Source organism: Natator depressus, chromosome 2 (genome assembly GCF_965152275.1).
Source record: "Natator depressus isolate rNatDep1 chromosome 2, rNatDep2.hap1, whole genome shotgun sequence".
Taxonomy (NCBI): domain Eukaryota; kingdom Metazoa; phylum Chordata; order Testudines; family Cheloniidae; genus Natator; species Natator depressus.
The window spans coordinates 132,993,137-133,064,969 of record NC_134235.1 but is presented as its reverse complement, the minus strand read 5'-3'; the positions used below and the strand labels follow the sequence as shown (position 1 = coordinate 133,064,969).

Sequence of the window (71,833 nt, the reverse complement as noted above, 5' to 3'; positions counted from 1 at the left end):
TAGAGGCAGCGATCGTCTTTGCCTCTTCAACGGCAGTGTCCTAGCCTTTATTTGAACAGGGTCACATTTCTTGGCTAGGAGCAAATAGGGCCCACACAGCAGTTGTGTGGCACCTGTCTGCCACTCCTCTAGCCACAGGTTTAGACTTTTCTCCTTTTTAAAAATCCTCAGAAATTAACCATAAAAATGATATCAATGCAATGTTAATGTTCAGCAATAAAAAGCCGGGAAATGCACAAGTCAAAGTTGAATGCAGAATCCTCTTGCACATATGCGTTATGGGAATCTTCAATTCCATGAGGTTAGCGGAGATACACGTGTATGAAGTTTGTAGCAAAAGGTATATTTTCAAAAGTGTGATCACATGACTAAACATTTGCAATGTATATGTGCAGAGAAGCCGAATGAAGGTTAGGCATGCAATCTTAATTTTTGCATTTCCTGCCTTTTGTTAGCCAGCATTGTACGGTCAAGCAATCTTTCACTATTATCATTTGCATTTGACATACTGTGACTTAACTAAATTAACGTTTCATTTTTTGTTATGTTTACACATTTGATTTTGTGCCAAATGGCTGTGTTTGCTCAAGGGGACTAAATTATTTTATTGTTGGGAGTGGTTCTGCTCTCTGTCACATGCACACATTAAGGTCTGAAGTCCACCTTGTGGAAATGTTATCTGTACAGGAAAATATTGTATTTCCTTCCCTACCAATCAGTCACCACATTTAAAAAGTTATACTCGTGTTTTGTGTTAGACTGGCACATGAGGTGCAGTGGAGCCAAGACTGATTCGAACAACCCAATAACAGCTCCTATGTCTTATCTAGACAAGCATATGTACACCAGCACAAGAAACAAAATTCTGCTACTGAGGCTACAGCTGCACTACAGCCAGGATCCACGCTCTGAGATCAATCCACCGGTGGTCGATTTAGCGGGTCTAGTGAAGACCCACCAAATCGACAGCAGATCGCTCTCCAGTCGACCCCTGTACTCTACCCCCAACAAGAAGAGCAAGGTAAGTCAACGGGAGAGTTTCTCCCGTCAACCCCCCGGGGTAACTTGACCTCAGCTACGTTATTCATGCAGCTGGAGTTGCGTAGCATATGTCGACTTACCATGGTAGTGTAGACATAGCCTCAGTGTTTCAGCTGTCACGGGCAGTTCATGGCACAGTGACCCCAGTAGCAACAACATCAGCAGTGCACAGAGCAGCAGCCACATGTGCAGCAACAAATCCAGCAGTGCTGCGCTGTATGGCTTCCAGAAGGAAGTTCCAACATATCTGGGAATAACTGGTATTATCTGTGGCTGTAGTCGATGATCATTTATACTAAAGGGAGTGGTTGGCAGGAACTCCTTGCAGCCCCAACTTTTTGAATGTTTAAGAATGTGAAGTGAATTTAGCATTTCAGCAACAGGAGAGACCCTACCATGAATCTTCCTCACTGTTTTAAAGCTGAGCATCTAAATTTCACAGATGTGAGAGTTGTCACTCAGTTCCTCATTCGTTTCCTGCTGTGTCTCCAACGTGTGTCGAAGACTTCCTTCCCCCACAAAAAAGTAGGCTGCAATGGACAGTCTCTTGTCGGTTTCTCCCACATCTTTTCTCCGCCGATTCCTACCATGCAGTTGCGTCGTCAATACTAAAAGCTGAAGAACATTGAAATCTGCAAATGTGGGGATTGTGTCATTTTTAAAAATATCAAAAACAAACAGCACAAGGCGTAGCTGACTGATTGCATCATTCATTTTCATAATTATTTTAATAAATGCCTCCATAATGGGATTTATTTGAAGCAGTTGTTGAATCTCCAGGTGCTGCACTGGAGTGCCACAGAGACCAGGTATCTTGCAGAATCAGTCCCACTTGCTTGGAGTGCACAGGGCCTTGATTATGACTCTTAAGGGTCTTGAGTAGGATACCCCTTGTGAAGTCTCAGAAGTGTAGTACAGTGATAGTGAAAGCAGAGATGGCCCCAGACTGGATTCCCCCCTTCTCCTGAACTTTGGGGAAAGCTTTGATCTGCCCTAAAAATTCACAGCTTGGGTCTCAGACTAAAAGGGGCTGAAGAACACCAAAGGGTGCTGAGGGTACTCTTCAGTACACCATAGGAGATGATTGGCGTTTTGGCCCTATTTATTATTACCCCCCTTTGTTTGCCTGTGGTAAAGTGACTTGCCAAGGTCACACAGGAAATATGTTGCAGAGCCCGGAACATAGAACCTAGCTCTGCTGAGTCCCATTACAGTGCCTTAATCACAGAATCATTCTTCCTATCTCTGTTCCTACATACACAGACAGTTCATAGCTTAGCTCATCTTGCTGAGCTAGTAAAGGATTTTAATTTCAACCTGCAGAGTAGACAGCAAAGTCTGCTAAGAGATGGGAAAAAATGATTAAAAAGGCCTAAAACACTTACCTCTGCAACTCAGAATAAGAGACCACTAATTGTACATGAGGAGACTTACAGGGAGAAAAATATTCCTACAGCCTTGCTAATTAACTCCTCTGTTCAGTCATTCAGCTGGACTTCCAGTGAATTCTTAAGTGGGGCATATGCATTCTGGGGCATATGGCTATTTGCTGACTCATTCTCTCAACGCTGCTTCTTTCAGTGCTGTCCGATACTAATATTTTCTTCTGGCCAAGTGTTCATCGTTTATGTCTTCCCCGTGGCCCCCAGTTCTTAGCATAAAGACATCCATTCTCATTCGTATATTTCTTTTGTGGTGGTTGTTCATGTGAGTCCCTCATCTGAGAAGCTTGAAACCGTTTCTTGCTGAATGAGATTTGCTCTTCTAATGGAAAAGCAGCTGCTTTTTATTTCTCTATATACCATCATTATTGCTGACAGCAGAAGTGTGCATCGTTCTGGGGAGTGTTTCTTGAAGAGGTGAGAGAAAGGGATTTTCTATTTTTGCCTGACTAGGAAACAGAGATCCAGAAACTCCTGCATTCTAAACTTTGATTTGACACTGTGGCTCACAGCAAATCAGCTGGAGCTACTCTCTCTGCTTCATTGGGTGTTTTTGAGGATTCATGTTTAAACAGTGCTAAATATTTAACTGTAGCTGCCAACAGTCAAGCGTTCACATTGTTTCTCTAGTGTCTCTCACTATGTTGGCTAATGGGATTCTTTTAAAAAATCCCTTAGTGATAGCATAAGTTGCTGATGGGGCGTTTTGGTCTCCTGAGTAAATTTCTCACTAGTTTCTAAGACTATTAAAATGTGCTAGATATTGGCACTGCATGGGTTAACTCTTGCCCATTTAAAGGGTCAAAAATTGCAAGAACTTGCCAAAGCAAAGAGAGAGATGAGAGAGAGAGATGGGCTCATTCCTGCTTTCACTGAAATCCGTGGCAACCCTTGTATCGGGGCAGGAGCAGACACTTATATACATAAAACTGCTATTTAATGCACTACTGCTACCCTTGCCCCTCTTTGTTAGCTTAATACCGTACAAGCTGGCACATGTACTAGGAAGTGCCCAAATCACAGGAAATACTGCTTCATATTGTTGCCCCTTCTTCCGACACCAGTGTCCCGCTGCTGACACTGGGACCAGCCCTTTGTGAGCAATAGCAAGGCTTTGCTGATCACTTCGCAGTGGTGGAGAAATCAATGACTTGAAGTTTGGGTCTATTCTAAATGTAAATTGCTTCATTTACACCCCACCACCACCCCTCCCCCCCACACACACACATACACACCGAACCCTACCACACAGCCAGTCACAAACAGCCTGGGTACAATTGCCTCTTTCAATAATCTCAGGGCTTGTCTACACTTAATATGCTACAGCTGCACGACTGTAGCACTTCCTGGTAGACACTACCTCTGCTGATGGGAGGGATTTTCCCATTGCTGTCATTAATCCACTTCCCTGAGAGGCAGTAACTAGGTTTACGGAAGTATTCTTCTGTCAACATATTCCCTATATGGGAACTTAGGCTGGCTTAACTACTCCACTTGGTTGTGGATTTCTCACACCCTTGAGCAACATAGTTATGCCAACCTAATTTTCCATTGTAGACCAGGCCACACACCAATGCTAAATTCCCAGGAAACTACCCTTCACTAAGAACTTTCTTACTGTGTGCAACAGTTTCCTCTCCACAGAACTTTCTCGCAATAATACAACCTTTCTTCAGAGACTAAAAACTTGCTGGCCCATGCAGAAAGAGTTTGTAAGACTATGTATAACTGCACCATCTGGTGACTCCTACCATAACAGTATCATTGCAAAAAACAAACACAAAAAAATACTGCAAGCCCCATCAAATGCTCCAAACAATTATCCTGTTTTACATTGTACCTGTGCCTGAGTGTTGGAAGTTTTGTAAACTGAATAAATTATGCTCATCCTACAATTCTGTTCACCCATATCAAGCAGTTCACAACATTGTGCAAAGCTCAAGTCAGCTTTGGAATTAAAAAAAATAGGAAACTTGTCAAAGCAAAGATTTATAAATACTTTGTAACAAGTACAGTTAAGGAGTACTTTCACGGTTTATTAACTGGTTTGGAATGTAGTATCCAAAACAGAGATAAGAATAGTACAGAATAAAACAAGTCAAAGAATTGTTACAAACTGGTAGGTTGGATTTTAGTGATATGTAAAGAGTTTTGTAACTTGTGTGACAAAGCTCCGTCCTTGCCTCCGTGGGTCCCGCGTTTCCTGGCGGATTTCGCTAGTCTCAGAGGCTCACTGTGACCCTCCACGTAACCCTTCTTTTTCTAGAGACAAGGGTCACAGTCTACTGAGGCATTTTCATCATAAGCCAGCGAGGGAGGTGAGGAGACGTTATCCTTCCTTGCACAGTCTCTGTTGTCTCCCAGTCTCAGTGATTAATCAGGGGGCAAAGGTGGGGCGGGGGGGAGCCCGGGCCCACCCTCTACTCCAGGCTCCAGCCCAGGGACCCTAATAGTATCAGCTATGGTAGCTGACCTTTTAGAAACATGACATGTACAATTCCCTGGGCTACTTCCCCATAGCAGCCCTCACTTCCTCAAGCTCCACTTCACCCTTACCTCATGGCCTCCTTCCTTGTGCCTGATATGGTGTGTACTACTCAGCCTCTCCAACAGCGCAACTTCCTCCCACAGCTCCTGACATGCACGCCCACCTGACTAACTGGGAGGCTTTTAACTAGTTTCAGCCAGCCCCTGATTGGCTTCAGGTGTCCCAATCAACCTAGCATTCTCCCTGCCTTCTGGCAAATTAATTGGCCCCAGGTGTCTTAACTGACCTGGAGCAGCTTCCATTTCACTTAGAATCATAGAATCATAGAATATCAGGGTTGGAAGGGACCCCAGAAGGTCATCTAGTCCAACCCCCTGCTCGAAGCAGGACCAATTCCCAGTTAAATCATCCCAGCCAGGGCTTTGTCAAGCCTGACCTTAAAAACCTCTAAGGAAGGAGATTCTACCACCTCCCCAGGTAACGCATTCCAGTGTTTCACCACCCTCTTAGTGAAAAAGTTTTTCCTAATATCCAATCTAAACCTCCCCCATTGCAACTTGAGACCATTACTCCTCGTTCTGTCATCTGCTACCATTGAGAACAGTCTAGAGCCATCCTCTTTGGAACCCCCTTTCAGGTAGTTGAAAGCAGCTATCGAATCCCCCCTCATTCTTCTCTTCTGCAGACTAAACAATCCCAGCTCCCTCAGCCTCTCTTCATAAGTCATGTGCTCTAGACCCCTAATCATTTTTGTTGCCCTTCGCTGGACTCTCTCCAATTTATCCACATCCTTCTTGTAGTGTGGGGCCCAAAACTGGACACAGTACTCCAGATGAGGTCTCACCAGTGTCGAATAGAGGGGAACGATCACGTCCCTCGATCTGCTCGCTATGCCCCTACTTATACATCCCAAAATGCCATTGGCCTTCTTGGCAACAAGGGCACACTGTTGACTCATATCCAGCTTCTCGTCCACTGTCACCCCTAGGTCCTTTTCCGCAGAACTGCTGCCTAGCCATTCGGTCCCTAGTCTGTAGCGGTGCATTGGATTTTTCCAACCTGGTACCAGGGATTTGTTTAGCCTGGAGCTAATATATCTATCTCCCACTACTTTTCCATAGCCATCTGGCCTTGCCCCGTCACACTTGTAAAATCATACTATAAATGCTACTAGCTTTGAAACAAATATCTTTGAAACAAATGTTCTGTTTAAGGTGAGCACACTGTAAATTTCTTTCCCAGAAGTAGGGTATGTATGTCTCCTTTTCATATTGTACTTTTTTTGCCTTTAGACAATAAATTTAGCTCTTTGGTCTCTTGAACATTTTTAAGAACAAGGCACATGTGTACTCAAACAATTGGCTACACGTTTTAGCATATGTTTAAATGCCAAAAGAAGGGAGTGGGGAAAAACACCACTGTAGTGAATCTCAGCTGGCATTTTCTGCCCTTTTTTTTTCCAGTTCAACCAGTCTTCAGTTCTGCATAGTCAACTGCCAAGAGCTAATTTCTAAATATAGTTTTGTCAGCTATTCCAAGTTTGTGAAATTCATGGACAAATTCCCGCAGGAGTACAGAGCATAATTCCAGACTGACTGAGAAAGATAAACTGATAGCGAGATTATCCGTACAAGCCTCAGCTGATGCAGCGGACACAGCCTCTCATTTGACGTTGACAGCTGTTGTCATGAGCTGAGCATCGTGGCTTCATTCCTTAGAATTCCTTAGGGAAATTCATTCCACAATGGAGAATGTGCCCTTTGAAGTGAATAATCTTTTCGGTGAGAAAACAAATGAATCATTACACCAATTGAAAGATTCTAAGGCATCCCTCCACTCACTGGAGAGCTACGCTCCAGTATTGAGAAAGAAGTTTGATAGACCTCAGAGGTACAAATCACCAAAGAGGCTACGAACCAATGTGGAAGCAACAGAAGCTGCAGTGGAGCAAGCATATAATGCTCCTCTTCCTTCCAATCTCAACCTCCCGCTAACAATTCTTTTTGACAGGACTTTGGAGAGCTATGAACCACAGTAGATGCCACATCCATCAACCCTGAGCCCCAAAAGCCAATCTGGAGGCTATCTAGCCTGCTTTGCCCCAAGCCTGGCAGATAACAACAGAAAGATGAGGTCTTAGCATAATTCATTCTGGCTACACTATAGAATTAATCTCCCCACAACCTCTGGAACCCTCTTCCCATCCCTCTTCAGGGACCACTCTCTTGAGAGTAAGCTCATTCAAGAGGTGAATTCCCTCCTTCTTGAGAGAGCCATAGAGCTGGTACTTCCTCAACTGTGGTGGGGGAGGGATTTTACTCAAATTATTTCATCACACCCAAGAGAAGAGAAGGTGGAGACCCTCTTGGACCTCAGACAACTCAATGCCTTTATCAACAAATTGTGTTTCAGAATGGTCACCCTGGCATCAATAATTCCATCGCTGAACAGAAACCAATAGTTCACAGCTCACAATATGAAGGCTGCCTACTTCCATCTAGATGTCCAGCCCCCTCACACACAGAAGGTTCTTCAGGTTCACTGTGGGCCTGAAACACTATCAATACAAGGTGCTCCCCTTCGGCCTTGCAGTAATACCAAGGGTATTACAAAGATACTCTCAGAAGTGGCAGCTCACTTCTGGTGCCACCAGTCATCGGTTTTCCACTACCTCGATAACTGGCTGCTGACAATGGAGTCTTATCATGAGGTATTGGTTGGGGACATAATTGATGCTGATCCTCTACAATTGTTGGGGATCTGCATAAACACAGAAAAATCTGTTTAGATTCCAACACAATACATAGAGCTTATCAGGGTGACTCTGGACTTCATCAGGGCCAAAGCATATCTTCACCAGGACAAATTCCAGTCCATGAAGGAATTTGTCACTCAACTCAGACTGAGCCCACAAACGTTGACCCATTCATGTCTCATCCTTCTAGGTCAGAGGTGGGCAAACTACGGCCCGGGCGCCACATCTGGTCCTTCAGAGGTTTTAATCCGGCCCTTGGGCTCCAGCTGGGAAGCGGGGTCCAGGGCTTGTCCCACTCCATGTGTGCCATGGCTCTGCATGGCTCCCGGCAGAAGAGGCATGTCCCCAGTCCGGCTCCTACATGTAGGGGCAGCCAGGGGGCTCTACATATTGCCTCTGCCCCAAGTGCTGCCCCCACAGCTCCCATTGGCCAGGAACAGCAGCCAATGGGAGATGCAGGGGCAGCGCCTGTGGACAGGGCAGCATGCAGAGCTGCCTGGCTGCGCCTCCACATAGGAGCCAGAAGGGGGGACATGCCGCTGCTTCTGGGAGCGCTTGAGGTAAGCGCTGCCCAGAGCCTGCACCCCTGACCTCCTCATGCACCCCAACCCGCAGCTCTGATTCTCCTCTGAACCCTCGGTCCCAGCACAGAGCCCCCTCCAGCACCCCCAGCCCCTCATCCCCAAAGTCCACACCGCCAGCTGGAGCCCCCACATGCCCCAACCTGCTGCCCCAGCCCAAAACCCGCCCTGCACCCTGAACTCCTCATTTCTGGCCCCACCCCAGAGCCTGCAACCCCAGCTGGAACCCTCACCCCCTTCTGCACCCCAACCCCCAATTTCATAAGCATTCGTGGCCCACCATACAATTTCCATATCCAGATGTGACCCTCGGGCCAAAAAGCTTGCCTACCCCTGTTCTAGGTCATATGGATTCCTGCATGTATGTGACCTCCTTCATGAGGTTTCAGCTTTGCTTCCTGCAGGCTTGACTTCAGACAGTAGGAGCAAGCTAGTCTCTGGGGGGTGGGGGTAGGGGTGGAGTCAAGGCTCCAGAGGAGATGTTCTTCTAGTTCATTGGTCGGGACATCTGATGTATGCCTTCACACCAATTCCTCTCTTACCTCAGGTTCTGAGGAATATCAGACAGGATGGAGCAGCAATAATTCTGATTGCTCCCAGATGGTCCAGGTAATTCTGGTTCCCCTACTACAGGAGTGGGCAAACTTTTTGCTGCAAGGGCCACATCTGGGTATGGAAATTGTATGGTGGGCCGTGAATGCTCATAAAATTGGGGGTTGGGGTGTGGAAGGGGGTGCGGGCTGTGGGGTAGGCTTAGAAATGAGGAGTTCAAGGCTCAGGAGGGGGCTCGGGGCTGGGGGTGTGTGGGGACTCCAGCTGGGGGTGTGGGCTTGGGGCTGCAGGAGGGTGCTCTGTGCTGGGACCAAGGGGTTCAGGGGGGGATCAGGGCTGGGGATTGGGGTCCAGGACGGAGTCAGGGGTGCAGGCTCTGGTTGGCACTTATCTCAAGCAGCTCCTAGAAGCAGCGGAATGTCCCCCCTCTGGCTCCAATGCGGAGGTGCAGCCAGGCAGCTCTGCATGATGTCCCATCCACAGGCACAGCCCCTGCATCTCCCATTGGCTGCAGTTCCCGGCCCTTGGGAACTGCAGGGGTGGCAACATGTGGGGCAGAGGCAACATGTGGAGCCCCCTGGCTACCCCTACACATAAGAGCTGGAGCGGGGACATGCCTCTGCTTTCGGGAGCCATGCCACATGTGGAGTGGGGCAAGCCCCGGACCCAGCTCCCCAGCGGGAGCTCGAGGGCCAGATTAAAACATCTGAAGGGCCAGATGTGGCCCCCAGGCCATAGTTTGCCCACCCCTGCCCTACCACCTTCATTTGTCACCATGACCAGTTGTCATCAGTTTACAGATCTTCCCAGACCTATTGATAAAGGTAGAGTCAAGCATTCCAATCCAGTTTCCTTCTACCTGTCAGCCTGGGTTTTAGAGGAGAATCGAACTTAGAAAATTCATGTTGAAAAGCAGTTTAGGCCATCCTTAACAATAGTAAGAAGGAGACCACTAGGAAATGCTATGTAGGTAAGTAGAAAGAGTGTCAGCCTGGTTGCATGGTCCTCAGCTAGAGGACTCCAATATCCCTACTATTTTGGAATATCTTCTTCCTTTAAGTACATCAGGTCTTTCCCTCAGCTTCCTATGAGTTCACTTCATGGCTGTGAGTGCCTACCACCCTCTGACGATATCCACTTAGTTTTCACCCATCCTGTGACAGTATGTTTTCTAAAGAGACTAGTTAGAACTTTTCCTCCTGTGGATAAGCCTCCCTGACATGGAACCTCATTCTTGTCTTCTCAGAATTAACATGGACTCTGTCTGAGCTCAGGGATTCATGTTCATTAGCCTGCTTATCCACGAAAGTCACCTTTCTAATTGCCATCACCTCAGCAAGAAAGGTAGGTGAACTGGGATTGTATCCCTAAGGATACAATTTCTGAGGCTACACCCTAAATTTACCCCCAAAGTGAGCTTGGATTTCCTTCTGAATCAGACAATCCATCGGCACACCTTCTTCCTGAAATCCCCCACCACCCGTGAAAACAAAAGGCTTCATGCCCTGGACATCTCTTGAGCCATGGTGTTCTACTTCCAAAGAACAAAGCTACTTAGGAAACCACTTAGATTATTTAGATCATTTGTAGAATGGATGAGAGGGAAAGCAATCTTCTCCTAAAGGCTTTCAAAGTGGATTTCAGGATGCATTATGCTGTGATACAAGCTGATGAATATTGCTCACCCCAGGGTGTTATAGATCAGTGTGCATGTGCTTTGTCTCTGTAACGTCTCAGATGTTCTTGTCAAAATCTGACAAGCAGCAATATGGGATGTGATACATATCTTTTTAAGACATAATGCCTTGGTACAGGCTTCTGCACCTAATACATCTCTCGATACCACTGACAGGAGCACTGCTGTATCTCAGAGGTCTTCACACATCCCTCCTTAATGAGTGCCTCTTGTCAATCAGCCACAGGGAAATACATATAGGGACTATGTGATATTCCCCTCTGGAGCTATCTGGACCGGTGATCTGCTAGGTCACTCCAATCCTTGACTCTGGGAGCCAGCCTTACCATGCTCTGCTGTGAAAACCCCCACTCTTGGGCTGTTTACACACAGCCTCTGGCATTAAGCTGCTCCTTGGACTGTGCAACTGAATGACACTAAACCAATATCTCCAGTCCCAGACACAACCCTAGGAACCTCCATCTTGCGCTGTCCAGTTATGTCTGCTGGATGCTGCAAGCTTATAGGAGTTCTTCAGTTTAACAAAGAAATTGAAATGCACCAGGCTTGTTATCCCAAGGGGTGCCTCTGACGTGCTTCAAACCAAATGCACTGCTTCAGGTAGAACAAACAAATTTATTAACTATAAAGATATGTTTTGACTTTTAATCACTCAAATAGTCAGACAGATTTGGTCAAATGAAATAAAAACAAAACGCAATCTAATCTGATCTTAACACTTTCAGTGCCCTTACAAACTTAGATGCTTCTCACCACAGGTTGGCTGGTTGCTCTTCAGCCAGGCTCTCCCCTTTGATCAGTGCTTCAGTTGCTTGGTGTGGTGTCTGTAAATGGAGGTGGAAGAGAGAGGAAGAGTATGGCAAATGTCTGTCCCTTTTATCATGTTGTTTCTTCCCGCTTGGCTTTGCCCTCCCCCCCCCCCTTCAAAGTCAGGTGAGCGTTACCTCATCACAGTCCCAAACTGACCAAAGGAAGAGGGGGGGACTCAAGAGTCCAACAGATCCTTTTGTTGCTGCCTAGGCCACCACCCTTTGTTCCTGTGAGGCTAGGCTGGGCTGTCCTATACATGCCCTGGTGAGGTGTGAAGTGCCTCTCTGCTCTTAGAGTTCTTGCCTATTTTGAGCCATGAAGACACATTTTCAGCCTAATAACTATATACATGAAATTATAACATTACTGTTAACAACCATGCTCAGTGCATCATGAGCCTTCTGAAGACACCCGACATGACAAACTTTGATACCACACAATCATTTTACAAGGATGAACATGGGGGTGCTGGGTGTTCCCCCGAGCTATAGAGCATTACAGACTATCATTCAAAGAAGAAAGAAAAAGTTAATTACCTACTACAGTAATTGGAGTTCAAGATGTGTGGTCTCTAGCTATATTCCACTGCATGGCCTCCTTGCCCTCTGCTTTGGATCTTGGATATATGATTTGCAATAGAGAAGGAACTGGAGAAGTGGTTGATCTACACTGCCCGTTATTGTCCTCTGTTTAGAGCATGAGGAGGAGAAGAGCACAGGCACAGGCCAACAGTTACTGCTAGAAAAAAATATTCCTGTCAGTTGCATGGAGCACATGTGGAATACAGATAGACTATGCATCTTGAATAACTCCAGTTCCTGTACTAAGTAAGTAACTTCTCTTTCCACTGATTACAGTAATAACTTGGCCTACAGAATGTACTTTCTCCCAGATTGCAGGTTCAAGGATGTGATAATAATGATGAGAAATGGACATGTTCTGATTAGTTTGCATCTGGATCCAAAGCTTGCATGTTCAGTTCCAGAGTTTTGGTCAATCCATGACAGACGGGGGGGCTCAACAGTAAAATTCAGAAATGGATTTTAACTCCCCTAAAGCTCAGGACTGTTAGACTTGGGTCAGTCCCAGTCTAAGGCTTGTGTGTGAAAGTATCAAGTTAAGCCTTCTTGATCCTGCTCTTTTGCATCCCAATAGGGATTCAAAGTTGTTGCTCTGTAGGATCAAAGGCAACTTTTTCCAATATCCTCTTTCAAAAGGACAACAAGAAAAGAAAGTTTCACTATCACATGGTCAAACTCAGACCCCAACTTATGTAGCTTGTGGAACTGCAAGGGAATTGTCATGGGTGGCAGAAGCATGCAGATAACAGCAGCCACAGGAGTGTGTGGGTGGACAGAGGATATTTCCTTTTTGGCTTGTGAATGAGATAAGAAGCTGGAGAACAAAATGAGCAAATATACAAATTCTGGCTGATCAGCAAGACAGACTTTTTTTTATTTTGTGCACCATAATAGCCCATCTCACCTGACAAGACAGGACTGAGGTGCCAGGTCTAGACAGCACAAACCTGTAAATTGTTCTGAAGGCCCCAGCCTTCTCTTTCACCAGCTCCCCAGGCCATCACCCAGGGGTCCTAACAGTGCTACTTCCCTTCTCCACCCTCTGGGACATGAGGAAGAGAGGTGAGTGAATCCAAGGACCAGTGGCTGAGAGGGAGTCCAACGAATTCATGAGAGTGTAGCTGAGAGAATGGGGAGGTATGAAGGGGTCGCAGCTAGAGAGGAAGGAAGAAAGGAGGTGGAAATTGAAGGAGAAAAGAGAAGAGGAATGTGGGGAGTGCAAAGTGAGAAACAGGAGAATGAGGGAATGAAGCAGCAAAAACAAGTGCTCAGGAAGGATGTAGAAATGAGGTAGGAGTCAAAAACGGAGGGAGACAGATATAATGAAATGTTTCTCAAAGAAGCCAAGAATGGGGTAAGAAATCCAATACAAGAGCTGTCGAAGACAGTATCGGGGAACATAGCACAGTAAAGATGGCTTACTCCCACCTTGCCCTTTCATGTAATATCCAGATTTTTCTTTCAGAAAAGGGAGGTGGAAGAAAGGAAAGAAGATGATTGATCGAAAAAAAGAGTGCACCCTTTTCTCCCCTTTTCCCAGATATCAAATCCTTCCTACACAAACTTCCTGGACTTTCACCAGTGCCTCCCCCCCAATATAGGTATCCCAATTTCCCCCTTTGAGAAGCTGGTCATCTGACCCATTGGAATCAGAATACAGACAACAGATCTGAAAACAAAAAACACTGCAGCAGATAAGTGTTCAAAGCCAGCAGGTGAGCTTTTAAGGATACACAACTCTTTAGTGAAGGGGCACTGCTACCTTGCTAGATGAGACAGGAAGAAGCCTCAGTGGGCTTGCAGTCATAAGGCACAGCCAGTAGATCAGGGCTGAGTGAGCAGATCTTTACCTTGGGTTCCTGAGCTGCAGAATCATAGGAAGAACAAAGTGTCATAAGTAAAAATTCTTTTTTATTAATTTCCATGCATGAAGCATTTATTTAAGGTAACAAACAAGCACAACTGATCCAAGCACATTGAAAGAAAAAGGAAGGTGCTCCTTTAAAAACAACTGCTTAACTTTATTAACATCGTTAGTAGTTATAGAAGTATAATCAAATCTCACAGGAAAGGAGGGTGTAAGATGGTAACTGCAAGAACCAGCATGATCCTGCTTATAGCACTGCTCAATTGGCCCCTGTATATCAATTACCTTGGGGTGAGAGGGGTTCCCCATTCCTCTGAAACATTAGGTGTTTGTTACTTCCAGGAGCAGGAGACTGGACTTGATGACCAATGGGCTGAGTCCATATCGTAAATGATTCTTCCTACTGGCCATTAAAAAAATAAATAGGTTTAGTTTTTTTGTGAAACCACTGGCTGATTTAACTTAGAAAACCTGGGGAGGAAATGAACATGAACCTCACAAGAGGTTAATTTTCTCATCCTTTTTTAAAATTCACCTTTTGTTAAGTGGGTTAATTGGCTTTATATGTACCTGTAGTGACACAATGACTTACCGGTGCAGTGCCTCCTGATGGTTGTCTGGGAATTAGCTCTTTCCAGCCTTCAGAGCGCCCTTTGCAGGCCGGTGTCTTGCCTGCCGCTGGCCCTGTGTCCCTCCCAGACCCGGTGCCCTTTACCTGGGGTTCTGCCCCAGCAGTACCCCCACACCCTGGGTCTCCCCTCCCAGGGGAACCCCCAACTCTAAACTCACCTTGCTTCAGTGGCTACTGCAGTCATCATCTAGACCCCACTCACTGGGGCAGACTGAAGTCTGTAATAGCCACTCATCACAGGCAAGGGGTAGGACCAGCTGCCTCTGCCTAACCCTGGGCTGCACCTCTGCAACCCCAGTACCTGTGTAGGCCTTCACCAAGGCCTGCAGCTTGGGGGTTTACCAGGCGGGAGCTCCCCTTGCCCTATCCGCAGCCCTGCTCCACTCAGGCACCTTCAGCTCCCTCCCTCATAGGTAGGCCTTCTCCCTCCAGGGTTTGAGGGAGACCCCTGCTTCAGGCCCACAGCCCTCTTATAGGGCCAGCTGTGGCCTGATTGAGGTGTGGCCCCAGCTGTGGCCACTTCCCCCAATCAGCCTAGGTTTGCTGCTTTCACTCCTTTTCCCTAGCCCTCTCCAGGGCTGCTTTTACTATTGGCTCCCCAGGGCTCTCCAAGGGCTATTTTAACCCCTTGAGGGCTGGAGCGGGGTGACCACCCTGCTACAATACCCCATTTGCACCATATCTTAAAAGAGTGGTAGTTCTGTAAGCCACCTCCCTTCCCATTGACAAGCACATCAGGTTCCTGCAGAAACTAAAGCAATTTTTTGCATGGATAGATAATATTAAGGAAGTTTTTATATTTTTTTTAGCTTTTTGATGTGATTTAGTAGTTGGAAAGGAGGAGCAGCCAGTGCCATATGATTCTGTGAACTTCTGACACAACCCCTTTGGGCCACCAATGGACCACAGTTTGAAAATCGCTGTCCTATAATCTCCAAGGAATATGGAAGATACACAGGGAGGTAACCAACGTGGCCTTTATAAATAGCTGAATTACGCTTCATTGTTTTTTTTCTTGTGGCTTATGCATGGAGAAGCATACGCTGCCTGTGAAACTTTGAAAAGCTTAACGGAAGTGAAACAGGAAGTCTGATCCTTTCACAGTTTGTTGATCTGTAAAGACGAGCTGAGTCTGTAAAGACTGGTTTTCTACAACTGACAAAACAACTTGGGCGAAAAAAATCTAGTTGGAAGGAGCCCCAAGAGAGGAGATGCTGAGACGCCTGGACAGAGGAGAGAGCAAGAATAGAGAGCAACTCACTGAACCCGTAAAAAGCAACAGAGTTAACCAATCATCAAAAAAAAGCATTGGTGAGTTTGTGGAACTGAGTTCTAAGTGCTGGAGTCTCATCTAGACTCACTGTGAACAATTAGAGAAAGCTCTTGGTGTTGAGGATGATGTCCTCATAGGCACTGTTTATATGTATGGGTTTGATTACATGTTGCATTTCAAATGTAACCAACAATGACCAATAGGGAAAGCATTCCTTGGCTGTTAATGATGGACTGGAGAAACTGAAAGACTGAAGCAAAGTCCAAGATCCTTAAACCCAGCAGGTCATTAGTTGTTAGGAAAGAGTTCCCATTCTTTCCACAGAGCTGGTCACAGAGATGCCCATGTCTTTTTCTTGAGTTAATGCAGTTACAATGCTGGCTTTCCCACAGATGGGAGTGGGAAATATAATGAAGAACAAAAATAGACAGCGAGATTAATTATTTTAAAAAGGACGCAGTATATCTATGGCAGTAACGACAGTTAAAATACCTTGATACTTGTGTAATATAACTTCCCCTTTAAGCAGCTGCTGTAGTTGCCACGGGGATGTTGTGTGATCATGAATAAGAGAAGGCAATCCATGTGAAGGCTCTGCCAGGATTTAATTGATTTCTTCATTAGGAGAGGAGGTGTCCTTGAGACACTTTCTCTAACGATGTGGTTTACCCTATCCAAAAGTTTATGTAAGTTTCCTCACAAGATAGAGCATGCAATGTTTTCATGTAGTAGCATCCCACAATCTGTTTGTAGAGTTGTCTAAGTGTCCTAAACATGCTGATCTTGGTATAACTCAGTACATGTCTGGTCAAGGACTAGAGGCTCTGGATAGACACTAAGCTGAAATTTCAACTTGCTTACAAATGCCCACAATATCCTCTGGAAACCCCAGCAGCATGATGTTAGATCCTGTTTATTGGCAGCAAAGTCACTAAAATCCCAGAGAGTCTGTCAGTGTGGTACAGTGGCATGAAAAAAATATCTGCAATAGAAAATGTGGGAAACAGTGTCAAACTTTAGCCATTCTCAGAGGATAGCCTTTGCAGAATTTTCTTTGTGTCTTCATGGAAGTCACATGTATCTTTTAGGTCAGTGGTTCCCAGACTTGTTCCGCCACTTGTGCAGGGAAAGCCCCTGGCGGGCCGGGCCAGTTTGTTTACCTGCCGTGTCTTCAGGTTCGGCCGATCGCGGCTCCCAGTGGCCGCGGTTCGCTGCTCCAGGCCAATGGGAGCTGCTGGAAGCAGCGGCCAGCATGTCCCTCGGCCCGCGCCACTTCCAGCAGCTCCCATTGCCCTGGAGCAGCGAACCCCAGCTGCTGGGAGCCGCGATCGGCCGAACCTGCGGACGCAGCAGGTAAACATACCGGCCTGGCCCACCAGGGGCTTTCCCTGCACAAGTGGCAGAACAAGTTTGGGAACCACTGTTTTAGGTAAACATTAGTTAAAGTGAAAATATTTTATAACTAGGGGCTGTGATGGAGCTTGGCTCTGGCAGGGTTTAATTGATTTCTTCATTGGTTCCCTCTGTAGTTTCCCAAGCTTGTTTTGAGATGAAATTACCTTTCAGACAAGTTTCCTTGCTAACAGCACAGTTCAGCGGGATGTTTCCACTCCCAACCATCAGTAGCAGAAATTATTCTCTGGTTGGGAAGAATCTGCTCTGTTTTTGTCTCAGGTGATCCTAGTTTTGATCTAGACTGCCTTCCTTTGATTAGCCATACAATGGATAACTGAGGGTTTGGAGTAAAAGTTAATAATGAATTCTGTAACATCCTGAGCTTAGTATATCAACAGGTCACAGGGTGGACTGGTCCTTTAAGGGAGCTGGGCTCAGCATCAGCCATGCTTAGTTAACTAGGTGAGCAGTGGTGGGGCTTCCTGTAAGAGCATGCTTAGCTTGGTACATGGAGAGAATGGTAAAGAGCAGGCAGGTGATAGTGTCAGAGACCAACAGGGAGAAAGAAGATGCTCTACAGTAGAGCCAGAGGAGTGTCAGGTGGTGTTAGAGGCTCTCCAAAAGGGGCCCAGTGAAAAAGCCTAGCGAGAGAGAGAACCTAGGGAGGGGCTGTGGAAAAGGCCTAGGCACAGACATAGGTAGGAAATGATCCCATGAGGTGAAGCAAGAGGTCTGAATTGGTGGACTTGGGCTGCCTGCTACAGGGTCCCTGGATGGGAAACCAGAGTAAGGAAGGGTCTGGGTTCTTCTATAGGGCCACTGGCAAGGAAGTGGTGTGAAAATCCCCTGCCACAAGAGGGAGGACAACAGCCTGGAGTCAGGATGAAGACCAGCGTAAGGTTGCTGGATGCCCATTTGTTTTGTTGGACTTTGTTTACCTCCCAAAAAGGGAAGCAGAATTTGGCAGGAGGACTAAAGTATTAAAAAGCACTTGAATTGTCGTATCCAAGAGTAGGAGATTGAAATGCCTGGAACTAGATGAGGGGAAATTGAAGCTCAGATCATCAGGTACCACGGTGACCTTGTCTGCTGACCACTGTAGGATAGGACACTACTTTGTAGATCCAGAACAAATCTCAGTGACATGAGCCTTAAAAAATGGATATCTAGTAAACGACTCCAGGAGCATCACATCTCACCTTCCCACATGTATTCATTAACAATGTCCATCACAAATGGGATCTCCAAATTCAGAGCCATAGGCAATATGTGGGATTAGATGCTGTCCTCCACTAGTCACAGCACTGAAATATTTTAATTCAGATTTGATTTTTTTACTGGGTTTAAGGGACATTTGATGGCCTTTTTTAAACAAGAGATGTATTATCCTTGTTGTTTCCTTTGAAATTACTGAGAAACAAGATGCAAATTTACTGCCTATTGTATCAATTGGGACTACTCTGGATTCAAGGCTACATTTGACGCTCATGTATTAGGGTTAGAACCCAGAATTCCCATGTTTTAATCTGTCGCATCAATTTCTTCCTTTGTTTCTTAACATTTTGAAAAGAAGAGGGAGGGTAACAGTGTGCCGTTGTTGCCAAGAAGGCCAATGACATTTTGGGATGTATAAGTAGGGGCATTGCCAGCAGATCGAGGGACGTGATCGTTCCCCTCTATTCGACATTGGTGAGGCCTCATCTGGAGTACTGTGTCCAGTTTTGGGCCCCACACTACAAGAAGGATGTGGAAAAATTTGAAAGCGTCCAGCGGAGGGCAACAAAAATGATTAGGGGACTGGAACACATGACTTGTGAGGAGAGGCTGAGGGAAATGGGATTGCTTAGTCTGCGGAAGAGAAGAATGAGGGGGGATTTGATAGCTGCTTTCAACTACCTGAAAGGGGGTTCCAAAGAGGATGGATCTAGACTGTTCTCAGTGGTAGCCGATGACAGAACAAGGAGTAATGGTCTCTAGTTGCAGTGGGGGAAGTTTAGGTTGGATATTAGGAAACACTTTTTCACTAGGAGGGTGGTGAAACACTGGAATGTGTTACCTAGGGAGACGGTGGAATCTCCTCCCTTAGAAGTTTTTAAGGTCAGGCTTGACAAAGCCCTGGCTGGGATGATTTAGTTGGGGATTGGTCCTGCTTTGAGCAGGGGGTTCGACTAGATGACCTCCTGAGGTCCCTTCCAACCCTGATATTCTATGATTCTATAAGGAGGGTGCATAGTGCTGAAGTATATCAGCAGGCGTTTGCTGATGGTAAGCTGAAGAAGTCACATGCTGATGTTTTAGACTAACATCCTATTGGCATTTTATAACATTTTAAAAATAAAAACTGATAAATTGGCCCCATCCAGAGGATGAAGCAAACTAATTGTTCCCAACTGTATCACTTTCATAGTGTAGACAGGTCCTTAAAATTAACTTCTCTCTAGTTGCTAACCCTTTGGGGGTGGGAGAAAAAACACCTATGCCACTGAATAGAAGCAGGTGAAATATCACTTACTTGCTCCTGAAAGGGTAACCAACTTTAAATTTGCACTTCTAACTGCAAATGTTTTACCCACTACTGTGACAAATAACACCTACGTTTGCAGTGACTGAAAGTGATAGGCAGGGTGGGATTCTCTTTCTCAGTTTGACTGTTCAGTATGCGATCAGTTTATCTCTTTTGTTTTTTGTAGTGAGTTAAAGAGAATTAAAACCACTTTTAAACAATAGGATAAGTGTGACCATAAAATAACAAATTAGCAGGAGGATTCAGGGGAATGTGTAGGATACCTTTAACTCAATTTTTCAAAACTGACAAGTTGGCAGGACAATATCTCTTTAAAAACCCCAGCATGTTTGCTACTAGGTGGTTGGTTTTTGTTTTTGTTTTGGTCTTCCTTATGTTTCAGACAGTTACCTGCAGGGGTTAGGAAAAATCTCCCTCCCCCATGTTTCTGAGTTGTTTTTTTTTTTTGGGGGGGGGGGGGGGAGATTTTTCCTGAGATGGCCACACCTGAAGATAAGGACACTGGACAGGGTGGGCCAGAGTGACATTGAGCACTCTCTTTCTCATGTGCTTAGCTGGCTGGTTCTTGCTCACATGCTCAGGGTCTGATCATCATATGCGGGGGGTTGGGAAGGAATTTCCTCCCTGGTCAGATTGGCAGTGACCTTTGGGGTTGGTTTTCTTCATCTTTCTCTGAAGTATGGAGTGTGGGTCACTTGCTGGGATTAACTGGCTGTATGTCACTTGATCAGTTCCCTGCCATTGCGGGTGGTTCTTCCTATTCTCTGCCTGTGGCACATAATAGTTTAGTCTCCTGTGGACTGTAATAGTTTGGACTAATTTCAATTTTTTGGGTGTGTGTGTGTGTGTAGTGTTTGTGGGCTGGGGTATGCAGGGCAGACTAGATGATCTGCTCGTCCTTTCTGGTCCTAAATCATAGGAGTCTTCAGATTTTAAGGGAAATGCTGGTTTAAAACAATAAAGAAAAGGTCTCAGAGTGCCCTCCTGCATGGAATATGTTTAAAATAGTTTATTTTTCTATTTGGTTAATAGGGGAGGCTGATGGATTGGTGGGGAAAATAGAGGGAGCACTTTTTCTGAATTTGGGTCAAACCTTCATATCATCATGTTGTGATGCATCAAAAGCTATGAGACATTTGCTAGTCTCCCCATCAAGCCATTTTAGGGCCCTGTTACTTTCCCACCATGTTAATTGGATCTGCATATTAAGAGTGGGGCACGCCTAGGAAATCTTAGGGCGTCTCTGCGCACACCAGCTGCACCGTTAGGGGACTGGCCAGCGCAGTGCACCTGCCGAAACTCCTTATGGGGAGTGCATCCACACTGGCGCCTCTGGCAGGGGCGCATGTCCCAACAGCTGTGTCCACAGGGCAGCACGGGCATGGCTAAAAGCGGCGGGTGCTGTGCTGGTACCCCAAAGTCCCCCACCCTGCCTGCAGTGCCTGCCCACCCCTCTGGGGGCGCCCTGCCCACCCCCGCAGAGAGCGGGCGGCGCCCCTCAGAGGCGCAGGCGGCGGAGCCTGAGGGAGCGCGGCCTCGGAGGCGGGGGTGGGAGTGGCAGCGCCGGCAGCTCCTCCCCAGCGGCGCGGCGCCGCCTGTCCCCAGGGCCCCGGGCGCGGCACTCCCGGCAGCGGCGGCGGCCCCGCAGGTGAGAGGCTCTCCCGGGACCGCTCGCGCGTGGCGGCTCCGGCGTCTGGGGCTCCTGGCAGGTGCCGCCGCGGGGATCGCTGCCCCTTCCCCTCCGCGCTCGCCCGCGCCCCGCCCAGCTGCTGCTGCTGCCCGCGCTGCACCGGCCGCCCCCTGTCTCTGCCCGGCGCTAGCGTGTGGCGGGCGCCAGAGGATGCCCCCGTCCCCCGCCCCCCTTTGGCTGCGTCCTGGGGTGGGCGGCTGGGGCGTGAGGGGGTGTCAAGGCGAGCCCGGGCTCATGGCGAGGGACGACAGCGGGGCTGGGCTGTGGCCGGGCGGGGAGTTTCCCCTCCCTCTCTCACAGGATCGGTGGCTGCCCCCTGTGCACGGGACGAGCCTGGGGGCGGCTGGTTTTCTAGCATGGTTTGGACGGGGCAGGAAACAGGGGAACGGCAACGAGATGTGGAGAGCGCCTGCGGGTGCGGAGAGTGGACCCTGCAGGGCTCGGGGAGAGGGCTCGGGTCCTTCCCCTTTCAGTCATTCTTGGCACAAGCCGGGGGTGGCATTTGGCTTCCAGGCCAAGGGGCGTTTTCTGTAAGCCTCACCTACCTACTGTTATGGCAGGTGCCAGAGGGTGATGCCCCAGGAAAAAGATAAGGGCAAAGAGCTTTCTTTACATTAGTCCTCCCACTGTGGTTTTTAAAAAAGAAAACAGCTTGGCCCAAGCATTTGTTGTAATGTCGTGATTCCCCCTCTACTACCAACAGCTTGGGGAACTGTTGATAAGGGATTATATTCATAGATCTTTTTATGCTCAGTTATTTGAAGGCTCCTTGGCAAGGAGTATAAATACTTGAAGTGTCTACAGAGATTTAAGAGAGACTTAATAATGCTCAGCTTTCCTCCAATTGTGCTCTCTGTTTAAGAAACAAAAAACACACAATACTGCTGGAACCTTTTAATAGAGACAGCACATGGATTTGACTGAGGCCAGAGATTTGGGGGAAAACAGTGCCTTGTAAATATTGCAAGGTTCCAAGGGGATGTTTGTACATGTTGTTTCAGGCGGGGAGGAATTCCAGGAAGGGATTATATTTTTTGAAAATGGAAATTCTTCATTTTAAACCTTGAATGTTACATTTTGAACACTCTGAGGTTGTTGGCTTGTAGATGCCCAGATAAGCGTCCAAACCTGCATGGTGTTGAGTGCCCTCAACTCCCATCACAGCGGGAAAGGAGGAGAAGGGAGTGCTCGACTTCCAAAGTCATGCTGAGGGGGACATCACCAGAGCAGTCAAAAGATGGGCATGTTCCCCTTAGTCTCCTCCCAGGTGATTGCAGCTACATCTCATAGTCATAGTGAAGTCAGTGCTTACTCCCTTACAGCCTTGTGCCTGTGTTTGCCTGATCTCTTATGTTCCAGAAACCATAAATTTTCACTTTGTCTTTCTGCTGTAGCAGTCCAGCTTTAGAGTAAATTTCTGGTTTAATAATTACTACCGGTCCATCTGTCTTATTACATACACTGACTGAGTCTGGACTCTTTCTCTCTTGCTGACCAACTAATCATTTGCTCACTGATTGAAATGTGAAAATTGCTCCTACCTCACTTTCAGTTTTAACTTCTGAAAGTTAAAGGGAAGTAATTTGCAAGCTATTCAATCAGACAGTATCATTGTGGTTATTGTGATTCTCTCAATTGCTGATACTTGAAGATATAATTACTATTTTACCTTAGCCCTAGGAACTGCTGTTTTCACATTTCTCAGTATATTGAAGCTGGAATAATGTGTGTGAACTATTAAAACTGGTCATTTCTATACTTGGGCTCTAAAAACTGTTTTTAAATCTCTGGAGCTTATCTCTCAGGACCTAAGTTGAGATCTGTAATTAACAAAAGCTAATGTTTAGACAGAGAATTTAAACGTGAATTAAAATAGAGATGTACAGTGGGACAACAGATGCTTGTATTTTAGAGGCACCACAAAGAAGCCAATTTGCATAACCAACCTGCAAAATATTGCTAGACCCACTCTCCCCACTTCTCTTCCCCCTCCCCGGGAATCCACTGTACATAAGAAGGTATGTGAATTTATTTTTTGTTTTGGTTTTCTTGTTGGGGGAGGAGAGGGAAAACGCTAGAAATTATGCTCAACATTTTCAAAGTTACATGCCTAAAACTAGGCAACTAATTCCTTAATTAAGCAAATAAATAATTGGTCTGATTTTTCAGAGATTTTGAACACCCAAATATTCCATACACTTCAATGACAAATCTGCATGATCAGCACCTCTAAAAGTTAGGCCTCTGTATAATTGCCTTAAAATGGATTTGGGTGCCTAACTTTAGGCCATTGGTCACCAACTGGTCGATTACGATTGACTGGTCGATCCTAGAGGATCTCCCAGTCGATCACGATCTCCAGCATTGTAGTGTGGCTGCCGCTGAGGCATCCTCCCCGCTCTGCTTCTGCCTGCAAGCACTGCCCCCACAGCTCCCATTGGCTGGGAGAGCTGCGGGGGCGGTGCTTGCAGAGAGGGGCAGTGCACGGAGCCACATGCTCCCCAGCCCCTCCCCACAGGGGCCACAGGGGCGCATTGGCCCCTTCTGGGAGTGGTATAGGGCCAGGGTAGGCCGGGAGTCTGTCTTAGCCTTGCTGCGCCTGCTGCCGACCAGGAACCACTGGAGGTAAGTGCTGCCTGCTGGGAGGCTGCTCCCCATCTCTGAGCTGCCTCCCGGAGCCAGCACCCCATATCCCCTCTTGCATCCCAACACTCTGCCCCAGCCCGGAGCCCCCTCCTGCTCCCAAACTCACTCCTAGAGCTTGCACCCCTCACCCCTTCCTGCACCCCAACCCTCTGCCCCAGGCTCAGCCCAGAGCCCCCTCCCACACTGCAAACCCCTCGGCCCAAGTCCAGAGCCTGCACCCCCCTCCTGAGCCCCAACCCCCTAACCCAGCCTGGTGAAAGTGGGTGAGGGTGGGGAAGTGTGGGCAACGGAGAGAGGGGTGATGGAGTGAGCGGGGCTTTGGGGAAGGGGTGGGGTAGATCCTGGGTTGCCCTTAGATTCAAAAAGTGACCACTGCTTTAGGCACTGTAAATTTAAACAACTGTAACAAGCTTTTTTACCACAAACAGGCCCTAGGCTAAGTCTTCAGTAGCAGGGCCCTCCTCTTGGGGAGAAGAAGAATTGCAGGGTCCTTTGAAATTCATTGTGTATCGGCACCTGCCTCCTGCCCGCAAATGCATCTTTAGTGACATTATTTTTAACATTCCAAATCTGAGTGTTTCAAACCACTCTTTTTTATTTTATTGTATTTTATTTTTATTTTACCCACTATGTAACCCTTGAAATATGATTTTCTTTCAACTTGGTGGATGAGCATCCCTGGCCATGCAAAATGTGTAACCCATGCTAATAGAATGGCTCCTTGTCCCCCTCTAGTGGCTAGATCAGAGATCTTGGTCTGCTGCTGCCCTGAGCTAATGGACCGGGTCCATTTTAGAGGGTGCCCAAAATAATGCGGGGGTGGCCAGTCCAAATTTGAGTGAGAGCCATTGCGAAGTGGTGCACAGGGTCACACAGCACACCTTGGGTTTGGTGCCTGCAATCAGTAGTACGGAGAGCAACTTGCTCCCTCTGGCTGAGTCCAAATTCCATTATGGCTGCCCTTGGCATCATTGCACCAGGACCCAGGAGTCTCGCTGAGCTGTGAACACAGAGGCAGATGTGGGGACTAGGGGCTGGGGATATCACTCCCACCATCAGCGGGGCTGAAGTACAAGGAGAGGTGGACTGGGGGCACACTCCCTGCCCCTCCTGGACACAAGCAGGGCAGAGTCCCCTCGTCTCTGTGGGGAGGGCAGCAACTGCACAGGCCTGGATCATCTCTGACACCCCCCCCCCCATTCCTTCCCCTCTTCTTAAACTCTTCCATCTCCATGGTACTTTTTTTTTGGGGGGGGGGGGAGGATGTATGTGTGTGGGGGTCTCTATTTCAGATTTTTGCCCCACACCCTCCCCCCCAAACCTCTGTTCGGTCCTGAGCAAAGGTTCATGATTTTTAGAGTGAGGCCTCAGGTTCAGTTCCCAAAGATTATCGGCCAGAGATGCCACTATAAACAGAAAAGGGAAACTTGCAGCTTTCTGATGGAACCATCACTTGCTTGTAGGCCTGTAGGTTCCAAAATATTTGGTCTTAAATTGTCTGAAATATAGTTTAGATGTCCCCTTGCTGTCAAGGTTCCTCCCCCACTCTGAACACTAGGGTACAGATGTGGGGACCTGCATGAAAAACCTCCTAAGCTTATCTTTACCAGCTTAGGTCAAAACTTCCCCAAGGTACAAAATATTCCACCCTTTGTCCTTGGATTGGCCACTACCGCCACCAAACAAATAGTGGTTACTGGGGAAGAGCTGTTTGGAAACGTCTTTCCCCCCAAAATACTTCCCAAAACCTTGCACCCCACTTCCTGGACAAGGTTTGGTAAAAAGCCTCACCAATTTGCCTAGGTGACTACAGACCCAGACCCTTGGATCTTAAGAACAATGAACAATCCTCCCAACACTTGCACCCCCCTTTCCTGGGAAATGTTGGATAAAAAGCCTCACCAATTTGCATAGGTGACCACAGACCCAAACCCTTGGATCTGAGAACAATGAAAAAGCATTCAGTTTTCTTACAAGAAGACTTTTAATAGAAATAGAAGTAATTAGAAGTAAAGAAATCACCTCTGTAAAATCAGGATGGTAGATACCTTACAGGGTAATTAGATTCAAAACATAGAGAACCCCTCTAGGCAAAACCTTAAGTTACAAAAAAGATACACAGACAGAAATAGTTATTCTATTCAGCACAATTCTTTTCTCAGCCATTTAAAGAAATCATAATCTAACACATACCTAGCTAGATTACTTACTAAAAGTTCTAAGACTCCATTCCTGGTCTATCCCCGGCAGAAACAACATATAGACAGACTGAGACCCTTTGTTTCTCTCCCTCCTCCCAGCTTTTGAAAGTATCTTGTCTCCTCATTGGTCATTTTGGTCAGGTGCCAGTGAGGTTACCTTTAGCTTCTTAACCCTTTACAGGTGAGAGGAGTTTTTCCTCTGGCCAGGAGGGATTTCAAAGGGGTTTACCCTTCCCTATATATTTATGACACTTGCTCTTAGCCCTGAGCGACTGGACCCACAGTACTAATGGAGCCAAGCTTTCAGGAGGAGAGAATACAAAAGATGATGCCAATACATTTTTGTTGAAAACAAAAAAACCTCTCAAAGAATTGAAAAGAAGTTCATTTGGTAAAATAGGTAGCACGATCATGTGATTTGGCAATTGTGAGTAATGTGGCCATTCAAACTTCTTATTGCACCACACCGTCATGTATACAATATACACATTCTGTTGTGTGTTGTCAGTGACTAATGTAATTTTATTGATAGGTGAATTGTGGGAGTGGGCTGTGCAAATGATATTATGCAATGACACAAATGTTCTACATTAACAATCATGGTAAAATATCAAGTATGTTGGGACTTGAGAGATCTGCTAGCCTTGCGCAAAGGTTACAATTATATATAGTCATTTTATTTTTTAAATACATTATTTTTCAGAAGTCTGTATTTCTTGGGTTTACAGCTTTAAACCATGTCTGGTTATAATTCCTTAGCTCTGAAAGCACTGTGAGAAGGTGCAGTAGCAAAGTGATTTTGTAGTTTGGCTACACACAACAGTTGTACAGATTTAAATGTATAGTTAAATGGTACAAGCCCCGTAGTGTGGATGCAGTTGTACTGGTATAAAGATATTTTCATAAAGTGCTTTAACTAGACACATTGATTGTGGAGCTTCTTTAAAACCTTTATAACTGTTCCTGAAGACCATAATCTGAATTCTAACTGAGCTATAATAAGCCAATAAAACAAAACATTAATCTGAGATACTGACACCTTTTCCAGCACTGTCTTGGCAATCTGCATCTCTCTTTTGGCTTTGTCGTTTACTTGATATACAGTGGAGTAATTGTACTCCAATGCTGATGAAGCTGCTTTCATCCATGTATGGAATAATAAGGACCTTTGCTCACAAATATTGTTGCTGGGATTCCATGCTTGGCAAATACAGATTTTATGTGCATTATTCCAACACTTGATGTCAGACTTGACAACATGGCACTTTACAGAAAGATACCATAATAAGGCATTATTAACTAATTCTTTAATTTCATTACAATGAATCCCAGTTTATATTTTCCCATGGTTAAGAAACAAAGAGTTTAAATCTGGTGCAAGATGGCTATAAATTGTCTTTTGCTCTCCTTCCCCCACCATCCTTCATGGGTTTCTGAGAGTAAGTTCACGCTACTGTGTTTATTTTTATGTATACATATTTACACATTTACTTACAATTGGGCAGAATACCTTTTGTTAAAGTAGTGTTAAGATAAAATCAGTTAAAATCACACAAAATCATGCAGTGCAGAAATAATAACCAATGGGAAACAAATTAGATGTAGACAAGGGAGAAAAGAGATGGCTTTTGCTGAGATTTGAAAACAAGTGGCAAATCTAAGGGGTGAAGGGGCTGTGGGGCAGTAGGAGGAGAGAGAGGCTGTTCCGAATAGCAGGGGAGTCCAGTCCATGGAGGGTACTAAAGACGGGAGATTTTTAAAACTAAATGATTAAATGAATGAGGAGCTGTGGCGATTTATGTAATATTTCTTAACCAAAGGGGCGTATGATATTTTATAATCTGTTTCATATGACTCTGCCTGAATGCTGGGAGTTAAATCAAAGGAGGCTGTAAAGGGGGAAACCCACAGGAAACGAAACAATGGCAAAGTTATCAGATGGGGAGTACCCCCTGTCTGTCACTCTCTGGGCTAGAACGGTTTACTGTTCCCAAGGCAGACTATAGGATCAAAGGGATTAGAAACCTCAGAGATCCTATAAAAGGTAAGTAGGGGTGGAGTGAGTGGTCACTGACTGCCCCAAGGTATCAGCAAAAGCTAACAGGCTGGCAAGAAACACAGATGCTGTGAGCAGGTTAATGTGCTTCTCCCAGCCAGAGATGGTGATAGCTGGACTGAGGGAAAGTTACAACAGCTGGCATGGAAATTTTAAGGTTTAAGCAAGCTCATGCATGTAGGGACCTTTTATTGTTATTCCTGTTTGCTGTGTGCTTTGTTTAATGTCCTTTAGTTCTGTTTTCATTTCTTGTCACTTCCTGTTTTTCTTTTAATTCCTTTTAACTGTGGCATGTTCCTCAAAGCTTGGGTTTTCAAAAATAGTTAACTCCAGATACAGCTTTAAAGTGCAGTTCATTTCTGAAAAATGATTCTGTAAATACTGCATTGCAGTACTCCAATATTATTCACTCTCAGTAATTTCCATATTAAATATCCTTAGTTTACAAGTAAAAAGACATCCCCCGTTCCCCAAACTGCCAGTCCTGCAAAATCAGCTTGGTATCCAGAGTCAAACTTAAGTGGAACTAAACTTAACTTGCTAGATGGAACTGCAAGATTCATTTCTTTTTCCAGGCCTTCCCAGCTGATTAAGTCTTGGTTTCTAAGCTGATTGGTAAAGCTGCAGAGGCAGCAGAGGACCATGGTCTTTTGGCTTCTTTTTATGGAGATCTTGAATGTCTCTATTTAATCCTTGTAAGGTGTCCAGATACCAACGGTGATGCCAACGGTGATGCCAGATATATACTAGAAATAATAATAAATTCCATTGTACAAAGTATTTCAATCAGGAGTTAAAGGAACACCATCAACTTAAATCACAAAGGTGAAATATTTATACTTTCAATAGTTTTTGGCATTACAAGAGTGACTAAGAGAATGGAAAGAAAACATTTATTTGTTTATTTTGTGCATCAGACAATGCTTTGTTTATAGTCAAGTTCAGTTTCTCTGATATTGTCAAGTCAGCTCACCTTTTTATTTGTGTGGATCTTTCACATGACTGGGAGAGAAAAACAGAAAAATGTAATTGGAGCACACCAAAAACTGGGAGAAGAACTCGTGGAGGTGCTGTATCTGCCACTACTTTTAACTATTTTTTAAATTGTCTAGATTTCAAGTTAATGATGTCCCTTTAGGGTTGAAGAGACCACACTAATCAAATCTGGCTGCCTCACTGATATTTTTTCCCCTCTGGGATGCTAACCAGAGTAAAAAATTTAAGCTTGCTTTTCTCAGTCATCAAAATAGATAGGGCCAGATCCTGCCAACCTCATTCACAACGAGTAATGTCTTAGGGCTTGTCTACAAGGGAAAAATTTCTGAGTTGCTGGTGTTGTTATACTGCAAAAGTTATGCTGGTATGTTTTTCTGTGTAGACCAGCCCATTCTGGGAGCAGCCCTCTTGAAATCTTGGGGCCAGACTGGAAAAAAGCAAGTGGAAATTCAAACTCTGCCCACAGCCTTGCTCCTCATGATTTCTTTCTTGCTGCCTCTGATGTCTTCCTTCCCAGGCATGTCATTGTCTGCCCTCCATCCTGTATCTGTCTTTTTCCTATCATTTCCCTGTAAAAGGAGGTGGAGAGAGACATTAAAAACGGCCATACTGGGTCAGACCTATAGTCCATCTAGCCCAGTATTCTGTCTCTGACAGTGGCCAGTGCCAGATGCTTCAGAGGGGATGAACAGAAATGGGCACTTTCAAGTGATCTATCCCCTGTCCTCCAGTCCCAGCTTCTGGCAGTTTAGGGACACCAGGAGCATGGGATTCCATCCCTGACCATCCTGGCTAATAGCCTTGATGGACCTATCCTCCATGAACTTATCTAATTTTTTTTCTGAACCCAATTATACTTTTGGCCTTTACAGTGTCCCATGACAATGAGTTCCACAGGTTGACTGTGCATTGTCTGAACAAGTACTTCTTTACCTTGTTTTAAACTTACTGCCTATTAATTTCATTGGGTGACCGTAACTCTTTGTGTTATATGAACGGGTAAATAACACTTCCTTATTCATTTTCTCCACACCATTCATGATTTTATAGACCTCTATCCATAGGTGCTGACTTTCTAATGTGCTGGGGGTGCTCCCCGCCCAGCTCTGCCCGAGGGTCTGCCCGCTCTCCATCCCTTTTCCCAAAGTCCCACCCCGCTTCTTCCTTCCCCTCCCCTGTCTGCCTCTTCCTGCCCTGTTCTGACCCTCCCCCAAGCGCGCCCTGCCCTCACTCCTCCCCACCAGCACCTTCTGCCTGCTGCGGAACAGCTGATCTGTGGCAGGCAGGAGGCACTGGGGGGGTGCGGGGGGGGGGAAGTTGCTGATCGATGGGAGGTGCTGCAGGGAAGGGAAGACACTGATAGGGGAACTGCCGGTAGATGCTCAGCGTCCACCATTTTTTTTCCATGGGTGCTCCAGCCCTGAAGCACCCACAGGGTCTGCGCCTATGCCTCTATCATATTCTCCCTTAGTTGTCTCTTTTCTAAGCTGAACAGTCTGTCTTTTTAACTTCTCCTTATATAGTAGTTGTTCCATCCCCCTCATCATTTTTGTGGCCCTTCTCTGCACTTTTTCCAATTCTAATATATATTTTTTGGAGATGGGGCAACCAGAATTGCACATAATATTCAAGGTGTGAGGATACCATTGATTTATATTGTGGCATTATGATATTTACTGTCTTATCTATCATTTTCCTAATGGTTCCTAACATTGTTCGCTTTTTTGACTGCCGCTGCACATTGAGCCAGTGTTTTCAGGGATCTATCTATGATGACACCAAGATCTCTTTCATGGCTGGTAATAGCTAATTTAGACACTTTCATTTTGTATGTATAGTTGGGATTATTTTTTCCAGTATGCATTACTTTGCACTTACCGACGTTGAATTTCATCTGCCATTTTGTCACTCAGTTTAATGAGATCCCTTTGTAACTCTTCTCACTCAGCTTTGTACTTAACCAGCTTGAATAATTTTTCTGTCATCTACAAATTTTTGCCACCTCGCTCTTCACCCCTTTTTCCATATCATTTATGAATATGTTGAACAGCACAGGCCCAAGTATAGATCTGGGGGTTGGAGGGAAGAGTGTTAATTTCCTTTTTCCATTGTGAAAACTGGCAGTTTATTTTGATCCTTTGTTTCCTATTTTTTTAACCAGTTACTGGTCCATAAGAAGACCTTCCCTCTTATCCCATGACTGCTGAGTTTGTTTAAGAGCCTTTGGTGAGGGACCTTGTCAAAGGCTTTTTGAAAATCTATGTACATTATATTGACTGGATCACCCTTGCCATGCTTGTTGACCGCCTCAGAGAATTCTAATAGATTGGTGAGACATGATACCCCTTTACAACAGCCATGTGGACTCTTCCCCAACATATTATGTTCTTCATCTACCTATCTGATAATTTTGTTCTTTACTACAGTTTTAACTAGTTTTCCCAGTACTGAAGTTAGGCTTACCGTCCTGTGGTTGCCAGGATTGCCTGGAGCCTTTATTAAAAATCAGCGATACATTGGCTACACTCCAGTCATCTGGTTCAGAGCCTGATTTAAGTGATAGGTTACATATCACAGTTCTGAAATTTCATATTTGAGTTCCTTCAGAACTATTAGTTGAATACCATCTGGTCCTGGTGACTTATTACTGTTAAATTTATTGATTTGTTCCCAAACTTCCGCTATCGATACCTCAATATGGGACAGTTCTTCAGATTTGTTATCTAAAAAAGAATGGCTCTGGTGTGGGGATCTCTCCCATATCCTCTGCAGTGAAGACCACTTCAAAGAATTCCTTTACTTTCTCTGCAATGGCCTTGTCTTCCTTGAGTGCTCCTTTAGCACCTTGCTTGTCCAGTGGCCCCTGGCAGGCTTCTAACTTCTGAGGTAGTTAAAAAAAAATTACCATTAGTTTTTGTGTCTTTAGCTAGTTGCTGTTCACATTCTGTTTTGGAATGCCTTGTTGTACTTTTACACTTGACTTGCCAGAGTTTATTCTCCTTTCTGTTTGCCTCTAACCGCCGCTTTTACTGTACTATTTGGCCCTGGTGGAAATTTTCTGGTCCTCTTACTGTTTTGTTTTGTTTTTTAAATTTGAGGTATACATTTAGTTTGAGCCTCTATTATAGTGTTTTAAATAGCGTCCATGCAGTTTACAGGCATTTCACTCATTTCATTGTTCCTTTAAATTTGTGTTTAACTAACATCCTCATTTTTGTGTCGTTCCCCTTTTTGAAGATAAATGCTACTGTGGTGGTGACTTTGGCATTTTCCCTCTAGAAGGATGTTAAATTTAATTACATTATGGTTGCTCTTTTAGGAGAGGTACAGCTGTGTTCCCTCTTGGACCAGATCCTGTGTTTCACTTAGGACTAAATCACACAATGTAAAATTTCCAAACTGATGAAATTCCACCTGTGGAATTGCACTCTTTCACATACCAAACAATAAGAAGGCAGGACTTTGACATGTCACGAGACCAGGTATTATTTCTGATTACTAGTTACATTTTCTAAAACTCTACATGGTGCTTTCCAAAATGCAAAATATGCTAAATAGTGAACAAAATCACTATCCTAAAGAGCTGCAGTCTCTGATACTGTTTCCATGTGTGCCTTTAAATTGACAGCTGTAAAGCTAGACTATCAAATGAATTGATTTCCTACACTGGCACAGGCAAAGGTGAGTACTTCCTTGTACTAGCAGCTGAAGACACAAACAACCAGAATTGTATTGATATCACTAATTATGTAAAAAGTGATGGGCTTTCAGAACAAATTGCTGTCAGTAGGTGCCAGGTAGTCAGCATGCTGTTTCTCAGAAGCTTGTAGTTATGGATAGGAAGCAGGCTTGGTTCAGTATAATGCTGTTTCTGTCATTGGTTAGGTTAGGGTTGAGGTTCCTGACTGTCTGAGTAATCTTTTATTTATTGGATGTGTGGGGTGTGCTGAGCTTGTGAATATATGAATATTGCCCTGAAGCTAATAGTGTGCTTGCTAGACAGCAGTTTTTGTTGTGTTGTGTCTTTTCAGCTGCCACACTTCAACTGCAAGGCTCTGGAGTCCTAAAGCCTACAAATGGTTGTTTACAAATGGATAAACTGATGAGTAACACTGAGATTAGGTGACTTGCCCAAAACCATACAAGGCCTGCTCTGAGTTCTTTCTCCTGAGAGAGCTGATGGGGTACTATGACAGATGGTTTATTTTCTCGTACAGGTCACAATCAGTTCTATTGTATGTGTCTTTATTTTCTGTTCTGATTGCTCAGTGACTGAGTCCTTTGAATACATCCCTTATTTGGTTTACAAGTACTCACATTTTATTGTACATCTTGACCTTCTGACGCTCATGTCCATGATTATAATTTTTATGATGATAATGCCTGTGGACCCCAGTCATGTAGCAGGAGCAGAGCCGTCCCTAGGGTATGGCGAATCAGGGTGACTGCTCCTGGTCCCACGGGCTGGCACGGTTGGCCGGCGCGCATGGGCACTGTGTGATCCGCTGGCTGGGGGAGGCTAGCCCCCAACCTTGCCCCTTCCACCCGAGGGACAGCGCTTGGTGGCGCTGCTGCAGCCTCCCCAGTCCCGGGAAGGCAGGCGGTGTGGCCCCAGCCCCCTGGAGCCCAGCGGCAGCGCCCGGGGGGTGGGGGCGGGGGGCGGAGTGTGGGTGGGGCCACACCTGGCTGTTCGGGGAGGCACCGCCTCTCCTGCCCTGCCTGGTCAGTCCTGGAAGTGACGAATTCGTCACTTCTGCCCCGGGCCCCACACACCCTGAGGGATGGCCCTGAGCAGGAGGACTCCTTTGTGTTAGGAATTGTACAAATAAACGTGAGAAAAGGTGTTTCCTGTCCTAGTTATGTTGTATGTATATTGCTCTTGTTATAACACTCTGCCCACCTGAGACGAGATCAGGACACAGGCAACTACCTGTGATTCTCTAGACACTCAAATTTATTTACTAAGCAGCATCACCCACAGCCCTTCGCCCCTGGCTGGAGACAGAGGCCATAATATGTCTGCCAGCCTGTTCCTGCAGTGTCTCAGAGGACTGGGACAGCGTCAGCTCTACCAGGACTCCCCAGTGGCGACAGCATTTGCTGCAGAATGCAATACAGTTCACACTCTAGACCAGTGCTATTCAAAGTGGTGGGCTGCGGACCAGTGCCGGTCCGCAAGCCATTGGCTGCTGGTCTGCGCGCACATTGGAAAAAAAAATTGCCAATCCCCCACATCAGATGTCTAGAGCAGTGCTTCTCAAGCTTACGTGTACGTCTACACTGCAATAAAAGACCCCTGGCACAGTCACAGGTATCCTGCGTAAGCTGACTCAGGCTCACAGGGCTAAAAATTGCTGTGTAGATGTTCGGGCTTGGGCTGGAGCCCAGGCTCAGAAACCCAGCAAGTGGGGGAGTGTCTCAGAGCCTGGGTTCCAGCCCGAGCCCGAACGTCAACACTTCAGTTTTATAATCCTGCAGCCTGAGCCTGAGTCAGCTGGCATGGGCCAGCCACAGATATTGTACTGCAGTGCAGGCATATCCTTAGTGTCAGAATGGCTGACAGCTTGGGAGATACTGGTGAGGATTAACCTCATCAGTCCCTAATGGCTGTGCATCTTTGAAGGAGAGAGAACAAAGCTATTTTAGGATTCCTGCTTTGTGATACTGGCAAACAGGATGGAATGGTAAGCAGGTCAGAGGGCAAAACAATTAATTATTTTTAGGGGAGTAACATTTTGATTTTCCCTGATAAGTCCCAGTTATCCAGGCAAATCGAGAGGCACTTTATTGAAGAAGGAAAGGAATTCATATTACTCAACCTTTTGTCTAAGATTAAGTGTGGGAAGGCATTCAGGGTTAAAATATAGGTTCAATAGTCCTTTACTCTGCCAATTTTGATTTAGTACAGCACTCTCAAAAGTTGTATGTTTTGGAAAGCAGAGACTGGACAAAACAAACCTGAGCAGCATCAGGCTGACTCACAATAAACCTCAGCAACTGATAGATCCTCTATAAATAATAACCTTCCTTGATATAATAGCTTTATAGGAGTTTACATAAATTCAATTTCTTTGCATATGATTGGAGTGTAACATCTCTGAATGGGGAAGGAGACTTATCCTAATGAATTACAGTAGAACCTCAGAGTTTCGCACACCTCAGGAATGGAGGTTGTCCGTAACTCTGAACAAGACGGACATTACCGATGTCAGCCATGGGGATGAGGGGCGGGGAAGAGGACTGCAGCTGCAGGGAGGGGCAGGGCTGCAGGTGGGGGCGCGGGAATCAGGGCTTCTGACCCTACGGGCATAGGGCTCTGGGTGGGGGGCTCAGGGCTTCTGCCCCGCAGGAGCACCAGGGCTCAGGACTTTAGACCTGGGGGGAGTGTTGGGGCTCGGGTCTGCAGCCCCGTGGCTCTATTCCCAGCTTCAGCCCTGCAGGGTTGCTGGGCCTTGGGTCTCCATCGTGGCTCCATTCCCAGTTTCAGCCGGAGGAGAGGCACTGCGGCTCAGGGCTTTAGCTACGAGGCGAGTGCTGGGGCTGAAATTGGCTGATTGGTCACTTCTGGTTCCACAAGGTGTCCAGTTGACCAGTAAGTCCATAATTCTGGTGATTATATCTTTGAGCTTCTACTGTAATATAAAATAATAATGGCAATGACCAAAATTTCAGGAAGATTTTCTGTTTGTTTTAAAAAGGAATGTATTTATAATAGTTGCTAAGGGTAAGTGCTTAGAGAAGGTTTACATTTTCTGTGGTACATATTGATGTTCACTTACTAGTGTCTGAAGCTTTCTCTTGTGTTTTTTCCTTGCTTGATTGGAAGTGGCTATGAGCCTGTTACTGGTCTTTGCTGGAATACCATTCTGCAAGGAGACTAGATTAGGAATGGATTCATGAACTGAAATTTACCTTCATTTGTACGAATCCCTAGAAGAAAAATATAATTATGTACATTTTCCTTTTTGCAATCAAGCGGGGAAAATCTCAGAAATATACTTTAAATTCTCAGCAAACAGGGTCCTGGGTATAGATATGGTGGTAGTTTGTCAAACAGCAGCTGAAGTGTACTAAACACTACAATTTTGGACAGCTTGGGAGACTGGGGTATTTTTATAACGAAAAGGCTACTCTGCTACCTCACAAGTTTATTTTTTCTGAAAGGCCTCTGGACACCAGAGGGAAAGACATTTTTGACTCCTATAAGGCAGCTGAGTAGCAAAGGATTTCCTGAAAGTATTGGGCCAAAATACTGCAGAAACTGTTGTATATTGTGTGACCTTTTGACTCTAGTCTCAGTCTCAGTATGTATGCCCATTTCCATATAAAAGCCAAGACCTGAACAATTTAAACTGAACACTACTTTTACCATATGGTGAATGCAGTTATTGATACCATCCTCTCCCATACCCATCACCATTACCTTCGGATACTGAGGAAGCAATTAGCACTTATGGTGTTTCTGATAGAAGAAGGGGAGAAAGCTTTGTTAGTTTGGCTATTTCCTATTAGTTCTAAGGGAACTGAAGCTACACACTGCATTCAGGTACTATGGCCCCCATTTCACTGGAGTCTTTGCTATCATAGCTCTCTCAACCTTCAAACCTGCCAATGTGTGACACAATTCATCCAAGTGACTGAAAAATGACTAAAAGATGGAATACTTGTGTTTCATTGCATGTCAGATTGACATGTCATTGACAGAGAAATAGTTTTATACTATAAAACCTCTGTTCAAGGAAATTTTGTGGGGTTCTTTTTAAAAGGTTTATTCAATTCACCTGGAAAAAGAGGAGGTATGCACTGTACCCAAACCCACTGTTCCCAAACAAACATTGGTGGTCAGCAAAGTTTGAACTCTGGATCCTCAGATCCTGAGCCCAGAATTCTATGATGTGATGTAAAGGAATAACTGTGCTCTCCATAGCAGCCACGAGAAGGGATCTGACGTACATTGTGTAGGATCTAAATATATAGACCTCGTCACTTTCTGATCAAAATACAAACTTGGTTTTCTGACTTTGTTTGCCTGTGTGTGCCATAAAGCCTTTTTTTTTTTAAATGCCAAAAAAGTACACACACCCACACCTGTGTGGGGGAACGGAGAAGAAAAGTGTACTCAGTCATACATCACCCAGTCTGCTTTTAATTTTGGAAGGTGCTTGGTTATCACAGTGATGCGTGTGGTATAAAAAGCTGAACAGAAGAGCGAGAAGGCTGTGTCCTTGGAGAAGATACTACCTAATATTTTTTGTGGCTGATCTGAGGAGGACTTTGACAAGAATCCATTTCTCACTATCCACCAGCAATAAAACACAGTTGCAGGCACGCTCCTCTTTATATTCTTGGGGTGGGGGGGTGGGGGTGGGGATTTTTTCCTGGTATTTTTCAGTGCCTAATAGAAAGAACCCAATAGTCTGTAGATTTTTCTAGTGCTAGCAGAGTTGATTGTAAAGAGGATGATTTAGCACAAGATGATGGCCACTGTGGGGAGTTCTGACACATAAGTTTTGTGGCAGTTTTCTTTGTATTCCCTTTCTGGCTGTATGAGGGGTCAAGGTCTCCAGATGCTCCCTTGCACTAGGAATGTGCCACTGCAGGTCCCACCAATCACTCCACAAATACTCAGTGAGAAGCCACTCTTGTTGAGGGCTCCTTTATATATACGCAGGCTTCAAACCTGCTCAGTGGACAGTCTTATAGAAAAGTCCATATGTCATAATTTAAAAGTTCTCACATTACTTGCCATTTGCTGTCTGCCCAGATATGTCTCATGCAGCTCACCTGCCTGGGTGGATGATCATCAGGTTTCCTTGGGCATCCCAAGGCCTCATGAGTGTTTTGTTAGAAGCCTGAGAGTTGCACCTATTTCCATAGATTGCAGAAGAGTCAGCCCTCACCTTGACTGTAGTGATGTCTTCACTCAGGTGTGGAGAAGAGATTTGGTGTGAGCACTGGGTGCAAGGAACTGCTGAGCCCTAACCCTGCCTCGGAGGCAGAATCCCATATATAGTATGTGTTGGAAAGTTTGGTATTGGTGGGTTATTCCAGTTTACAATTGGTACCAAAAACAACAACTCTGTTTCCAATAGCCATTTATTTAAATAATTTCGGTCTAAGATGTAAATGGACAAGTGATGTTCTAATCAGAATAAGGGCTAGTCAAGATGCGCAGTGAGTGTGCAGCAAACTGGGGTGTAAATCTACAGCACACTAGTATGTTGCACACTAACTGTCTGTATGAACCTTGCTACTGCAATCTAAAAGTTCCCTTGTGTGCTTCGAAACAGGAGTAGGTCAGTGTGCATTAGGGAACTTCTAATGCATGGTAGCAAGGTCTGCAAGTACCATAAGTGCACAGCATATTAATGCACTGTAGAATTACACCCCATCTTGCTGTTCGTCTAGACAATCCCATAGTCATTCCTGTGGTAGTAGACTACTGGTGCACTTCTCTGCTCCTATGGGAATTCTTTGCCAAAAAAATAAAAATTCTGTGCCTAAAAATTCTGAGCACAATATTTTAAAATTCTGTAAAATTCTGCATATTTTATTTGTCAAAATAACACAATAGAATCATGCCAGTTTCAAAATGTCTGTAACAAAACAGACAACAAAAGAGATTCAGGAAATGTTTTTTGACAAATAGATTCCTTACTAGGCATATTAATACAGAACTCTGAGTAATAATTCATTTAAACTACAATACAGAAATGTATTTCCAGCACCCCTCAGAAGCAGTGCAAAGGCTTGCAGGCGTAGGGGTAACGGAGGGGCTGAGGAAGAGGAAAATAATTGCTGGGAATGCAGGAGTGAACCTGTAGGGTGGTTGGGTGTGAGTTGGAGAAGTATGGAACAGGTTTTTTTGGTTGGGGGATTGTTAGGGAGTTGGGGAGCCTCTCCCATGCAGACCCATAGCCTCTCCCATTCAGTCAGGCACATCTGCCCCTGTCCTCATGTGTCCCTGCATCCCCACTCAGCCACCCCTCCTACCCATCTCCATGTGGCACTGCACCCCCACTCCTATTCATCCCCCGCCCCAGTCTGTCCATCCACTAGCCCTTCTGAGCCCCAGTCTATGTGACCCACCCAGCAGCCATGTGTGCCCCACTTTGTCCCCCACCATATCCCATGTCTCCTCACCTGGCCCCACAGACAGGGCACTGTGAGAAACGCAGCCACTCCTCCTCTCTATCAGCTGCTGATTGATTGATATGGCCAGTGAGCTGGCTGCCCTCTGTTCTGGTGCCACAGCATTCCCTGGTGGGTGAAAGGCGTAACTGCAGTGCTTCTCCAGCAGAATGTATTTTCTGCTGAGAAAAAAAAATCTATGGGGGACATGAATTCTGCACATGCACAGTGGTGCAGAATTTCCCAGGAGTAACTTCTCTTATTGAAGGCACACAGCCTTGTGCCTCCCAACCTCCCATAGGAGAGCATCAGTATCTTACTTAGCCCATGTCTGCAATTCAAAATTATGTCAACCTAACTTCAGCATAGAGTCAGTGCAGTTATTAAATCACTTGTGCGTGTGCACACTTGGCTCTTTGTGTGAGCATTGCGCCTCCTCACCAGGAGTGCTTGTATCACTTTTATTGTTAGTATGGGGCATTGTGGGACAGCTCCTGAAAGCCAATAACAGTCGACATAAGCATAACTACATCAGCATTGACTCTATGCCACTAGGGGAGGTGGTGTTACTAAATTGGCATAGAGAGGCACTTAAGGTGGTGGGAGCCAAATTTAAGTGAAGATATTTCCACAGCTAGGTTGATGCAAGACAGCTTACATCGACTTAACCTTGTAGTGTAGACCAGGCCGAAAGAACATCCGAGTTACTTATTGCTATGTTATTACACACATACCAAGAGAGGAGTTTCCCTGGATTTCAAAAGAGGCTTTACTGCTTTTTTGCTGAATCTCTTAATACAGTGTCAGGCTATTGAGAAATTCTGTTTTATGTCTAAATTAAAGGACTTTTTCAACACTAGCAAAGTTCATGTGAGCCTCCCTGTAAAATATGGAACTGGAACAGAAACCTTAGATGTCAGGAATTTGCTCAAATGTATTTCTACTATTCTACAAAACACGTTACTTTGGGAAAAATACCGGTTCAGTCCTTTTAATAGTCCCATTCTGCGCAATCAAAATCAAATGAGGGTACTGTATATACCATACAGTCCACCATAAATAATGCAAAAAAAGACTTGACAAGTTGTATTTTTCGTTTGCATCTTCACTTGTTTTTGTTTCAATATGTTTGATTAATTTGCTGTGGATATTTTAAGCTGGATCAGCATGGGTTTGCTTCGTATCATGGTGGGAAAACTTAGATAACTGAATGTGCCAGGTAATGAACAAGAGTTGTAAACTGTTACAAGGGGCTAGTATAGTTAACAGAAGCTTATATTATAAACTTGCTGATTTTTTTTAAAATCATGCCTTCACCACAGAAATAGAGGAAGGATAAAATAAATCACTGTAACTCTATTAATCTCCCAGGACTTTTCCCCTCAAACAATGTGTAAACCTCATACAATTAGTCATAGTTTAGCTGCTTTGAAATTGTTTATTAAAAGTATCCCTGTTTGTTTCCATAGATAATCAGTGCATATGCTATGAATAGAGATGCCATAGAATATTCCACAACTATCAAAATCTCTGGACCTTACCAAAAGAACTAATGTTTTGTTATAGTTGTAGTCAGTGATAAGTGTTTGCTGCAGCTCCTGGAAGACAATGTGTTTTGAAATGTTATACTGAATTTTGGATCTACTTTACTATGTATGGCGTGAATATTATAAAATTGTTCTTTATCCCTTCAAAAGCGGCACTTCCAGGAGTAACCTGCTTTCATGTCAGGTGAGCAGGTATTTACTATAGCACTGTGAATAAAAGGTAATAGGATATTTGTCTGTCTTTATGTATTAAGCATATTCACAAGGCCAAAGTGTGTTGCTGCATGTACCCTGTATGTGCTAAATCATTGAAGTGAAATGAAAGAGTTCATTGGCAAATTTCCTTGATCTAGTACTATTAAGTTAATACAAATCAAGGTTGCTCACCTAATGGAGTGGTGGCTTCTATTGGTCCCCTCTCTCACTCCCCATGCTATCTGAGTTTGGGGTGCTAGCATACTCAGCCCAAGTGGGATTAGCAGAAGAAGGAGTACTTTAAATCATTCAACAAACCCTTTAAAACTCATTAGCTTCTTTTTCTTCACAACTATTGGAAGAAAACATTGCAGTGCGTGATTCTAGACATGATCCTTGTTTCCACACAGCCTAAAAGTTATATCCTGTCACAAAGCTTTTGAATGATAGCATAACACTAATATTCTTTGTGTGCAATAGCTCACCTAAGAACTTGTGCACAATTGTGCATGTAATTACCAGGACTGCATGGGCATACATCTGAATGATTCATGCACTCACGGTAGCTGTAAGTGAATGGGCAAATTGAATTTGAACTCCATACACATTTTTGAAAAATCAGTCCCTAAAGATTAAGTAAACTCACAATTAAAGGCAGAGGGACTGAACCTCAGCTGATGTAAATTAGCATAGATCCATTGAAGTCAAGGAAGCTACACTGATTTACATTGTTTGAGGATCTGGCCCACAATTCATATTGCACGGGCAAGGCACTGACCACAGGTGGTGCCTATAGAAAGAAAGCAATCAGCTCAGGGACTCAACAGCTCAGGGGCCATCCTCAAGATTAAGAGAAGCCTTGTTTAAAGTAGGATGATGCTTAAAATATTGTACTAAAGGAAAATGCAAGAAAGTTATGTCCTGTTGCTTTTTTTTTTGGTTGTTTAATGTTCATTATTACAGATCTATTGATCCTTTGGTGCAAATGTGTTAATACTTGAAGCAGTTATTGGTAGAGCAATAGTTAATCATAAATTATAGGAATGTATTAAGCCTAAGCCAGTGGCAAATTCACCAGTCAAGGAAGGTAGAGTAAAGCTCTCTACAGCCACTCAGTTCGTGTCCTTTTCTTCAGGGTGGGTTTTATTAACAAAAGATTAAAAAAACCTCAAAATAATACAGAGCGTTAGAGCTGTCTTGCTTTCTCCCAGCTGGGAAATAAGGGTGAATGCCTTTCCTGGCTGGCTAATCCCTAGACCTCCTGCTAGATCTTCAAGGCGGAACTTTCTTCAGGGTCGTAAATTAACCTTCATCTTCCCCATATTGACCCAGGATTATTCCTTTATGTGCTTTCCAGTCACATGATGCTAAATTGATCATTCTCCATCTTGTGCTCCATCTGGAGAATACAACTCCCTTAGTCTTAAAGGGCCAGGCCTCAGAACAAGACATTGCAATGGGTGCACGTGCCCAAGAACCAGCAATCAGTTTTCAAAACATCTTGGTTTCCCTATTGCTGATCTCCAATGTTGTCAACTCTCACAATTTGATTGTGAGTCTCGCAATATTTGTTTTTTTCTTAAAACACCATCTCCCGGATTCAAGTGATTAGATGAGAATCTCAGCTTTCATTAAAAAAGTAAGTTTCTAGCCCTCATTGTTGCAGAGAAAAGTTTGAAAGCATGACTCAGATGCACCCAAAAGGTTCAGAAAGCAGAGGATAACTAAAATGAGCCCCCAAATTTATCATTTCTAAAAATCTCATAGGTTTTAAGCCAATCTCATGGTTTTTGAGGACTGACTCATTTTGAATGCTTGGCAACATAAAGTCAGTAGTAGTAGGGGTGTATACAGATATTGTGAAACAGTGAGATATTGATCACTTTTTAATTTTTGTTTCAGGAAGGAATGAAATGCAATCCTGGATGACCGCTATCAACCAATTCTTACATATTGTGTGGCAAAAAATAGAGAGACAACTAATATTAGTCATGTCTTTTCTCCTTGCTGCTCTCTGGTATTGTAGAAGGCTCTATGCATACTTAGCACAGCTGTTGAAATGGTATGTTTTTACTACAATGCCTTTCGTTTTCAATTGTATCTTTGTTCTTTCATTAAATATTTACTTGCTGCAAATTCTTTTTGACAGCTGTTTTATCATTTGGATTTCAGGTGGAGCAGATATCTGCAGAGAAAATTTAAAAGTAAACTTTTTTGTTACCAATCTGCATTATAACTTTCCTTCTTTTTGAATGCAAAAAAGTAGATGTTTAACTAATCTGTGAATTAAATTTGGTTTAGAGAACTTCAGTGTACTGGCAGAAGTTGATCTGCTTGGTTATTGTGCAAGAGAATGGAAAGGAGAAACCAAGCAGGCCAAGCAGATGAAGGCGGTAAGAGTTTCTAAAGTTAAATCTAGATATAAAAAGTTTGAAAAAAAATACTGAGCTTGAAAAAAAGAATAAATTGCATCCAGTGTTGATGTAAGCATGTGTTATGAGCTGTGTGAGATCAAATGAATTTCAAAAAGGGGAGACGGGAAGCTCTCCTTAGATACACGGTTCTATATATAGACAGAAGGTATAATTTCCAGCTAGGGTAGATGTGTACACACTAGCTTTGATTGAGCACGTGTACATCTAGCTGAGCTGGATGTTACACCTCCAGCTGCAGTGCAGATGTACCCTTACAGGCAACAATTACTCAGAAATGGACCAGATCCTCAGCACTGATGCATCCTCTTTGCACTGCTCTACCAGCACAAACGAGCCAACGAGCTAGCCTAACTGGGCAGCTGGAGATTCCCTTGTCATGGAGGAATTCATGGCTGCCATAGAGCTAGAAGAGCTGGCCACCCTTTGGTGTATGGCTGTGTTGGAAGGCGTACTCAGAGCAGAACTGCACTGTGGTTCTCAGGCCAGCTGGTTGAAGTTAAAGTAGCCCTGAGCAGATTTAATTTGTCCTGGGCACCAAACTAATTCTCCAAAAGCTCTGGGGGAACACAAAGGTGGCATATAACTACTGTTGTTTTCCCCAACTTTGAGTCCTGATCTTGAGCGCAGGTTGGCCAGACAAGACTTGTCTTTAGTCCTCGAAGCAATGGATCTGATTTACTAGCACGCACCCCTTTGTAGGAGGAATAGTAGTTACAGAACTTCTGATTTCTAACTGCAAAGAAACTAAACTAACTTAATACAAAAGATGAATTGATGGTTTCGATGAAGCAAAAACAAAACGCAACCAAGTATATACTCAAACACCTAAGCTCACCACAACTGTCCTAGCAGCACATGATGGGGCGAAGTAATCTCTGCAATACTGTAGCGGGACTCAAGCAATGTGGGCAGCATGTGCCGACATGCTGAATTACCCCCAAAACCAAACTGAGCCTGATGCTACAAAACCAAAAAGAAAGAGGCACCCGTTCTCTTTTGTCCTTTCTTCCGACTGAACCATGGATCAAGGAAGAGAGGCAATGATATTTTACTGTTGGTCCACAATGACTCCTTCTATACTTGGTTTTATTTTATTGTAAAAAGTGAAAACGAGTGTTTTTGTAGCCTAGAATAACATGTACACAATCTACCTGCTATAAATTTCAGATAATCATCTTATTACATAGCCAAATTTCTGGATTACACCCCAAGTACATTGGCATAATGCTATTACAATTTGTTTTCGTAATCCATATATTAAAACCTCTTTGAAAACGTACTAGTCTGAAGAACTGGAATCAGTTTAATGACAAGTGATTATTTTTAGTGGTATCTTGTAGGAAGAAAAAAGGATATTAAACACAAAACGCCAAGATAATGTGACTTTTAGTATAGTTAAAACCAAACACCACAGCATTGTGACTTCTCACCCAATCCTTAACTCACTCTGCAAAGGTTTGGGTGTGGAGTTTACTTACTTTCATGAATTGTTTCGTGCCTTAACTCTGACTTTTCTCAGGAAATGTGTGGGTTTGAGCTAGGCACTTCCTATAATTTCAGCAAGACTATGTTTAATATTTAATGAAGTGATACTGAGGGAAAACTTGTGCGGCTTGATCTTTTGCACAAGTGTACCTGGGAATGTGACTATTAATAGCATTATTTTTGGAAATGTAGCAATGACTCTCTCATCCCACTGTTTGGAAAATAGGTGGTTGGGGGGGGGGGGCCAACAGCCTAGCAACTAACAACCTGGCAATGCTGGCATGCTCCCAGTTCTCAGGACTGCTGCTGATTCAGTTTGGAGGGGGAGGGAGTCTTTGTTTTAAATGCATAGCTGTGCTTTCTAGAATGCTGTAGCATAAAATAGGCATTTGGGGTTTAAAACGTTTATTCTTGATATCGGCCCATTATTTTTCTGGCAGCCAGAGAATGAGGCCAGAAATTTCAGTGGTCTCATCCTGGCCTGTAGTTTGCTGGCATAGTCAATTACAGGTTTACATAATACAGTGAAGATGCCAAACAACGTGTTTTATGGGCACAAAAGCTTTTAGAAATTAGAGGCCATATTTGGCCATCACAGTGGGTCATGGGGATTTAGCCTAGTAATTGCCGCGGATGTGAAGAGTTGTGATTATATCCCAGTTCCCTGTCTTTTTAAAATAGACTAGACGCGATGTGTTGGATTAGTTTGCTCCGCTGCAAACTGCTTGTCAGTAGTTATGCTATTGTTGCATGCACCAATTCTTAATAAAATCTTCAGAAAATGAATAGTGAATGAATAAATAGTATCAGTAATGGCTAAAGAGACACAGGAAAGCACTTCCCAGAGATCACAGAGGGTGAAATAAATATTGGGGTTATCATTCAGCATTAAAGCATTTTGTGCCAACTATCTTCAGATTGAGAATCAATTTAGTAATCCAGTGGCATAATTTTTGAAATCGAAGGGCTCCATCTGCTGTACATTGCTAGATACACAATTTTAGAAGAGAAAACAATGTGGTATGAACCGAACATCTGGATCCAAATTTTCTTTTTGAAATATTGGCATTGTCATATGAAGTTCTGCACACAGAAGTTGTGATCTTTTTCTCAGTCACCTTGATAACAAATTCCTAGCACCTCTGAGTGCCTAGGAAGCAGATGTTCATCAAAGATTAGGACTGTTAGTATTAGACTGACAGCACCAGTGACTCCACAAAAATTTCCCACATCAAACCTTTTTGGCCATAGCAGTTTGCTATCTCCTGTTCACAACATATAAACTGGTAAACATCAATTTCAAGTTCGAGAGAGAGGATAAAAAATTATTTAAATATGCATTGAATTATACACACAGACAGATGATCATAAAGATCATTATGGAAATTGGAGAAGTACAATGTCCAGACCATTTATAAACATGTTGAAACTGGTAGAAAGTGTATACATCTATAGTGAAATCAAATGTCTTCTGCTTTCCCTTGTACTAGTGTTCATCAGCAGTAACTCCACTGAGGTCAGTAGTATTACTCCACTGAAAACAGAATTTTTATAGACCCTTAAGAACATGTTGAAATTAGCCTCAAAGCTAACTTGTCTCACTGTTTCATTCTAGGATTTAAGATACACGTTGTTCACTGTTGTTTTGGCCTTTTTTTAGGCTTATAAAGAACTATTTTGGAGATACCATATTAAATATATACGACAAGTCAGAAGAGATAACTACTGTGCATTAAGAGCTGTGCTGTTTCAGGTATTCAGCCAGGGCATTTATTTTCCATCATGGATGAAGGAGAGAGACATTTTAAAGGTATGTTTCAGTCGCTGAAGCAAATAAAATTTACATGTCCTTATATTTTAAAAGGAGGATTTGATCCAGCAACAACTTCTCTAAAACTGCTGTACTCCATTGCAAGTGTGAGTAGAGCTTACAGGGGGGAGCAAGACAGATTAAGCACTATGCAAAAGTGGAAGCAAGTATCAGGTCCATTGTGTTTCCTTATTGTTAAAAGTACAAGAATAAATGAAGGGGGATGGGTGGGTATACTATAGTATCATGTCTGAGGGGGCATGGGTATAAGGGCTATTTCTATCATGCTAATAAGGCATAATAGTAATCTGTGTGGTCCCATTTTAAGACTTATGCCTGCCACTGGACAGGGATTATTATTTACTATTTGTATTGGGGGTGCTTTGACATCCCGGTCTGGGATGAGGGTCCCATTGTGCTCTTTATTGGCTGGTTATCTATTGAAAAGGCCATAAAAGCTCTTATGAAGCTGAGAGTCAACAGAGCTTTACCATTAGCTACAGTGGTAGATGACTGGGGGTTTCTTTTTGAGTGCTTTTCTTTTTTTGTAGTGCACTTCAGGTTGTATATGCGCTCCATGAGCCTGGGACCAGAGGCTTCTTCCTAGCAGTGTCTGTTCAGTCCATTCATGTGCTCTGCACCGAGGGGAAGAAGAGGCTGCCAGACCACGACCCTCTCAGTTCCTTCTCGCTGCTTGGGGTCTGGGATGGAGCCTCAGGTCACTGCATCCTTTCAGCCTTTACGTGTAAATAGTTTAGCTTACTATATTTTGTGCCCTCATTGAACACCCCTTGTGTAGGGCAGTGATCCTCCCTTCTTCACCTCCTCATTCCTTCTCTCCCCCCACGCCCCACAGCTTCACTCTGGGGCAGGGAGAATATGCCAAAGGCTCCTGGCTTCAAGAGCTTTGTGGACTGCCAGGGGGACTTCCCAGTAAATGACAGTAATGACTCTTTTTGTACCACCTGTGGGAAGCCCTTATCCCTACCAAGTGCAGTACTTGTAGGTCATTTCTATGCAGGATGAGGCAGTCAAGGGAGATCTGCCTCATGACGTTTCTCATGGACAGGTACATGAGGGCAGCTCCAGATTCTGCCCCCTGTGTGTCGGCCTGAGGAAGGTAGGAGTGTGGCTTTAGCTGGTTCCAGGCCTCTCCTCCCAATCCCCCATCGGCTCCAAAAGACTTGGGTGAGAAGACCTGGGATTAAAACAGAGGAAAGGAGACACAAATGCTCTCATAAAAATGAGGGGAAGTTGCTTTTCCAACTCCTCTAAAAAGAGACAAAAAGAAAAGGAGTACTTGTGGCACCTTAGAGACTAACCAATTTATTTGAGCATAAGCTTTCGTGAGCTACAGCTCACTTCATCAGATGCATGTCTGAATGCATCCGATGAAGTGAGCTGTAGCTCACGAAAGCTTATGCTCAAATAAATTGGTTAGTCTCTAAGGTGCCACAAGTACTCCTTTTCTTTTTGCGAATACAGACTAACATGGCTGTTACTCTGAAACCTAAAAAGAGACAGCAGTCCTCTTCTCTCTCCAAGGTGGGGGAAGCCTTGTGCTCTCGCTTAGCAGCATTTGGCACTGTGAAAGATCAGCCTAGGGCATCGACTAAGGGCAAGACCCTGTTTGGGACCTGAACTTTGGCACCTCCAGCGTCCACATCCAGACTGGCATCCTCGGCTCCCTTGATGATGGCACCAACCGCTCTCGTGGTGGAGCAGGAGGTGGGCCTCTCAGCTTCAGCTCACTGTTTGGCACTGGATGACTTTCTGATCCGCTAGGAACCAGAGTCACTATTGCTGTCCAGAGACCTGCACCCAGTTATACCAACATGCCAATTGATACCAGCCTGTATCCCATCACTGAGCTAGGGTCAAGCCAGGCTTTCGCCAGTACTGTTGACTAATAGAGACAGGGCATCGCCACCTCCTGGGACTGAGAGATCCCCATTGGACTCAGACTCAAAATCTTTTGACTCTGGAGGTACCAGGAACAGGAGGCCTGTTTCCATACTACTCCCCAAGGTGACTTTTGTGAGGGTTAAGCCCAGATAGGGCATCGGGCATCTCTGAGTGTCACAGTACTCCCGTCCCAGGGAATATTCACCCTATTTGTATTGGTACCCATCATCTTGGGGATGTTATGATGGGGTATGAGGCTCTACAGTGGCAATAGTGGGGCCCGGAAGATCCACAGACCCACTGCGTTTTGTACCCACACTGAGGGACTTGGGAGCTCAGGGAGATAAATCTCTCCTGTGGGAGGAAGAATCTCCATAGGCTCCCTGGAACAGTGACACCCTCAGAAGATGAGGACCAGCCTGGGCAGGAGGAGAGTGCATCGGTGAGCTTATCCGTATTATTTCCAGAGGAAGCAGTAATACCAGCTTCTCCACAGTGCCTGGTTGACCCTAAGGTCTTCCAGGGCTTGCTTAAGAGGGTGTGGAGGCCCTGCACATCTCCCTGGAAGAGGTCCTGGGGACTCTGCATAGACTGCTGGACATTCTGCACAGCTTGGGCCCAAGCAGGGTGGAGCTGCCAATTAACAAGGCCATCCTCGAGCCAACTAAGACACTTTGGCAGATGCCGGCCACCATTCCTGTGGTGTCCAGGCGGGCACAGGAGGGAGATTTCATGCCCACAAAGGGGTCAGAATACCCTTTTTTCCCACCTGACCCCCAGCTTGCTGATGGTGACAATAGCAACGGAGTGCAGTAGGCAAGAGCTGCCAGATCCATGCCTCACGAAAAGGCGGCGAAGAGAATTTTGGGAGGGAAGAGTACTCTTCGCCTTCTCTACAGTTTTGGATTTTGAACTGCCAGGTGCTGATGGCCAAGTATGACTTTAACATCTAAAACAGGCTTATCAAATTCATCAAGATGATGCCTCAGGACAATAGGGAGCAGTTTCAGGCCCTAATCAGTGAGGGACAGCTAGTGTCCAGATCCATCCTCCTGACAGCCCTAAATGTGGCAGACACTGTGGCACGGTCCATGTCCATGGCAGTGGCAATGAGACATTAGTTGTAGCTGTCTTCATCAGGGATCCAAAAGGACATGCAATTAATGATGGAGGACCTTCCATTCGAGTGTAACAAACTGTTTAGCATGAGGATGGATGAATCCCACCATTCGCTAAAGGACTCCTGAGCCATGCTCAGTTTGGTTGGCAATTACACACCTGTGATGAAGCGCAAGTCCATCAAGCCGCAGTTCAGGCAGAGGCCCACCCAAGCCAGTGTTGTGTCGCCAGTGTTGTGTCACCAGTGACAGCACCACAAGTGCCAGAGGAAGCAGAAGAGGAGTGCCCAGGAGCAATCGTCCTTCATATCCATCAGACTCACAAATGAGCATTTTGTTGGGACTCTTGAGAACCAGGCACCAGCCAGACCAGTGGATTTAGGCTCCTCCCCCATTTCTTCAACTTTTGAAGTGTGGCTGCCCCAGTACCTACCCATCTGGAGAGAGACATGACAGACAAGTGGGTACTAGAGGTCATCTTGGGATATACCATCCAGCGTTTGTCCCTCCCCAATCCCAAACCCCCTTCTCCATTGTCTTTCATGGACAACTTTCACAAGCGGGTTCTTCAGCAGGAGGTGGAGGCCGTCCTGCAATGAGGGGCGATAGAGTCAATGCCCCTGACAGCAAAGGGAAAGAGTTTCTATTTGAGGTATTTCCTCGTCCCCAAAAAGATGGGGTCATAGGGGAATGGAGACCTACTTTGGGTCTCAGGGAGCTGAACAAGTTTATCTGCAGCCTGAAGTTCAGGGTGATCACCCTGGTTTCAATTTTTCCCTCCACTAGATCTTGGAGATTTGTTCATGGCTTTCGATCTCTATTTCCACATAAATGTCCACCCACACCACAGGAGATTCCTGAGGTTTGTCGCTGGGCAGCAGCACTACCAGTACTCAGTACTTCCTTTCAGACTTTCAGTGGCGCTGAAGGTTCACCACAGCACTGCTGGTGGTAGCAGCGCATTATCCTCAGTAGGGGCCATTAGTGTATCCCCACTTGGATGATTGGCCCCTCAAGAGGCGACCTTGCCAGGAGGCGCAGGTGTCTGGTCACACTCCTGGGCCTGTTCAAAAAGACTGGGTCTCAGGGTGAACTTGGACAAGTTCACTGTGGAATTGACACAGGCTATAGAGGTCATTGGGGTACGGCCGTCCCAGTGTCATATTTGCCAGACAATCACTTTGTGCCTGCAGGTGTGGCTACGGATGGTGTCCACACAGTCTCAACTTGCTAGTCTCTGTTCCCTGAAGGGTTGTAGACTGCTTTGGCCAGTGTGAAGACAGGAGAAAGGTGTGTGCCTGGATGTCCTGTTCTGTTACCTGCTATTGGCTAGGACTATGACCACAGACACCTCTCTGTCAGGCGGAGGAAGTCACATGGAGAGGCAGATGGACCAAGGGATGTGGTCCCCTCAGGAGTGAATTTTCCACATCACTGTGCTGGAGGGTGAGGGTGGTTTGGCTGACCTGCAAGCATTTCCCCCCTTGCATTTGGGGCCAGTTGGTCCAGGTGCTGTTGGAAACATAACAGTGCTCTGTTACATCAACAAGCAAGGAGGTGCACGGTCCTCACATCTCTGCATGGAGACCATCCATGTCTGGAATGGGTGCATACCTCTGAACATTGCCCTGAGCAGTCCATCTGCCAGGGTTTCAGAACACCCTGGCTGACTCCTTTAGCAGACACTTGTGCAGTGAGAATGAGTGGGAGTTTTGTGGCCTGACTCTGCAGGTGGTGTTTCCAGAATGGGCTCACCTAATCACAGACTTGTTTGTGTCAGATCAGAAAAACAAGTGCAGGGAGTTCCCCTCCACAGAGGGGTTGCAGCTCAGGCTCTCTGGGTGACATTTTCCTTGTGTGATGCTTGGAGGCTCTGAGGTTTGTATTTCACCCGATCCCTCTGTGACCACGGGTACTTAAGAAAGATCATGCAGAACAAGGTGCGAGCCATTCTTATGGCATTGGGGAGGTCTTGTCAGTTCTTGTATCCTATACTCTGTTGCACTTGTTTGCTTGGGGTCCTCTCCACTTCCCGTGGTGTGAGACCTCTTGACGCAGGATGAGGGGAGGACTCGCCAACCCATCCATGCTGCACCTGAGGGTGTGGTATTTGGATGGATGTTGAGCCTAAAGAGAGTTTTTGGCTGACATGCAGACCTTACAGAGTAGCTGTAGGAAAACTCTACCAGGAGGTGCTACACTGTAAAATGGAAGAGATCTGTGATGTAGTATGATCAACCAGGAATTTCCCCCTTGCATTCAGGGGTGCCTTACATGTTGGACTACCTGTTACCTTCTAAATCCTCAGGGCTGTCCCTCAGCTCTCTGAGGGTCCACCTGGCAGCCATCAGTGCATTCCACCCGACAGTGGTTAGCTACACTGTTCTCTCTCACCCGTTTACATCCCAGTTCCTGCAGGTTTTAGTTAGGGATTTCCCTCCAGTGATGAAGCCTGTGGCAGCCTGGGACTTAAACTTAGTCTTATTCAGTCTGAGGGGGTTGCTGTTTGAGCCGCTGGCATCGTGCTCCCTACAGCTCGTTTCTGTGAAGGTAGAGTTTCTGGTCACTATCATGTCAGTCAGGAAGGGGCACTAGGGGTGCTCATGGCAGATCCCCCACGCAGTATAACACAAGGACAAGGTGTCCATGAGACTGCATGTGAGGTTTGACTTTCACATCAACCAAAGCATCCAGTCACCTGTGTTCTCCCCCAAGCCGCACGCCACAAGGGAAGAGGCGAAGTGTCACTCCTGGGATGCGCATAGAGCTCTCGCTTTTACCTGTAGAGGTCAAAGCAATTCTAGAAGTCACCTAGACTCTTTGTCTCATTTGCAGAGAGGATGATGGGAGAGGCCATTTCCATCGGAGGCTGCCAAAATGGATCTCAAGCTGCATGGTACTCTGCTACAAGCTGAATGAGATCCCTCTTGGGGGTGGTGTAAGAACACATTAGACGAGAGTCCAGGCAGCTTGGATAGCCTCACTCAAGGATCATTGACATCTACAGAGCAGCAGCCTGGGGCTTGGTACACACCTCTGTGAGGCACCATGCTCTGGTCCAAGCATCTGACTTGGATGCCTCCCGGGCTAGGTCAGTCCTGCATTCTGTAGTGGTGCAAGGCTGCAGGCATCCACCTCCTTGGGAGGGACTCTGGTTGTACATCATCTGAGGTGCACCACACAAAATGATAAGTACTCAAAGAAGGAAAGATTACTCACCTTGTAGTAACTGGAGTTCTTTGAAATGCTCTTATGTGTCATGCACCACTTACCCTCTATTCCCACTGCCTCGAATCCCATTGTGGAATCTTGTGGTGGAGAAGGACCTGAGAAGGGGGTGGTCCAGCAGCCCATTTTATACCCTTGGTGAGGGGCATAAGGAGCGCGTGGGCACATACGCGGACCGAGCAGACACCGCTAGGAAGAATTCTCTGGTTCTGGGCGGATGGAGTTCATGAGCACCTGAAGTGCACTACCAATCAATACATTTCATAGAATCTCCAGTTATCACAAGGTAAGTAACCTCCCCTTTTTTTTAAAGCTGTAGGCTCCGGGTTTTAATCTTATTCAGAATGTGGTTTATCATTTAAAACATATCTTCTCTATACCTAAATTATTTATAATAGTATATTCTGCTTGTTGTTACAGTAGTGATCTCTCCCCTATTATATTTTTACAGCTCCCTGAAAAGCTTCTGTATTCACAAGGCTGCAACTGGATTCAGCAATATAGTTTTGGACCAGAAAGATACACAGGCGCCAACGTATTTGGAAAATTACGTAAATGTATTGAAACATTAAAGACACAGGTGACTATTTAGGAAATGGAAAAAAAATGTTAGAAGGGGGGAATGAGACCGAAAAGGGAAATCATTTACTGTCACAGAAGTATCGGCTTTCCGCTCAAAACATTGCTCCTGTGCAATCTGTCAGATGTTACTGGTATTTACTGGATTTACGTATGGGCATAAGTATGTCCCTGTAACTATTGGTCATCACTATTTTGGTCTTTACATGTTCATTTTTAATTCTACTGTATATCTTTTTGTCTTGGTTTACCAGCAAATGATCTTATATCTTTTGAGACCCTGTTGTCACTTGTTACAGGGATGACTACACCTCTGCCCCCATTCAGGTCTCTCAGAGAGCATCCACATCAGGCCTTTTTGGTCTCTTTGCCTTTCTCTGTCTTGGGGCAGAAGCCTGTGATTTTGGGTCCTTATTACACTACTTCATGTATGCCAAGCACTTATCATAGAATCATAGAAGTGTTGGGCTGGAAGGGACCTCAGTAGGTCATTTAGTCCAGTGCCCTGCACTCAAGGCAGGACTACCTAATAACTAGACCATTCCTGACAGGTGTTTGTCTAACCTGTTCTTAAAAACCTCCAATGATGGAGATTTCACAATCTCCCTAGGCAATTTGTTCCAGGGCTTAACCACCCTGACAGGAATTTTTTCTTAATGTCCAACCTAAACTTCCCTTGCTGCCATTTAAGCCCATTGCTTCTTGTCCTATCCACCGAGGTTAAGGAGAATAATTTTTTCACCCTCCTAATAACCTTTTATGTACTTGAAAACTGGTATCATGTCTCCCTTCAGCCTTCTCTTCTCCAGACTAAACAAACCCAATTTTTCCTGATAGGCCATGTTTTCTAGACCTTTAATCGTTTTTGTTGTTCTCCTCTGTACTGTCTCCAATTTGTGCACATCTTTCCTGAAATGTGGTGCCCAGAATTGGACACAATACTCCAGCTGAGGCCTTATCAGCAGGGAGTGGAGCAGAAGAATTACTTCTTGTGTCTTTCTTACAAATCTCCTGCCATTTCCACATTTTTCTGTTATTGTCTTTCCCTCCTCATTTAGTAATGGGATTATCCTGTCCTTGGTTTTCATCTTGCTTTTAATGTATTTGTAGAATGTTTTCTTGTTACCCTTTATGTCTTTAGCTAGTTTAATCTCATTTTGTGCTTGGCCTTTCTAATTTTGTCCCTAAATACTTGTGTTGTTTGTTTATATTTGTCCTTTGTAATTTGACCTAGTTTCTGCTTTTTATAGGACTCTTTTTTTTGAGTTACAGATCATTGAAGGTTTCCTGGTTAAGCCAGGGTGGTCTCTTCCTATACTTCCTATCTTTCCTACGCAGTGGGATAGTTTGCTCTTGTGCCCTTAAAAAGGTATCTTTGAAAAACTGCCAGCTCTTTTGAACTGTTTTTCTCAGGTCCGGTCTACACTGGGGGGGTGGAGGGGGATCGATCTAAGGTACACAACTTCAGCTACGCTATTCTCGTAGCTGAAGTCAACGTATCTCAGATCGACTTAGAATCACTTACTTCGCATCCTCGCGGCACGGGATTGACTGCCACCGCTCCCCCGTCAACTCTTCTGCCTCTCGCCATGGTGGAGTTCCGGAGTCGACGGCAGAGCGATTGGGGATCGATTTATCGTGTCTACACTAGACATGATAAATTGATCCCCGATACGTCGATCACTACCCGCCGATCCGTAGACATAGTGTAGACATGGCCTAAGAGACTTGCTTCCCATGGGATCTTAGCTACCAATTAATTGCCTCAGTTTGCTAAAATCTGCCTTCTTGAAATTCATTATCTTTATTGTGCTGTTTTCCCTCCGAACATTCCTTAGAATCATGAACTCATCATTTCATGATCACTTTCACCGAAGCTGCCTTCCACTTTCAAATTTTCAGCTGGTTCCTTCATATTTGTCCAAATCAAATCTAAAACAGCCTCTCCCATAGTAGCATTATCCATCTTCTGAAATAAAAAAATTGTCTCCAATGCATTCCAAGAACTTGTTGGGTAATCTATTCTCTGTTGTGTTATTTCCCCAACAGATGTTGGCCTATAGTAGACCCCCATCATGACATCAAGCTTGTTTTTTACCCCTTTTATCCTTACCCAGAGACTTTCCACAAGTCTGTCTCTTATCTCCATCTCAACCTCAGTCCAAGTGTGTACATCTTTGATACAGAAGGCAACACCTCCTCCCTTTTTTCCCTGCAGTTCCAGCTGGGTCTCAGACACTTGTGTTTCTTCCCTTTTGGGAATCTGTGATCAATGATACAGTGACCAACAGACTTTTAAAAACAAAGTATACAACTAGAATAAAGCATTAGAGGCGGCGGGGAGGAGTTTAAAACAACAAACAGCCTATCTTACCCAACTTGCTACAATTCCATAATGGCAATTTAGGAACATCTATTTTCAGGCATGCCCACTGGTCCCTGTGAATGTTTTTTTCAGTCTAGTTTCCAAAGAGAGTGTCCTTTTAAATGCTGACGAGTTCTTTATTAATCAGTTTTGGTCTTTTGACCCTCCTGATCAAATCAGTTTCATAGACTCAGTGAGGGATTGAGCCTCAGAACTAATAGTTCTGGTATTGTCCCTTTATTTTTTGTAACTAACAACCTTGGGTGCTTCAAAATGGTGACATACATAAAAGGCTTTGAGTTCCATTGCCATTCTCTAAAAGCCATTCAGTTCTTCCACTTATTTTTACTTTAGTTATGATAATGGTTATTGATTCCCAGTGATTATTCTTTTTTTAATCCTTATAAAAAATAGTTACCATTAAAAAAAATAGCACACAAAACATTTCTTAGTCATGAGTTAAGCAGCTGATTTGAATTTCTTGTGTATGCTTTGTAGTGGACTGAAATAAGTGGTGTTAAAGACCATGACGAAAGAGGAAACATGTGCAATATCCTTTTCTCTGATGAAAGCAAGGAATATAAGCTGTATGAGGCTATAAAATTCATCATGCTTTACCAAGTTGTGGAAGCCTATGAACAGATGAAGAATGAGCAGAAACATGTCCCCATCCTTTTTAGCCTCCTTTTTGCTCGTGATACGTCATCTGACCCTTTGAGTTTCATGATGAATCATCTGAATTCCATAGGGGACACGGGTGGTCTGGAGCAGGTAATGGTGTGAATAAAAAATGAGTTCTAGCCGTCTGTTTTTTCTGAAGGATTAGGGATTGGGAATACTTTTGAGTTCTTATTTATTGACTTGATGTTCCTAGTATACTTCAATACTAGGACTGGGTGAAAAATGCATTGTTTTTAGCACACCTAAACTGTTTGCAAATTCAGGTAGGATTTAGCGAATAGTTTCAACCAGAAAGAAACTGGAAGACAAAGTTTGGAAATATCAAATCATTTTGTTTCGATCTTTTTAAAATGAACTGTTTTGACATTTTCTGAACAAAATATCATTTCTAATCAAAATTTTCTAAACGGTTTGACCCGAAATAATTTTTCTTTTTCTTTTCAGTGAGAAAAAACAAAAAAACTTAGTTTTGTTTTGAAACTGATGTTTTTTTTCAGTTCAGCCACTGAGTCAAAAAATCAGCTATTTGCTCAGCTCTATTTAATACATCATCCACGATAGAATTATTTTATTTGGAAGGGTAAAAAGCAAATTTTTCCAAGAGGAAAAAGCAGTTAAAAAGTGTGTGTGGGGGGGGATTTTAAAGTGTCTCCAAAATAAGTGTCTCCAAATCTTTATACAAATTACTAAAAGCAGTGATATCACTGATATGTAAAATAACATGGTCTTTAGATGACAGTACCCTGCATGTTTGACCTATTTCACCTTTTGCACCTGTTTTTTGTGGGGGGGGGGGGTTTGGTTTTTTTAATAGAAGCTTTCCAGATAGGCCACTTTAGAAAGTATATTTGCCCTTTTGACACAGATCTCCTTTGGCTGCTTATCATCTTTGGTTGTGGGAAATTCCTGCTGTTGTTATTCCTAGTCCACTCTTCTTATTACACAAGTAAACAAGTTAAATGACTTACACTAAACATCAGAGCATGATTAAAGTGTGGGATGTTTTCCCCCCCAGTTTCCTTCTTATAAATCTATAAACAAATGTTTACATCTTTTTTTTTCCCCCTTAGGTTGAAATGTTTCTTCTTGGATATTTACTTGAAGTAAAGATAAGAGTTTACAGATTGTATAAGTTTAACACTGAAGAGTTTCAAGTAAACTATCCAGAGGAGTATCACAGAGACTGGCAGGAAGTCTCTCTTCTGACTGAGGATGACCATCACTATCACATCCCCATTACTAGAATATAAGACTGATTTCTAACCATGAAGTACAAGAAGTGACCATCTCCAGTAAATTATCACCTTTAAGCCAAGTCCTTTGCCGGCAACAGTAGGATTTCAAGTAACATAAAATTATGACTACAGGACACACAGGTTTATTATGTTAACATCTTGCTTGCTGGTACTGACCCATATCACCTGTGATCTGCCTCAGAAAAACAAAAAATACATAATCATACAATCAGGACAAACTGACATATTAGGGTCCTCAAATAAAAAAAATAGGGTAAATCGCCTGCGAGAAAACATTTTCACTAGATAGTTGATAGTCACTTGTTGAGCTAAGTCCGAAAGATGTATTGTGTATAAACTTACAATGCCAGATGATACCTGTTGTTGTTTGTTTAAGAAGGGTGCTTCAGCCACTGACTTGGGAGAGAAACAGAGAATAATTAAAAGAAATAACTTGCAGTATAGCTTTACTCAATATATACTCTTTCCCCTGCCCTCCCCCTATCCCTTCTTTTTGGAAGGGTCAAATTTAATGTTACCTATCACAAGTATGTAAAGGATTTTCTTTGCAATTGGTTTGAGAAGGCTTTGCACTTCAGTGCATTTACAAATACTGGCTTTTCACAAAAATGTTAACTCTCTGTACATTATATACATTTAGCAGGACTCATATTTCCTAAGCTTTTTTTGTATATACGATTTAATACCTTTGAGTTACTTTCCTTAATCTTGACATCAAGGTTACTTCTAGTTTTTGAGGGTCTTAAGAAGTGTCCAGTATAACAAGCAAATTGTCTTAGTGTGTTGAAATAGCAGCAAAATTAGGAAGCTTAACTTTAATGAAAATTAAAATGATAACAGTTTAGCAATATGTTTATTTGTGGCACATGAACATTATCACAAGTAAGGCTGCAAGTTTGTCATGGAGGTCACAGATTCCGTGACTTTGCGGGACCTCCATGACTTTTGCAGCTTCACTGGCCACTGCTGGGGCAGTCTTGGGCCACCGCACCCCCTACCCCAGCAGCAGCAGGAGTTTGGATGTGGGAAGGGGCTCAGGGCTGGGGGTTGGGGCACGGGAGCGGGTGAGGGCTCTGGGTGGCGCTTTCCGAAGGGGGACTCCCCAGAAGCGGTGACATCCCTCAGCTCCTAGGTGGAGGCGTGGCCAGGCAGCTCTGTGCACTGTCTCTGCCTGCACACACCACCCCTGCAGCTCCCGTTGGCCGCAGTTCCTGGCCAATGGGAGCTGCGGAGCCAGCACTCGGGGAGGAGGCAGCACGCAGAGCTGCCTGGCCATGCCTCTGCCTAGGAGCTGGGGGAATGTCGCCACTTCTAAGGAGGCGCGGAGCCAGGTAGGGAGCCTGCCAGCCCTGCCAATCCAGTATCTGCGGGGGTCCCGTGCTGCACGCTGCTGCCTCCCACCCCAGCACTAATGGTGGCCCCCGGGATGCCCCCCGCAGCATCGCCGGGCCACCCCCACCCCCTCAATATTTAGTCCGGGGCATATAGTACAAGTCATGGACAGGTCACGGGCCGTGAATTTTTGTTTACTGTCCATGACCTGTCTATGACTTTTACTAAAAATACCCATGCCTAAAACATAGCCTTAATCATAAGCTTAAAATTATTTGAGTCACTTCTCTAATAAGATTATATATAAAGAGAAGAGTTTTTAATAAGAAACAAACAATTTTCCTTTAAATAATATTGAAATCATCTCCAAAGATGCATGTAGTGTTTCTCTTGCTCTCACAGGAGATAATTTACCAGAATGAAGTGGTGAATTAGGTCCTCAGGAGTTAAACCAATTATATATGCTTCGAGTACATAGAGACTGAGCTATTCCTTTCTGTAATGAAAAGCAACTTTTTCCTCTTATATTTCTTTGCATATATGTATATATATTTATAAAGCAGACATGGTTTTGGTGAGTACTGTAATTGTTTTGTTTCCTGAAAATTTTATTGGATTGTGGATGGTTTGTTCAATAATTTGTAGTCTTTAATTAAAACTGTTCGATACATAATTTTTTTCCTCTTACCAGAACCACATTTCTGATTATATTTTATTTATTAAAAAAACCTTTTTTCCTAAATTCAACATGTTGCTCTTTGTTTTGGTTCTGTTGTATGTGGAAGTTTAAAAATTGTTTATAGTAGCACACTGCTGTTATTTACCGAATACCAACAATGTACTCATTGCTTTACTGATGTAAACAGACATGGCTCATACCCCAATAAGATTATAATATAGTTTCCATGCAGACAGATATGTGTGCACAAAGTGCAATTCTGCAGAAGCATTTGCTATACTTTTATGAGTACTTAAAAAGTTTATTATCTGTCTGTAGTATCTAGACACGGTAATTATCATGACTAGCAATATACAAGTACTATAACTGAAAAAATGAATTATGTAAAAAATACATTCCCTTTGTTTTATTTATTTTGAATACAAGTCTTTCCAAGAATGTTGTTTAAAAAAAATCCTCTTAGGCTAAAGTGCTTGGGGGGCCCCTGTTGAACAGTTTAGAAAACAATGTGGGATAAAAATAAAATCAGTTAAAATATAGCTACAATGCTGGCAATTCCTTAGTACTATAGAACCTGTGGAATAGTCTTCAATATTTTTATTAAAACAGAGATTAATGGCTAATATGCAAATATCCAGTTACCCATTGACTTAAAGCAAGCTGGCTGTACCATGAAGAGCTGGCTTGAGCGGGAGTGCAGATGCTGGGAAGGATAATAAGCAGGAAGAAAGTCCTTCAGATAGTTGCATCCAAGTCTGTAAGAAGTCTGTGATGCAAAAGTAGCAGGGGTGTTCTCCATTGCCGTGCCAACCTGTGGACTTGGGGGCTGCCTTTCACTCTTTGGGATACTTGGTGCGGCACCTGGAATACTTCACTAATTCCTCCATCTTTCTTATGAAATTCAGAAATTCCAGGATTTTTGCCGGAGGAGCTGGCAGCTTCCAGGAGCAGAATTCATTTGGCTTGTGCAACTAAACTTCACTACATGTGTTCATCATGTCACTTCCTTGAATCCTAGTTTAACAGGGCAGTGGCCCTGGGGTGCACGCACATGTCCTAGTCCACATCTTGCAGTCTTTCAAAACTTAGAGCTGTAGGTATAGGTCATATACCTGCTACTAGTCATGTGCTCTATATGGGAAATTGGATATAAGGCTTTCCGCCTCTTAGGGCAGCCGCTACGCATGTCCAGGTGAGCCCAAACTACCTGTTGTCCACACTGAATCCCCTGAACTGCCTGTCTCGAGGCAAGTAGATCTCAAGATGGCTAGCTATAGAAGAAGATTGAGAGGTGACTTGATTATGGCCTATAAATACCTTCATGGAGAGAAGATAATGAGTACCAAAGTGCTCTTTATTCTAGCTAAGAAAAGGCACAACAAGAACCAACAGCTACCAGCTGAAGCCAGAGAAATTCAAATGAGAAGTAAGACATACATTTTATCAGTGAGGGTGATTAATCACTGGAACAAATTACAGATGAAAGAGGTGAATTCTCTGTTTCCTGATGGTCTCACATCACACCTGGTTGTCTTTCTGGAAGGTGTGTTTTAGTGAAACACAGGCTATTGGGCTTAATGTGGGGGTAAGTGTGTGAAATTTCATGGCCTGTGAAATAGAGGCCTGATTAGGAGATCTAATGGCCTCACAATCTATGAATCTATGAAAAACTTGGGGGTGAGTAACAAACTCTGGTGTTTTACTAGGAAGCCTCCTTGCTCCCCAGAATCAATAGTGAGCAGGGGGGTGATCGGGGGAGCAGCTCAGATATCCAACCGTGCTGTCCCGGGGCAGACATCAGCCCTGCAAAGGAGAGGTGGGTGTGGCAGTGACTTCACAAGGGCCTTTGGCAGGAACTCAGCCTATTGGGCAAAGGTGGTGAGGAGGCTGTGACCTCACAGAGCTCCCTTGACATTAGCCAGGCAGGATAGGGGTGCAGGGCAGGGGGAACTTTGGAGACCCCTGTAGCCCTGTTGCAGCAAGCCTCCTTCTCGCGGTCTCCCCTTCAGGACTAAGAGAGGATTTGTGGTCACGCACCTGAGTGCTAAGGAGGAGCTTCTTTGGGAGTTTTCTTCTTTCCGTGTTGATTTTGGAGAAAGCAGACATCTCCTGTGTAAAAGGTAAGATTCTCTGTGAGGGTTGGAACCTGTTCAGTCTGATCCAGACGTTGCCAGCCGAGCTCTAGGCTTGGAAAATACAGGTTAAGTTGGCAGAAAAATGTCCCGCCGAGGACTCCGCCCCCTTAGTAACTGGCTCAAAATGTAATTGTAAATAAGGAATCATTATCGAGCGGGTGTCTTTCTAGTAGGGTCCTGCAGGGATCAGTTCTTGGAGCTACGGCATCAGTTCTTGGAGCTAACCCTGGGCCCCTCCCTTTATGCCTGAGGACCCTCCCCTCCCCTTCTGCCTTCCTGTCCCCCACAGAAGCCCAAAGCATCCCCACCATGGCCCGCCGGGCGGAGGGGCGAGGCCCCAGCGAGACGCAGCCTCAGCTCCCACAGCCCCGGGGCAGCGCAGCCACCGCGCCCCCCAGCCTCAGAGCTCCAGGCGGCTGGGCAGCACGGTCGCCGCGCCCCCAGCTCCAAGTGGCCAGGCAGCACAGTCGCCGCTCCCACAGCCTCAGGGCTTTAGGCAGCCCTCAGTCCCAGTGCTCGGGCAGCCAGCGCCAGCTGCCCTGGGCGGCTCTGAATTCCTGCAGAAGTCAAGAGGCACGCTGGTCTGGGGTCAGGGCCACAGTAGGCTGTTTGGGGAGGCAAAGCCTCCCCTTGCCTAAAATACCCACTGCCCATGACTTACGCTATTTAACATTTTGATCAGTGACTTGGAAGCAAATGTACAATCATCACTGATAAAATCTGCAGATGACGAAAGATTGGGGAAGTGGTAAATAACGAAGAGGACATGTCACTCATACAGAGCCATCTGGATTGCTTAGTTACCTGAGCACAAGCAAATAACATGCATTTTAGTATGTCCAAATGTAAAGTTATACCTCTAGGAACAAAAAAATATAGGTGATTATTATTCATGGTGAATAATCAGCTGACCATGAGCTCCCAGTGGGACACTGTGGCCAAAAGGGCAAATATGATCTTTGGACCCATACATAGCAGAATCTCAGGTGGAAGTAGAGAGGTTCTATATCTCTGTACTGGGTACTGGTGTGACCACTACTGGAATATTGTGTCCAGTTCTGGTGTCCACAATTTGGGACAGATGCTGACAAATTGCAGAGGGTTCAGAGAAGAGCCACAAGAATGATTAAAGGGTTGGAAAACATGCCTTATAATGACAGACTCCAGGATCTCAATCTATTTATCTTAACAAAGCGAAGGTTAAGGGATTAACATAAGGGAACAAATATTTGCTAATGGGCTCTTCACTTGAGCGGACAAAGGGTATAACAAGATCCAATGGCTGCAAGTTGAAGCTAGATGAATTCAGACTGGAAATAAGGCGAACATTTTTTACAGTCAGGGTTTGGAGCAATTTACCCAGGGTTGTGATGGATCCTCCACAACTGGTATTTTTTAAAATCGCGATTGGGTGTTTTTCTAAAAAATCTGCTCTAATTCCTATACAAATTATTTTTGAGGGAAGTTTTATGGCCCATATTTACACAGAAGGTGAGAACTGGGAATACAAGGAGATCTACCACACGTGTGCAGGTCAACTGATGCTGTCTGTTAGAATTTCCAGACTCAGGTGCATGGCGTGCATATGTGCCCATGTGTGGACTACAGATAAAGTTCGCACATCTTGAAGAACTTCCAATTACAGATAGATAAACTCCATTTCAAAGTTGTTTCAGGTGAAATGTAGAAGAGATAAAAATGAAATATAGGTCTGTCTAGTAATTTTATTATGCAAGTATTTTTATGAATCTTGAGTACTTAAATTGGTGTCTATTGAAAAAGTATTATGACTAGATGATCAGAGTGGTTCCTTCTGGCCTTGGGATTTATAAATCTGTGACGCAAGGGGGCATTCGGAATTTGTCCTTTTTGTTTCCCTTTTCCTCCTCCTCTCTTATTCTCTTTTTTCTTGTTCCATTTCCCTCTGCTGCTCTTCTTCCTGAGGAGGGTGGGGCTGTTCTCCAGCTGTCGTAGGAGGCCCTCACAAAGACATGGGGCTGGAATAGTGCGCTGACAGAGATCTCCATCAGAGTGATCTCTCCTCTCCTCTCATGACTAGTGCTGTGTTTTGGCCATCTGTTGAGAATGCTCAGCCTCCAGTCCCTGAGAGTCTCCATGCTGATTGGGTGAGCTGGGGGTTATTACTGAGTTAAAAGGGAGTTAAAGTCATTGTTGGCTGAGTGCAGTGAGGCCTAATGCTCAATTCAATGGCATTTCTTTGTCTGTCTGTAATGCGATAATTTTTGAAGACTAAGTCCGATTGATTCCAAAATTTCAGGAAATTTCTAGGCAGGCATCAGTGGGAAGAATCTTCTTGATTTTGGTGACAACTGGAAAACAACAACACCGCAAAAGCCTGGTTTCCACACTGTGCCCCTTAAATTGGTGCTGTAAGCGGAAGGGCATTGTGACTTTGGAGTCAACTCAACCAGTCAGTGCTAACTCTCTGCAGGTGATTTGCATAATTCAACCCCATTGGTTAAAAGGAGTCAGCAAATGAACCTGCAGGTTTCAATGGGAGAGATGACCAAGTCAGGCAGCAGGCTTAGGGTTTATGCTCAGGGTTATTGGAGTGAGTGAGTGATGGGTGGCTGAGTTACCCCTGATGTCACAATTTTACTGCTCAGGCTCCTCTGCATGCAGAGCCACATGGCCAGTGACTGACTGTCAGGGGGAAGCTTTTGTTGTTCTGAAACCTGTAAAACAAGAAGAGCAGAAGAGGAACGGCTTAGATGATTTGTTTATAAAATGTAGGTGTTGTGGCAGTATCCTCTGCAATTGCTACTGGTTCAGGGACAGACACAGCATTCCTGCCCCTCCCCACACCTGTTAGCTGGGCCTGCATAAACAAACAAGTGTCCGACCCTCTAGTTAGTCTTTTTAAGACTGAGCAAATAATATACAACACATGATTGATATGATGACTTTTGCTGCCTTCTCTCCTTTAATGGAATATGAGCAGTTTATGATTCTCGTGAATGAAGTAGTTCTTCTAAAATCAAGGTGAATAAAAATCAATGGTTGTTTCAAACCCAAAACCCCCAAAGGGGGATTTTTAAAATATTCAAATAGGTTTTTTTAAGTGTAAATTAAAAACAGGTTTATTTTTTGAAAAACAAACCTATTGGGGATTAAATGTGAAAGTATGACAACCTATATTAAGGCCTAAAGTTGCTTTAAACTAATTTAAATGAAATAAAAACGTTAAGAAGTCCATGTTTGCTGCCAAGTTTCAAAGGCAGTCAAACCACTGAACGGTTGGAAGTCATTGGCTAAGGACCTGAAACTGAAATTTGATGAAATGCTAAACCAGATTTTGGCAGCAATAGCCTCTTCTGCAGGTGCAGAAAGAATATTTTCTTCATTCAGTTGATGCAGCTAGTTCAGTTCAATGACTAGTTCATTCAAATTTAAAAAACTGACTGGGAGTAGAAAAAGCAGGAAAGCTTCTTTTCCTCTTCTAATCTATGAATAAACACTAGCTAGGAGAGGAAGTGAGCTACTCGACGTTATGACCGTGAATAATCAGTTCAATTCACTAACTAGAGATACTTGCTTACATCAGTTAGTTTTCAATTAAAAGTATGTTTCAAACAACCTTTTTGTTTTTATGTATCCTACACAGCCAGAAAGTCAACATGTTTTAATGGTCACCTATTCATGAGAATCAATCTTTCATTAGGAAAATAACTAAAAAGTACAAATGCAAAACATTCTAAATGAAATCAATCCGTCCTGATCTCTACTGTCTGGGATTCTGGGCCTACAGGCCAGACTGAGACCCTCATTGGCTAGGGACTCTACTCCTGTTAGCATCTATGCCTCTAACTCCAAGGAACAACTGAAAGCAGTGGGGGACAGAGGGGCACTGACCGTTCTTCTTCGAGTGATTGCTCATGTGTATTCCACAATAGGTGTGCATGCTCGCCACGTGCACCAGTGTCGGAAGTTTGTTCCTCAGCAGTACCCGTAGGGGAACGCCCCTAGCAACCCCAGGAGTGGCGCCGCCATGGCGCGGTATAAGGGGAGCTGCGCACTCCCCCCACCCTCAGTTCCTTCTTGCCGCCAGTAAAGGTGCCTCCGAACTGCTTTGCTCCAGCTCTGCTGTAGCTTCCCTCTTTGGACTTTGTTAGTTCATAGTTAGTTAGTATCTGTAGTTTAAAAAAAAAAGAAAAAAAAAAGAAGTTAGAATAATCATGTGCACCTGGGTTGGGGCATGCCCCAGGCTTTAAGTTGTGTGTGACACTTGTAAAAGGCCTGTGCCAGTGAGTGATCCACACACTAACTGTTTATGCTGTCTGGGGGAAACCCAGCTCAGTGACCACTGCAAAATTTGCAGATCCTTTAAGCCTCGGACCAAGAAGGAGTGGGACATACAGCTCCGAGCCATTTTGATGGAGTCGGCCCTGACTCTGACACCGCTACTCTGCTCCAAATCGGCACTGAGCACTGTGGCATCAGTGCGCCGTGACCCACTGGTGCCTTTCACTAGTTGGCACCGCTCCCCATCCACAGCACACTCTAAAAAGGCAAAGAAGAGGTCTTCTCCACCAAGGCACTGGGGCAAGGCTGGAGGAGAGACTAGACCTGTGTTGGGCAGCTCTCAATCCCCATCAACCTCGTGGCCTCCGACTAAAGTCGAGCGGAGTAGCCCGGCCCACTCGAAGCCAACCTCCCTGGGCACCAGTGGCCACATTCAGGTGCCCTCCACGCCGGAGGCCCTGCAGGCGGCTTGAGACATTCTGTCTCTACTGGTACTGGTTGCACTGATGCCAGCGGCTCTCCAGTCCAGAGGCAAGCCGACGCTCGGACCTACACAGTCACTGCCCGGACGGTACCACTCGCGGTCAAGAGAAAGTTCCCGAAGCTGTTCTCCGTGCAGTGACCATCCCGCATGCAGCCTGCACCGGTCCCTGTTGACCCCACCAGGTTGTCTGGCTGGGTGCCAAGCAGCAGGGGTTCCAGGCACCGCGCCGCCTCGAGGGAACACAGACCTCGTGATCAGAGTGTGCCCCACGGGGACAGATTGCACAGGAGATCGCTGACTCTGAGAAGCTTATTGTAGTCCCTCATGATATGGACGTCGCCAGTGCTCCCGTTATTCATCCTGCTCAAGGTCCCCGCCACGGCACCGCTCCCGCAGCCCCAGGCAAAGCTTGCTGGCACCCAGCCACCACGGATCCGCCTGTCATAGCCTTTAGTGGAGCAGCTGCTACAGACGGTACTCCCGCTCCTCCACACTGGCATCACGGTCCCAAGATTGGCACCGCTCCCCATGCCATAGCTCATCCTCATCCCGGGATAGCGGCAGATCGTATGCCAGCCCGGCCTCCCTTCGAAGTCAACAGTTGGTGAGCCAGGCGAGACAGTCTGCTTTGTCAGTACCGCAGCAGGTGCAGTGGCACCAGGCTCCCTGGCCAGCACCATGGTACCAATGGGCCCCGACGCAGCCCCCGTTGGTGGCTCGCTCGGTAGCTGGAGCCTCGGAAAGACTGTTGGCCTCCCTCTCTCAGCCCCCCAGAAAGGGGTCGGTGGAGTGCTCTTCCCCAGTTCTGTGCTCAGAAGGGGACCAAGTGGTGGGTCCTGTGGCACTAGTGGGGATGCAGAGCACTGCACCCCCATCCTCATCCTCCCCCGATGAGGCAATCACAGCCCCTCCTCCTCCTGTCCCGCAGGAGGACACTAAAGCCCACCAGGAACTTTTGAAAAGGGTGGCATCAAGCCTCAACCTACAAGCTGAGGAGGTGGAGGAGCCCTCGGACTCCCTCTTCTATGTCCTCTCAGTTACAGCGCTGGCCAAGGTGGCTCTCCCACTCCACAAAGGGGTGGCAAAGATCTCAAAAGCCCTGTGGCAAACCCCAGCTTCCTTGCCCCCCATCTCTAAGAGGGCAGAATGAAAGTATTTCATGCCCCCAAGGGGCACGAGTATCTGTATACCCACCCTGCCCCCAACTCTCTAGTGGTTGAGGCAGTCAACCACAAAGAGCGCCAGGGCCAACCTGTTCCTACCCCTAAGAATAAGGACTCGAGGAGACTAGATTTATTCTTCCTCAAGTTTCCATCTGAGGGTGGCAAACCACCAAGCCCTCCTGGGCAGATATGACTTCAATTTGTGGGGCTCAATGCCCAAGTTTGCGGGCTCCCTCCAGGAGCATGCTAAAAAGGGGTTTAAGGCTCTGGTTGATGAGGGCACAGCTGCTGCCAGGGCGGCCCTTCAGGCAGCCTTGGACACTGCAGATATGGCTGCAAGATCTATGGCCTTTGCGGTGTCCATGAGGAGAGCGTCGTGGCTCCTGTTATTGGGGGTTGTCCATCAAGACACAGAACTCCCTGCAGGACCTCCCTTTTGATAGCAATGCCCTGTTTGCAGAACAAACAGATGTGAAGTTACAAGATCTTAAGGACTCCCACATGACATTAAAGACTCTTGGGCTCTATGTCCTGGCCCCCGGCCAGGACCAAACTCAAACCACCACAGGCCCCCAGTCAGGCCACCCACTCCAGATATGAGCCCCCTTATAAAAAATCAAGGGACTATAAAAAGCGTCCACAATGACAATCTCAGCCTGCGCCTCAGCCTGGGCCCTCCAAGGGCAAGCAGACGGGTAAGCGCCAGTTTTGATGGGACACCTGGGGACAACGTACCAGGTACCAGGGATCCACTCGACCTTCCCTTCTCCAACCGCTTATGTATTTTCTTCCCAGAGTGGTCACGGCTGACCTCAGACCATTGGGTCCTCAACACCATCTCCCGGGGCTATACCATCCAGTTTCTTGCTACCCTACCCACCTTCCCTCCCCATCACTCTTCAGGGACCCCTCTCACGAGGGCTTACTCAAGCAAGAGGTGCGGTGGCCCCTTCACTTAGGAGTGGTGGAGGTGGTGCTGGCGGAGTTCAGATTCAAGGGGTACTACCCTCTATTTCCTTATCCCGAAGGTGAAAGGGTGGCTCAGGCCCATCCTGGACCTGCGAGGCCTGAACCAGTATGTGGTAAAGCTGAAGTTTCAAATGGTCTCTCTGGCCTCCATTGTCCCATCCCTGGATCCCAGAGACTGGTATGCCACCCTCGATCTACAGGAGGCGTACTTCCACATTCACATATTCAAGGGCCACAGGCGCTTCCTCCATTTCACGGTAGGGCAGGAACACTACCAGTTCACTGTCCTCCTGTTCGGCCTATCAGCGGCTCCCAGGGTCTTCACAAAGTGTATGTCTGTGGTAGTGGCCTACCTTGGGCATTGGGGGAAGTCCAGATTTTTCCCTACCTCGACAACTGGCTGGTCAAAGGCAGCTCCAGATCACAGGTACAGGATCACATAACTCTCCTCCTGTCCACACGCTCCACACTGGGGCTGCTGGTAAACAGCACCAAATCCACATTGGTACCGGTGTAACACACAACGTTCATTGGAGCGATTCTGGATGTGACATTGGCCAGAGCCTCCCTCCCTCCCGAGAGATTCGAAACCCTGAGGGAGCTCATTGGGGTGGTCACAAGGTTTCCCATGATGACTACCAGAACGTGCCTTCAGCTCCTGGGTCATATGTTGGTGTGCACATACGTGGTTTGTCACGCCAGACTCAGGATGCAGCCCCTTCAGCTCTGGTTGGCCTCGGCTTTCTCCAAGTCCAGAGACAGGATGGACAAAGTCCTCACTGTGCCCGAACCTCCCTCCACTGGTGGTCCACCCCGGGGAACATGCTCTAAGGGGTCCCATTCAGGAGCCGGCCCCCAACTGTAGAGTTGGTGTCCGATGCGTCGCACTTGGGGTGGGGGGCCCATGTGGGAAACCTTTAGACCCAAGGTCTGTGGTCCACACAGGAACTAGCCCTGCACATAAATGTCAAGGAGCTCAGGGAGGTCCGTCTAGCCGGTGTGGCCTTTTGCTCGTGCCTAGCAGGCAGGAGGGTCAGGGTTCTCACGGACAACACGGCCTCCATGTTCTACATCAACAGGCAAGGCGGGGCCCACTACTCAGCCCTCTGCCAGGAAGCCCTCAGACTGTGGGATTTCTGTATAGCTCACGATATCACCTTGGAAGCCCACCACTTACCGGGTGTCTGAAACTCTCGGGTGGATCGGCTGAGCTGAGACTTTTCTTCTCTGCATGAATGGTCGCTGCATCCGGAGGTGGTGCACAGGATTTTCCACACGTGGGGCACTCCCCAACTGGACCTCGTCACGACCAGGCAGCACTGCCTGTGTCTCCATTTCTGCTCCGGGGAGGGCTGGGCGTGGGCGTGATCTCCGATGCCTTCCTTCTGTCTTGGTCGGGTCAGCTTCTGTATGCTTTCACCCCTTGATTGTCAAGGTCTTGGAAAAGATCAAGATGGACAAAGCTCACGTCCTTCTGATCGCCCTGGCATGGCCCAGGCAGCACTGGTACAGGACTCTCACGAGCTTGGCAGTCGCCCCGCCATGGCTGTTGCCAACCCGCCTGGACCTTCTCTCCCAGGACCAAGGTCGCCTCCTTCACCCCAACCTAGCAGCCCTCCACCTCACAGTGTGGTTGCTCAATGGTTAGACCAGGAGGAGAGGACTTGATCGGAAGGTGTCCAGCGCATCCTACTGGAGAGCAGGAGGCCCTCCACACCTCAGGCCTACCTGGTGAAATGGTCTCAGTTTCCTGTGGGCTACTGATTTCCAGTGGTTGCCCCAATCCAGCTCACACTGAATTACCTCCTTCATCTCAGGGCCTAGCGCCCTCATCTGTCAAGGTGCATCTGGCAGCCATATTGGCTTTTCACCCACCAGTACAGGCCACACGATATTCTCTCATGCCATGACCAGTCGATTCCTTAAGGGCTTGGATCGCCTCTTTCCTTATGTTAGGCCCCTGGTCCCTCAGTGGGATCTGAACTTGGTGCTAACCAAGTTATCAGGATCTCCATTTGAGCCGTTTGCTACATGCTCCTGGTCCCACCTCTCATGGAAAGTAGCTTTCTTGTGGCGATCAAGTCTGCTAGGCGGGTCTCCGAGCTCCGGGCCCTGACCTCCAAACCCCCGTATATGGTGTTCCATAAGGACAAGGTCCAGCTCCCACTACACTCTTCGTTCCTCCCTAAGGTGGTCTCCGCCTATCATATGGGCCAGGATATTTTCCTGTCCCAAGCCCCATGCGTCCAGTGAGGAGCACTGCCTCCACATGTTAGATGGGCTCTGGCCTTTTACCTGGAACGTATGAAACTGTTCAGGAAGTCTTCGCAACTGTTCATCGCCACGGCTGAGCACATGAAAGGTCGGCTGATCTCTACCCGGCAGCTCTCCAACTGGATCACTTTGTGTATCCGGACTTGTCATGACCTGGCGGGAGTTCCCCCGCTGCCAATTGTGAGGGTGCACTCGACAAGGGCGCAAGCCTCGTTGACTGCCTTTCTGGCTCACATCCCTATTCAGGACATTTGTAGGGCTGCCACATGGTCATCGGGACACACGTTCACCTCACATTATGCGATCGTCTCCCGAACTAGGGAGGAAGCCGGGTTCGGCAGGGCAATGCTCTGTCCCGAGTGTCTGTGAACTCCTACCCACCTCTAACAGATATAGCTTGGAATCACCTATTGTGGAATGCACATGAGCAATCACTCAAAGAAGAAAAGGCAGTTACCTTTTCCGTAATTGTTGTTCTTCGAGATGTTTTGCTCATGTCCATTCCACATCCCACCCTCCTTCCCCTCTGTCGGAGTTGTCTGGCAAGAAGCAACTGAGGGTGGGGGGAGCGTGC

At 45.4% G+C, this 71,833-nt stretch overlaps 1 protein-coding gene across 4 annotated transcripts; it reads left to right on the top strand.

Moving 5' to 3' along the window:
- The first annotated feature begins 15,317 nt into the window (after positions 1 to 15,317).
- Positions 15,318 to 58,980, top strand: OTULINL (OTU deubiquitinase with linear linkage specificity like). 4 transcript variants are annotated; one of them, XM_074943192.1, is made up of 9 exons: positions 21,207 to 21,284; positions 41,054 to 41,087; positions 43,001 to 43,160; positions 43,271 to 43,302; positions 43,400 to 43,491; positions 46,679 to 46,828; positions 53,531 to 53,659; positions 56,522 to 56,794; positions 57,775 to 58,980. In XM_074943192.1, exons 2-9 carry the CDS (start codon positions 41,081 to 41,083, stop codon positions 57,952 to 57,954), a joined length of 1,023 nt encoding a protein of 340 aa, XP_074799293.1. In that variant the 5' UTR covers positions 21,207 to 21,284; positions 41,054 to 41,080; the 3' UTR covers positions 57,955 to 58,980. The 4 variants fall into 4 exon arrangements, with proteins under 4 accessions (XP_074799292.1, XP_074799293.1, XP_074799294.1 ...); XM_074943191.1 differs by lacking the exons at positions 21,207 to 21,284; positions 41,054 to 41,087 and adding an exon at positions 15,318 to 15,755; XM_074943193.1 differs by lacking the exon at positions 41,054 to 41,087 and having other exon boundaries at positions 21,230 to 21,284.
- The last annotated feature ends 12,853 nt before the right edge of the window (positions 58,981 to 71,833 follow it).

Coding starts and splice junctions, on each gene's coding strand:
- OTULINL (XM_074943191.1), top strand. CDS start 15,656: ATGCTGAGACGCCTGGACAGAGGAGAGAGCAAGAATAGAGAGCAACTC. Junction 43,492..46,678: donor AGGCCAAGCAGATGAAGGCG/GTAAGAGTTTCT, acceptor GCCTTTTTTTAG/GCTTATAAAGAACTATTTTG. Junction 46,829..53,530: donor AGGAGAGAGACATTTTAAAG/GTATGTTTCAGT, acceptor ATATTTTTACAG/CTCCCTGAAAAGCTTCTGTA.